This window comes from Thalassophryne amazonica, chromosome 7 (assembly GCF_902500255.1).
Source record: "Thalassophryne amazonica chromosome 7, fThaAma1.1, whole genome shotgun sequence".
Classification (NCBI taxonomy): Eukaryota; Metazoa; Chordata; class Actinopteri; order Batrachoidiformes; family Batrachoididae; genus Thalassophryne; species Thalassophryne amazonica.
Genome location: NC_047109.1, coordinates 56,024,758 through 56,076,465, shown reverse-complemented (window position 1 = coordinate 56,076,465; position 51,708 = coordinate 56,024,758). Strand labels below are relative to the sequence as shown.

Here is a 51,708-nt window from a genome sequence, read left to right as displayed (position 1 = left end):
ACTAAAGAGTTTATTGTTTTTTTTATTAATGTGGATCTTTAATGTTCTTTTGTTTTCTCACTGTCTCCTCTTGAACACCTTTTCCAAACAAGCTGCAGACCTAGAAGTTCTGTTTTGACCCAGAACTCATTTGGTGCTAATTATGTATACTTTACTTTTACATACCAAAGCTGTTCCCACAGCCAGAGCATCCAATAAACTGATCAACTGGGCCAGTTATTGACTCCATTAGCAGGATCTCATCCAATCCCAGAGCACTGATGACTTTAGAGGGCCAGTAAAGTGCTAGGTTGTGACCTTAAATGTTAACAAAATGAGAGGGGACAGTCCAGGGTCAACAACATCTCACACTCACCCTACTGCAAAATTCCTCATTAAACACTGCTCAGACTTTTGGAAACAAGGATAAAAGTAGAATAATTCAAATGAATATGAAATAGAAATCAAGTATTTTTCCTTGATGTGATCTGACCTGGTCTAAATGAACATCAAGTGAGAAAACCATATTTACCCGAGGCCATCAAATATGGCCATCAGGTATTGCGAAGGCTTATTAATACCTGCAAATGCACAGAGGGTGATCTAAAAATATTCGTTGATTTGCGCAACATGAACAAATCATGACTTAATTTGAACATGTACAAAATGTACACAAGACAATAGGATCTTAATAATTAATTAAACAACTGCAAATTATAAAGGACACAATGCTCATATGGCCGAGGGTGTTATAACATTGCATTATGCGTTTTGATATTAGGAACATTAGACAGGGTTGTATTTTGATTATGTGACATTAAAGAGGTCCCGTTATGTAAAATCAATCATGTACAAGGGCTGTCCGTAAAGTATAGGTCCTTTTTATTTTTTTCAAAAACTATATGGATTTCATTCATATGTTTTTACGTCAGACATGCTTGCACCCTCGTGCGCATGCGTGAGTTTTTCCACGCCTGTCGGTGATGTCATTCGCCTGTGAGCACTCCTTGTGGAGGAGTCGTCCAGCCCCTCGTCGGAATTCCTTTGTCTGAGACGTTGCTGCGCTTTGTTTGATCAAAATGTTTTCTAAACCTGTGAGACACATCGAAGTGGACATGGTTCGAAAAATTAAGCTGGTTTTCAGAGAAAATTTTAACAGCTGATGAGAGATTTTGAGGTGATTCTGTCGCTTTAAGGACTTTTCACGGTGCGAGACGTCGTGCAGCGCTCTCAGGCAGCATCATCAGCCTGTTTCAAGCTTAAAACCTCCACATTTCAGGCTCTATTGATCCAGGACGTCGTGAGAGAACAGAGAAGTTTCAGAAGAAGTCGGTTTCAGCATTTTATCCGGATATTCCACTGTTAAAGGAGATTTTTTTTTAATGAAAGACGTGCGGACGGGTCCGCGCGTCGGGACGCAGCCGACGCAGCGCGGCGGCACAGGAAAAACACCTCCGTGTTGATAACCATTTGTTAAAATCCAGATGGCTTTTGATGGCTTTCAGTGGAGTGAGTATATGAGAAATTGTTTATCAGCTGGAGATGTTCCAACTTGTCCTTAAGGCTTCCAACAGAGGTGTTTTTCCTGTGGCGGAGCGTCACGGCGGCTGCGAGCCGACGCTGCAATCCGCCCGCACGTCTTTCTTTAAAAAAATCTCCTTTAACAGTGGAATATCCGGATAAAATGCTGAAACCGACTTCTTCTGAAACTTCTCTGTTCTCTCACGACGTCCTGGATCAACAGAGCCTGAAATGTGGAGGTTTTAAGCTTGAAACAGGCTGATGACGCCGCCTGAGAGCGCTGCGCGACATCTCGCACCGTGAAAAGTCCTTAAAGCGACAGAATCACCTCAAAATCTCTCATCAGCTGTTACAATTTTCACTGAAGACCAGCTTAATTTTTCGAACCATGTCCACTTCGATGTGTCTCACAGGTTTAGAAAAAATTTTGATCAAACAAAGCGCCAGTCTCTCAGCAACTTCTCAGACAAAGGAATTCCGACGAGGGGCTGGACGACTCCTCCCACAAGGAGTGCTCACAGGCGAATGACGTCACCGACAGGCGTGGAAAAACTCACGCATGCGCACGAGGGTTCAAGCATGTCTGACGTAAAAACATATGAATGAAATCCATATAGTTTTTGAAAAAAATAAAAAGGACCTATACTTTACGGACAGACCTCGTATACGAGGTCTCTTAGATAATAAACCGACTCTTTTATTTTTTTTTTTAACTATATGGATTTGAATGACATGCGATTACACCAATCATGCTTGAACCCTCGTGCGCATGCGTGAGTTTTTTCACGCGTGTCGGTGACGTCATTTCCCTGTGGGCAGGCCTTGAGTGAGATGTGGTCCCGCCCTCTCGGCTGAATTCCTTTGTTTCACACGCTGCTCGAGACGGCGCGCGTTGCTTTATCAAAATTTTTTCTGGACCTGTGAGGAATATCCGAGTGGACACTATTCGAGAAATTAAGCTGTTTTTCTGTGAAAAGTTTAACGGCTGATGAGAGATTATGGGGTGTTTCTGTCGGTGTAAGGACTTCCCACGGAGCGGGACGTCCTGCAGCGCTTCCAGGCGCTGTCGTCGGCCTGTTTCGAGCTTAAAACATCCCAATTTAAGGCTTAATTCACCCAGGACATCGTGAGAGAACATAGAAGATTCAGAAGAGGCCGGCATGAGGAATTTATGCGGACATTCCACTGTTTAAGGACATTTTTTAATGAAAGACGTACGCGCAAATTCGCCGAGTCGTTTCCGTGACGACTCGGCAAATCTGTGTGCGCCGTGACAGGAAAAACACCTCCGTGTTGAAAACCATTTGTAGAATTCAGGCGGCTTTTAATGGCTTTCAAACAAGTGAGTAACTGAGAAATTGTTTAACAGCTTGGGCATGTTCCAACTTGTCCGTTAAGGTTTCCAACGGAGGTGTTTTTCCTGTCGCGACCCCCCGCGGTCGGGTCCGGCCCGACATGCGACTCTGCCCGCACGTTCTTTCATTACAAAATGACCGTTAACAATGGAATGTCCGAATAAACTCCTCATGCCGACTTCTTCTGAAAGTTCTCTGTTCTCTGACGACTTACTGCGTCAACAGAGCCTGAAATGTGGAAGTTTTCAACTTGAAACGGCGAGACGCTGCCGCCTCGAAGCGCAGATCGCCGTCAGGCGCCGTGGACCGTCCTTAAAGCGACACTACCAGACCAAAATCTCTCATCAGCCGTTAAAGTTTTTACCGAAAACCAGCTGAATTTATTGAATGGTGTCCACTCAGTTGTGCCTTACAGTTTTGAAAAAATTTTTATCAAACAAAGCAACAGTCTCTGAGCATTCCTAAACAATGAAAAAAATCGACGAGCGGGTGGACGACTCCTCACTCAAAGACTGCCCACAGGCGAATGACGTAACCGACAGGCGTGAAAAAACTCTCGCATGCCACGAGGGTTCAAGCATGTCTGATGTAATCACACGTGATTCAAATCCATATGGTTTTTGAAAAAATAATAAGGTCGGATACTTTTCTAATAGACCTCGTACATCCTGCACGCCACAGTTCCATGTGTGTGGATTCACACACGGTCCTAGATTGAAGCAAAATTTAGACCTGAAATACTTTTTAGCTTCCATGGCCTATGTAAAAGAAGGTCATATCTGAACTCCTACTTCCTCCTTGATATATGTCCACTGAGACGGTCTGTGCTTTGTGTCTCACACCCATATGTTCTGTGGGACAGGGACATAGAGGCAGGGCGTGACTGTGAGCAACATCCTTCCATTTTAAGCAAAGAAGACAGAAACAGGTTGTTTCTTTTGACACGTGATAAAGGGCTGTTTTAGGCTGTACAACCTCAATGTCCATGAGAAAGTTTTGGCTACAAACTTCAGTATCTGTTTTTCCATCATCTGGTAACGTACTATATTAGCTTGAACGCAAAACAATACTGTAAAAGAACAAAGATTTTCTTCTTGCAGTATTGGATGCATCTTCAAAATCTGATTTAAAAAAGCAGAATTCCACATATGATTGCATGTTAAAAACTAGAAAGGCACTCAAAGAGAACCTACTTCTGCAAAGATCCAACAGACTCTTTTACTTTAAGTTAAGCCTCAAACAAAATTCCAATACTTAGTCTACTCTAGCAGACAAGCCATGGCTGAAAATACCTTTTTATCTGCCTGATGTGAATCTTTATCTGGATCAGGACTACAGTACACCTGTGGACAGATGATCACTGGATTCTTATTGCTCACATTTTATGCTGAAAGTTGACTTTTAATCCTAAACACTCACCCTTGGTCCTGACCACTGATCTTGATCACTCATCTTTGATTGTGACAGTTAATTATGACCTTTCATACTGCACAAACCTGTGGTCTTGATTGCTGTTTTTTCTTGATTCAGCAGGTGTGTCCTTTGAGCTGGATCTCATACTTTTGTTTTTAATGCTGACCTTTTATGATGATCATTGATCTTTGATCCTCATCTTTTATCCTGATTGTTGAACCCTGAGCCTGACATTTGATCTTGATTTCTTTGATTCCTTGAAAAATGTTATATTTTTTGGGGTTTGGTGTCCTGATATAGGATCAATGGCTTCATTCTGATCTGTCATTCTGATCGCTGAACTAATGAGCCATCTTCCTTACAGGAAAAACAGGATCAGGATTAGCATATAAAGGCAAGATCAGGATCAAAAGAATCAGGCCAAAAGATCAAAGATCAACTTGGATAGAAAAATACACTCCTTGATGCAGATTTCCATCAAAATGTAATCCACTCTTCCATGAGCCAAGCCCTACTCCTCCACCAAATCTCCCTTTGTCTTTTTGAAACAAGCAACATACATGCTCGTGCACATACGCACCTTTTCCTGGCTGTAACCTTGAAACAAGAATATGTTTGAAACATGGATGTTTCGAAGGTTTCTAAACATTTCGAAGGAGTATTTTGAGTTTGCCATCACTAATTCGCAGTATGCAGTGCAGACAAATTGTTTTGACTCCATCCCTGTCCGAATCCTGTATTCAGTCTTTAATTCCAGTTTTACCAGTTGTACTTTTTCTATTTCATTTTATATTTCATTTCATATTTCATGTCGTATTTGCCGACACAGTGGGCAACATGTTTCTCCCCGTGTCTAGCTTGTCATCTGGTAGAAGCACAGCAGCAAACACACACTGTATCCAGTGTTCATGAGGCACACAAATTACATGAGAGTTCAACCACAGCTGTTCATAATATTCAAAAATTTATCCAGCATCCTCTTATCATCCAGCAGGTGGCAGACATATCTATGGGATATTACATTGGCAAAACAAAGGCGATCTTTCAATTCATGTGGTGCATCAAAGTTCATCGCATGCAGCAGGGTCTGTCCTAATTATATCTTTTAATTTGCAGAGTTATACAACAATAGTATTCATTGTTTTATGTTAAGAATAAGAATAAGATCAGCTTTATTTATCTTGAAGGAAATAATTTTTATTAGTACTGAAACAGTGACAGTACACAGTGGACAATTTTTTTTTAAGAAATTTGCACAAGACGTTTGACAATATTGCATATAACTCTGAGTAAGTGAATAACTCAGAATAACTCTGTTCATTATGTACGTATTCATCCTGCAGAAGGGGGGAGGAATTATACAGTGATTGCCACAATTAGGAAAGACCTCCTGTGGCATTCTGTGGTGCACCTCTTTGGACTCAGTCTGTGACTGAAGGTGCTCTGACAGGACATGCAGGGGGTGGGAGATGCTGTCCAGGATGCTGAGCAGTTTCCTCAACATCCTCCTCTCTGACACCTCCACCATGGACTCTAGCTCAACCCCCAGGAGAGACCCAGCTCTCCTGATGAGCTTACTGAGTCTGTTTGTGCAAAGTTATTGTCTATACAAGCTCACTCGTCCATTCAATTTATTTTCATTTATCCATCCATCCATCCATTTTCTTCCGCTTTATCCGGAGTCGGGTCGCGGGGGCAGCAGCTCAAGCAAACCTTCCCAGACCTCCCAATCCACACATACCTCCCCCAGCTCCTCCGGGGGAACCCCAAGGCGTTCCAAGCCAGCCAAGAGACGTAGTCCCTCCAGCGTGTCCTGGGTCTTCCCCGGGGCCTCCTCCCAATGGGACGTGCCCGGAACACCTCTCCAGCGAGGCGTCCAGGGGGCATCCGGAAAAGATGCCCGAGCCACCTCAACTGACTCCTTTCGATGTGGAGGAGCAGCGGCTCGACTCCGAGCTCCTCCCCGATGTGGACCGAGCTCCTCACCCTATCTCTAAGGGAGCGCCCCAGCCACCCTGCGAAGGAACTCATCTCGGCCGCTTGTACTCGTGATCTCATTCTTTCGGTCATGAGCCAAATCTCATGACCATAGGTGAGGATTGGAACGTAGATCGATTGGTAAATCGAGAGCTTTGCCCCCCTACTCAGCTCTCTCTTCACCACGACGGTCCGATACAGCGACCGCATCACTGCAGATGCTGCACCAATCTGTCTATTGATCTCACGCTCCATCCGTCCCTCACTCGTGAACAAGACCCTGAGATACTTAAACTCCTCCACTTGAGGCAAGGACACTCCACCGACCTGAAGAGGGCAAAGCACCTTTTTCTGGTCGAGAACCATGGCCTCATATTTGGAGGTACTGATTTTCATCCCGGACGCTTCACACTCGGCTGCAAACCGCCCCAGTGCACGCTGAAGGTCCTGATTTGACGAAGCCAACAGAACCACATCGTCCGCAAACCCGGTGACAAAGGGCAGCCCTGGCGGAGGCCAACGTGCACTGGAAACAGGTTTGACTTACTACCGGCAATGCGAACCAAGCTCCTGCTGCGGTTGTACAGGGACCGGATAGCCCTTAGCAAAGGACCCCGGTCCCCGTACTCCCGGAGCACTCCCCACAGGGTGCCCTGAGGGACACGGTCGAACGCCTTCTCCAGATCCACAAAACACATGTGGACTGGTTGGGTGAACTCCCATGAACCCTCAAGCACCCGATGGAGCATGTAGAGCTGGTCCATTGTGCCGTGACCAGGATGAAACTACACTGCTCCTCCTGAATCTGAGGTTCGACCATCGGTCGAATTCTCCTCTCTGGTACTCTGGAATAGACCTTACCGGAGAGGCTGAGGAGTGTGATCCCCCTATAGTTGGAACACACCCTCCGGTCCCCCGTCTTAAACAGAGGGACCACCACCCCAGTCTGCCAATCCAGAGGCACTGTCCCCAATCGCCACGCGATGTTGCAGAGGCGTGTCAGCCAAGACAGTCCACAACATCCAGAGACTTAAGGTACTCAGGACGGATTTCATCCACCCCAGGAGCCTTGCCACCGAGGAGCTTTCTAACCACCTCAGTGACTTCGGCCTGGGTAATGGATGAGTCCACCTCTGAGTCCCTAGTCTCTGCTTCCTCTTTGGAAGACGTGACGATGGGATTGAGGAGATCCTCGAAGTACTCCTTCCACCGCCCGACAACATCCCCACTCAGGGTCAACAGCTCCCCACCCGCCACCGTAAACAGTGCTGGTGGAGAGCTGCTTCCGCCTCCTGAGGCGTCGGACGGTTTGCCAAAATCTCTTCGAGGCCGACCGATAGTCCTCCTCCATAGCCTCCTCCCGAACTCCTCCCAGACCCAAGTTTTGCCTCTGCGACTGCACAGGCTGCGGCACGCTTGGCCTGCCGGTACCTGTCAGCTGCCTCTGAGGGCCCACCTACCAACAAAGATAAGTAGAACTTCCTTCTTCAGCTTGACGGCATCCCTTACTTCCAGTGTCCACCACCGGGTTCGGGGATTGCCGCCGCGACAGGCACCAGAGACCTTGCGACCACAGCTACGAGCGGCCGCATCGACATGGAGGTGGAGAACATGGTCCACTCGACTCCATGTCTCCAACCTCCCCGGGATCTGGAAGCTCTCCCGGAGGTGGGAGTTGAAGACCTCGCTGACAGAGGGTTCCGCCAGTGTGTTCCCAGCATACCCTCATGATACGTTTGGGCCTGCCAGGTCTGACCCGGCTTCCTCCCCTCCCAGCGGTATCCAACTCCACCAGGTGGTGATCGGTCGACAGCTCTGCCCCTCTCTCACTCGATGTCCAAGACCGTGGCCGAAGCTCAGATGATACGACTACAAAGTCGATCATCGACCTCCGGCTCAGGGTGTCCTGGTGCCACGTGCACTTATGCACACCCTTGTGCTCAAACATGGGTTCGTGATGGACAACTGTAACTAGCACAGAAGTCCAACAACTGAACAATCACTCGGGTTCAGATCGGGGGAGGCCGTGCTTCCCGATCACCCCCTCCAGGTCTCACTGTCGCCGCCCACGTGGGCGTTGAAATCCCCCAGGAGAACAATGGAGTCCCCAGTCAGAGCACTATCTAGTACCCCTCCCAGGGACTCCAGAAGGTTGGGTACTCTGCACTGCTGCTCAGCCTGTAGGCCGAGACAATGATGAGAGGCCTGTCCCGACCCGAAGGCGTAGGGACGCGACCCTCTCGTCACCGGAGTGAACTCCAACACATGGCGACTGAGCTGGGTGAGCAATAAGCAATGCGACCCCAGCTCTCCGCCTCTCCCCGTGGCAATGCCAGAAACAATGAAGCGTCCAGCCCCTCTCCAGGAGTTAGTTGGGTACCAGAGCCCAAGCTGTGCGTGGAGGTGAGCCCGACTATCTCTAGTCGGTATCTCTCAACCTCCCGCACAAGCTCAGCCTCCCGAAAGACAAATTTTTAAACAACAACAAAAACAGAAGAAATACTAAGGTGATCGTCGGCCACTAGCCCTAACCTTCACTAAAAGACCCAGAATTTAGGTAAAGTTGAGGCCCGCTCCCCATTATTATAAATGAATTAAAAGAATAAAAAGTGTAAAACAAACTGTACCAGTATGCTAGCCATATGAAGGGAAAATAAGTGCGTCTTAAGTCTGGACTTGAAAATCTCCACCAGAATCTGACTGTTTATTGCCACAGGGAGATCATTTCCACAGAACAGGGGCACGACAAGAGAAAGCTCTGTGACACGCAGACTTTTATTCCACCTTAGGGACACAAAGTAGTCCTGCACCCTGAGAACGTAAAGCCCTGGCCGGTACGTAAGGTTTAATTAGGTCAGCTAGGTAGGGAGGTGCCAGTCCATGAATAATTTTCTAGGTTAGTAGCAGAACCTTAAAATCTGATCTCACTGGGACAGGAAGCCAGTGAAGGGATGCTAAAATGGGTGTAATGTGGTTGTACTTTCTGCTTCGTGTCAAAAGTCTGGCTACAGCATTTTAAACCAATTGGAGACCCCTAATGCTAGACTGCGGTAAACCAGAAAATAGAACATTGCAGTAGTCCAATCTAGAAGAGATAAATGCATGGATCAGGGTCTCAGCATCAACCATAGACAGGATGGGATGAATCTTCGCTATATTTCGCAGGTGGAAGAAAGCAGTCCTAGTAATATTTCTAATGTGGATGCCAAAGGACAATGAAGGATCAAAAATGGACCCCAAGGTTCCTCACTTTGTCAGTGTGATGTATGAAACACGAGCCTAGGCTGATGCGTTAACTGGTCAATTGATGCCGATGTCTCACTGGTCCAAGAACCATCATTTCAGTCTTATCAGAGTTTAAAAGTAGGAAGTTTCTAGACATCCAATTTCTCACTGCTGCAAGGCAATCTTCTAAGGATTTTATGTGAACGAGATTATCAGCAGTTATCGGCATGTATCATCTGCATAGCAGTGAAAGGTAATCCCAAAACACCGCAATATGTGCCCAAGGGGTGCTATATAAAGGGAGAAAAGCAGGGGGCCTAAGACAGACCCCTGTGAAACCCCAAATTTCATGTCACTAAGGTTAGAGATAGACAGACAGATAGACAAATACTTTATTAATCCCAAGGGAAATTGTGCATGATCTGTGCTGCAAGGATAAACAGAATTAAAAGATACAATACAAAACACAGTGAGAATGACTGGTCAAGTAATAATAATAATAATACATTTTATTTGTAATGCACTTTACATTCATGGAATCTCAAAGTGCTACAGAGCAGAGACTAAAAACAAACAATGTACAGGGTCAAAAAACAATAAAATATATTCATAAAACATAACCAGACAGATAAAATCAAACATTTTAAACATTTTAACATTTTTAACATTTTAAAAGGCCCTTTTAAATAAAAATGTCTTGAGGCCTTTTTTAAATGCCCCCACACTCTGTGGGGCCCTCAGGGTCTCTGGAAGGGCATTCCAGAGCTGTGGGGTGACTACGTGGAAGGCCCTGTCTCCCATGGTGGAGAGCTTGGATCTGGGCTGGTGCAAGCGGTAGGTGGACGTGGTGGAGCGGAGGGTTCTTGGGGCGGTGTGTGGCGTGAGGAGTTCACTAAGGTAGGCAGGGGCAGTTCCATGTATGCATTGGTGTGTAAGGAGACAGAGTTTGTACTGAATTCTTTGTTGAATGGGCAGCCAATGAAGGGATCTGAGGACTGGAGTGATGTGGTCATATTTGCGCCTCCTCGTCAGGACCCGGGCAGCACAGTTCTGAATGTGCTGCAGCTTTTGTAGACTTTTGCCGGGGATCCCGACGAGGAGGGCGTTGCAGTAGTCCAATCTGGAGGAGACAAAGGCATGGACCAACTTCTCTGCGTCGGATTGGGAGAGGGAGGGGCGGAGTTTTGCGATATTTTTAAGGTGGAGGAAAGAGACCTTGCAGAGGTGACGGATGTGAGAGTCGAATGTGAGATGTGAATCAAATCTGACACCAAGGTTTGTAACGGATGAGGACAGGGAAATGTTATGGTCAAAGATCGAGATACTGTTTAGGTTTGAGAAGGACTGGGTTTGGTGAGGGGTACCAATAAGGATGGCTTCTGTTTTGCTACTGTTCAGTTGAAGAAAGTTGTCAGCCATCCATGCCCTTATCTCCTCCAGGCAACAGTGAAGTGCAGATGGCAGAACTGTGGTGGGAGTGGGGTCCATTTTTTATATGTGTGTGTCGTCTGCGTAACAATGAAAAGAAACCTTGTGTTTATTGATTATCTGACCGAGTGGGAGCATGTAGATAGTGAAAAGGGTCGGCCCGAGGACCGACCCTTGAGACACTCCGCAGCTAACTGTATGAGGTGATGATTTGGACTGTCCTAGGGTCACAAACTCTGTCCTGCCCGTGAGGTATGACATGAACCAGTTGAGTGTGGTCCCAGTAAGTCCAACTATAGACTGGAGGCGACGAAGTAGGATGGTGTGGTCCACAGTGTCAAAAGCAGATGATAAATCCAGTAGTAAGAGGAGTGATGGTGAGCTCTGGTCCGCAGTCATAGCAAGTCGTTCATGACGCGGACAGGGCTGTCTCTGTACTTTGAGCTGATCAAAAACCGGACTGACATTTTCATCCACACGTTATGGATGTGAGATGCCTGTGGAGGTTGGGCTGCTACAAACTTTTTCCAGGACTTGGAAAGAAATGGCAGGTTTGAAATGGGTTGTAGTGGGCCAGGATTTCGGGGGTCGATGTGAGGGCTCTTTCAGATGGGGGCGAATGACAGCAGTTTTGAGAGCTGAGGAACCTGACCGGCGTATAATGACTGGTTAATTATTGCTGTGATTAATAGTATGACGTCATACCAGCAAGGGCACTCCCAGTAATCCCAAAATGATTTGTCCCAGCCTATCAAGTAGAATATGATGATCCACCTGTATCAAATGCAGCACTGAGATCTAACAGTGCTGCATTGATGCAGTGTACTAATCTCCATTTTTGCTGCCCAAGGCCCTCTGCTGTTTCCAGTGCAGGGAATACGGCAGCTGCAACAGCCACATCACTACAAGAAAACCTGCAGCACATGCACCACCTTAATTGCATGATGCAGTGAGCAGTCTGTCAGTAAACATCTTCTGAGCACAAACCTCTTTGTGTTCTTTATACTTCCATTTGTTGTGGAGCTTTGCAACATGTCTGTTTTTGTGTGCGAATTAGTAGCAGGTATGTTAAAAATGAAACTGCTGCATGTGCAAGTTATATTTGAGTGTTTTGTGTTTGCAAATGTTTTCTGAATTTGCAAGATGTTTTTTGGTGCAATTACCTTTTTAGTTATCTTTATTTTAAGTGTTGTGACCTCTCTCAGCCGCAATAAAATGCTCTGTTGACAAACAAACAGTCGCTCCTTGATGGAGGCAATAATGGCACAGAGAGAGAACGAGAGATGTGAGTTTAATTGTGTATTGCAGGAAAAGTTGTGTATTGACAGACAGAAGCCTGCATTAGTGGTACATTAGTGACGTGTAGAAATTAAGAGCAGATCTGAATGAAAGACCCCAAACCGCTGCTAACAGGGAAAATGGAGGGAAGGAGGAAGAGAGGAGGAGGGAGGGAGGCTGGCCTAATCACTTTCCCCACTGACTTCACAGGAGGGAGGGAGGTAAAGATCACAGGTCCACCAGCACAGTTCTCCTCCTCTCCTCCCTCCTCTCCTCCTGCAGGCCGCTCCAGCCTTTTGAAGGCGGGCCACGGGTGCCTGCTCCTCTCCCTCTGTCCAGCTGGGCTATTGAAGGGGTGACGGATGGCTTCATAAGGAGACAAGATCTGTGTCTCATTCATGAAATCCCTCCTTCACAAACTTCAGTTTCTTTCTGTCTCCTTTCACTGTGCCTTTTTTTTTTATTCTTTACCACTGATTTTGCGCTGACTGCATGTTAAGACCAATAGCTCACTGGGCTGTGACTGTTGGAGAGCAGTTGGAGACACAAAAATCACAAAAACTTGTGAATTAGCAACAGTTTTTCAGTTGTAATCTCCCTGAGTTCTTACTTCCAACACGTGTGCGCATGTCGCCTGGATGTGGGCGGAATATCAGAGGGACTGGTGGTGGAAATATGGCCAAAAATCCTGCATAGCTTGCATACATAGTATGTGAGTGCTGCGTGAATGCTGTGTGGCACTGTCACAAATGTCCAACATCACTGGCGGAGCCTTTGTGAGCACAAGGATATCCACACAATTGCTGTGTGGCACGCTCACAGATGTTGATCACCACTTGCGTGGCTGAATGATGACACATTTGTGAACAACGTCCTCAGGATGGCTGTGGACTGCTATTATAATGCTATTATGTGAAAAGAGGCTGTGAAAATTCCCCTGACTGTAGGCACAGAAGGAAGAGCACTGTAAATAATAATAAATAAATAATTAGAACAAACAGGAAGAAAAGTGAGGACAGTGCACTCACCGATTTGCAGCATGATGTCCAGGAGCAGCATTTCATCAATATTATTGTCCTCGCTGGATGTACTGACTTCTCCTCCCAGGAATGACCAGGTATACAGTCTTCCACTGGCTGGGCTCCGGGATCCGCTCAAAGCTCTCCTTGACACGTGCATGGGCTCCAGGATGCTCTGGACATGCTCCTCAATGCACTGGAACAGCCACATCTCCGTGAACTGCAGAGAACACGATAAACCATTAAACATATTGCCACTGTGGTCCTCAAAAACAATAAATATAATAATCCGGATCACATGCCTCGTCCTCACCCTCCACACAGATTTCATCCAACCTGCTGTTCCTGTGTTCACGGAGGTCATCGCTGACTATCATTAAACTTATTTCCACTTGTGGTCCTCAAAACAAAGACACAAAGAAAAGAAATGCATAGCTCCTCCGGCACCCGGACCTGTCCAGCCGTGCGTGCACGGGCGAACTGTGGGTGCACAGCCAGGCTGATGCATAAAAACTTACTTCAATTAAATGCTACGGCTCCTCTTGAGCCAGACAGGTGTGTCCAGCCGCTGATGTGTGTGCACGGGTTGGAGCACGCTCAGCTGCAGACCTGTTGGCTGGAGGCCGTGGACTTGCTGGCCATTTCAGAAGTGCTGTTCCTGTCCGATCATATAACAGGAAAAGTGTGTCATCAACCCTTCACAAGGTGCCTCATTCTGCACACTTTCTGACTCACAGAAACTATATAGAGAAAGGTTTGAGATGCCTGCGACGACTCTGTGACTATGTGGAGATAAAAATCTGTCACTATGAAATTTTTATTTGTTCAAAATTCAACTGACACAAGAGCGACGCCCTGCACCTCATGCCAGGAGAATGCAAATCCTCTTGAACTCGCTCAAGAAATTTGACAAAGTCCCTCATGGTGCATTCGCAAGCTGTCTCAGCCCAGTGAGATACTACCATAATCAGACTAAAGTGATCCAAATCATGAAATACCATGGAAAAAAGTACATGTAGTGCATTATACTTCATTTATTTGTCTGCCTGCACTCCCGTAGCTCAGAAAAATTTGCATTAAAAAATTAAAAAACAAAACAAACAAGAGTTTATGTTTGTGTTTATGTATGGCCTGTGTTTGTTATGATTGGACCCTGGGTCTGCCAAATAAGTGATACAGAAACAAACAAACAAAACCCCTTCTTCATTAGAAATGGGAGCATTACCACAAGCAAACGAACCAACAAAAGCAAACACCGCTCACAAACTGATCAGGGGCCTGTACTACGAAGCGGGGTTAACTTACTCAGATGTAAACCCAGGGTCAACCTCTAAACTGGGGTTGACAAACCTGGTTTCCTCAAGTGGTGTTAAACGGTACTACGACGCTGAGTAAGATGTTGATTTGTTGAACCTGTGTTAACCTAATTGGAGTTTGTGCGCGTTCACATAAAAGGGGCGGGTTGCAGCACATGTCACCATTTTTCAATGATGGCGCGGTCACCTTACTTTACCAAAGAAGAATGCACGATTATTATGCGGAGCTACGAGGAATTTAAATTAATGTTAAGGGGGAAATCGAACACATCGTCTGCCAATAAAGCAAGACAGGCTTGTTGGTAACGTATTGCTGATCGGGTAAATGCGTAAGTACAATTCAATTGTTCCCCAAATCTGTTACAGATGATTAACCTGTGGAATGTCTAATATGTGTAAAAAAAAATGACCTTCTTTCATTAATTACGCCCAGATGCAACACGATTCAGAAGTGGGCATAGGCCTACTAATAAATGTTAGGTTAATTTAATGTTTCCTAAATAGGCTACCTTGACTGTATGATTGCTATTCCTAATCCTGTCAATATTTCAGATGCAATAGCAGTGCCAAACGCACCTGGCAGCAGGTGAAGATGAAATATAAAAACATCCTTCAGAACGGTAGGTTTATATTCATAGCTTGATAAGCCCCATTTCGCCTAATTAATGGACATGCATTAGACCTATTTTGATATTAGTAATTACCCGCGATTGCATAAAACCCTTCTTTGATTTGCACTGTGGATAAATGGCCAGGGAAAACGACAAATGCATCCAACAGTTTAGATAGAGCAAGTACTACCTTGCGAATCATACGACATACAGTATTCTTGCTCAGATGTTCAGCATCACCGATGAAATACATAAATTGTCCACTGGCAAAATAGGCACAAGGCACATTATCTGCTCGATCGTCGGGGCATTGTTACACTGTAAAAAATGACTTGTTTTTACAGGAAAACGCTAGCAGCTGTGGTTACCGGGGAATTCCTGTAAAATATACAGCAGCACAGTAGATAACATTACGGACATAATATGTATATGGATTTACAGTGAATGAACCACGGCTGACTCACATTAAAAGAACTGTTAAATCTACAAACAAGAGCTCTTTTTTTTTGTACATTTAACTGCTGTAATTTTTTACAGGAATTCCCTGGTAACCACAGCTGCCAGTGTTTTCCTGTAAAAACAACAGTCTTTTTTTACAGTGTACGATGGGTGATGTTACAGACTTCTGGCCCGATCAGCTGACACAGATAACGAATTCCCTCGGCTGAGAATCTATATCTTTCATAGAGAATATCGTCCGGGTATGTCAGCGGATTCTGGCGATCTTTAAAAACCCTCGCCCTGCGAAGAGAGCCCCTCACAATTTGTGCCCCAATATCAAATGGATCATCCAGGTAGGCCGGCATTGTCTTCGGAGTGATTGAAGGTGGATGGACGGTACTTATAAAGGGAGTGGTTAAGCGAAAACCTCAAGCTAACCGAGAACATAACCTACTCGGAGCAGGTTTGGCACACAGCATAAATTGCCATGGCAGCATACCTCGATCAAAACCTATCCACCTTTCGTAGTACGGGTTAACCGGGAAGTTACTCCACACATCATCAACTTACTCCCGAAGTTACCCTGATAAGCCAGTAACCCCGCTTCGTAGTACAGGCCCCAGATCTCAGATCCACTGAGGCTCAAGAGCCAAACTTCATATTAAATTTCTCAGGGAACTCAAGTTTCTGTTTGCTGCAATTAAACTTTCTGTTTTTTCCTAAAAAGACCAGAAAAGCCTGTTTTGACATTCATCCCACATTTAAGTCCCCAGCCAAGGCTCGTTAGCACACTTTTCTTGTGTTAACTTTAACACTGACCATGTTAATTTAACACTGACAACACAAGGTCTTTTAAAAGTGTTAATTTAACAACATTTCACTTCAGTTAGCTGTGTTTCAACTTATGGCCAATAATGGTGACAGTGTTTTCATTTATTTGTTTGTATTTTGGAAAGAACTTCACATCCAAATCAAGACTTATAAGAGAAGTCCAACAATCTGCTTGGGAAGTGTTTTGTGATGTGATGAGCCATGCACGTCCCCAGTTTGTCTCCTTGTTTTATTTATTTATTTCTTTATTATGTCAGTCTCTCTCACTGTTTTTCTGTCTCCCTGTCGTCCCTGCTACCTTGCAAATGAAGGAATGTTGCTGTCCGTATGTCTCATTGTGTTTGTGTCTCTAGGTCGGGGACAGATGCGGCGGCCTTGCTTTCCCAGCATTCCCTGGGGAGTGTGCCGTCAGGTCTTTGCACCCTGTTGGAGAAGACGTTTGTGGGCTGCAGAGTCGTCTGTTTGGAGTCAAGTGATGCATAAGTAATGCTTTGTTTGGACCAATCTGGGGGAAGGAATTTACTAGATTTGCCTGTAATTGGGTTATTTTTCTTTGAAGAGGATGTGGGAGGTCAGAAAGGTTGAAGCATCATGTGAACAGTAAAAAAAAATATTACCAGTGTAAACTGTCTAATATGTAGGATTTTAGAATACTGTTTTAATTTGTGCAGTACTTCATCATAAAACATTGCAGTAAGTCTGTGTATCATTCAGTCACATCAGGCTGAATTATATTTCTGCATCAAATTGTACAAGAACCTACATTTAGAGGTGTCATTGTTACATGACCAGTTGAACAGCTTCACAGTGAAGAGGAACACAGAAGAATTGTCTTAAAATGGAGCTAACTGTTTGCCAGAATGCACATGGGAGACTTGAGCCTAGATTTTTTTTTTCTTCTGTGAAAACAAGAAAAAAAAAAAAAAACACATTTGTGCATCAGTTCTGGATCATTTTCTGGATCTGCACAAAAATACACCTTCGGATAAACAGTCACGAGATCCTAAGCACTTTTAATTCCATTTGATTTTGTTCACCAATATATGATTCTTCTCCTGGTGTTTGGTTGTCCTTCACAAACTTCAGTTTCTTTCTGTCTCCTTTCACTGTGTCTTTTTTCTCCTTTTACTACTGATTTTGCGCTGACTGCATGTTAAGACCAATATCTCACTGGGCTGTGACTGTTGGAGAGCAGTTGGAGACACAAAATCACAACAAAACATGTGGATTAGCAATGCAAATCTTATTTTTCATCTTAATCTTCAATTTTGATAATTTATCTTTGATCCTGGTCACTGAACTTTGAATCTTAACACAGATATTTGATCCTGATTGTTGTATTTGGGGGCAGCATGGTGGCTTAGTGGTTACCACTGTTGCCTCACAGCGAGAAGGTCGTGGGTTCAATTCCTGTGGCCTTTCTGTGTGGAGTTTGCATGTTCTCCCCGTGTTTGTGTGGGATTCCTCTGGGTGCTCCGGTTTCCTCCCACATCCAAAGATGTGGCCCTGCGACAGACTAGTGTCCTGTCCTGGGTGTACCCCGCCTCGTGCTCTATGGCTGCTAGGATAGGCTCCAGCCCCTCGCAACCCTTAATTGGACTAAGCGGTAGAAGGTGAATGAATTAATGAATGTTGTATTTGGTAATAATCACTCAGCTTTGATACTGATCACAAATTTTTGATCCTGCTCAGCCATCCTTCATTCTGAGCTTTGATTTTAATCACTGAAGTATGATCTTGATCGCTGATGGTTGATCCTGATTAGTCATTTTTAAAATCTTGATCACTCATTTTGACCTTAGCTTAACCTTTGATCATAAGTACTAAACTTAGATACTGATTGCTGAACTTCAGCCTTGATCTTTGATCCTGAAATTTCATCCTGATTGATGTTGACAGCCTAATTTCCAGTCACTTTGATCTCATAATCCAAAAAAGATAGCTCAAATGTCAAAAGGTTGACTCTCCTCTATATGGATAAAAGCTTAATGGGTCCTTCTTTGATTCAAGGCCCTCTCCACCAGATGAGATTGAACACTGTCTTTTGGAGGCAAACAACTACAAAAACTACAACCTCCCTGATGAAGGTATATATTTGTTTGATTGTCATTACAAAACATCTAAACTTTCCAAATAAATCATATAAAACATCAAGCAGCAATATACATAAAATATATCAAAATTAAACAAGAAACAACAAAGACTTCTATCCATTTAGTTTTTTTAAGTTTACTGAATAAGCCCATTTAAGTGGACCTTCCAGAGTTGTCAATTTCAGTTTCAATTTATTTTCATTTATATAGCTCAAAATCACAACAGAGTTGCCTCAAAGCGCTTCACACAGGTAAGGTCTAACCTTACCAACCCCCAGAGCAACAGTGATAAGGAAAAACTCCCTCTGAGGAAGAAACCTCAAGCAGACCAGACTCAAAGGGGTGACCCTCTGCTTGGGCCATGCTACAAACATAAATTACAGAACAATTCACAGAACAATTCACGGATGAATATACAAGAAATGCTACTGGCGCACAGGACAGGAGGATCGCCAACACAATACAACTCCATCTTAAACAGAGAGAAAAAACAGAATCAGTCATCAGAAAGACAAGAAATAGTGTTTAATTTGCCAGCATTAAACATAAGAAAAATAGAAGAAATACTAAGGTGATCACTGGCCACTAGCCCTAAGCTTCACTAAAAGACCAAGAATTTAGGTAAAGTTGAGGCCGCAGCCCGCTCCAATTACTAATAAATGAATTAAAAGCGTGAAAAGCGTACCAGTATGCTAGCCATATGAAAGGGAAAATAAGTGCGTCTTAAGTCTGGACTTGAAAATCTCCACAGAATCTGACTGTTTTATTGAAGCAGGGAGATCATTCCACAGAACAGTCCAGAGAATCAAGTGTAGACAGTATCTGGGGAGCATACGCAGAAAGTAAAAAAATTAGTTGGTTAGTTTTTACGGTTCTCTCTTTCACTTGATGTCACCACAGCAGATCCAGTATGGACCTGCATGTTGATTTGGCACAGGTTTTACAATGGATGCCCTTCCTGAAACATTACATGGAGAAGGGGAGGTCTTGAACTGGGAGCTTTCTACTCTGGCAACATCATCAACACGGCCACTTAGTCACTGTGAGTTTTCAGTCAGCTACGCTCTTCAAAACGGGTTCAATCGCACATTCTACAGACTTTGTACTGTGGAGCTGGTAGTATAAGGTCCACTGAATATTCAGTCCAAGTAATTCAGACATCATCATTTCATGGGAGCGGCCTCCATTATAGCTTCCTGAGGTGACAGAGTTGAGCATGTCCTTCCTGCAGCACCTCCTTCTCCTTCTGTGTCCTCTTGAATCTCCTACATATCCCACCAGGTACAGAAAGTCATAATGCTTACGCCATCCTGTGGACAAATCCGTCTTGGTGCTCCCCACCTGCGACCCATGGGAGGAAAAAACTACTAGAAAAATCAAGGCTTTGAATTAGTTCAAGGAATGAGAAAGAATTCCAGAAACAACTGCTATACTATTTGGAACAAAACCAGAAACTGTTTTTTTATGTGCCAGAACAAAAATTCAAAAGGATGTTTAATTTTTACATTTTTTTTAAATTACAAATTAAAACAATTTCTGCTTGCAATAACTTGGTGTTGAATACACTTCCTCTCTTTCTCTGCTCATCATGTATGTCTTGGAATGGCAGAGAGAAATTTACCAACACCAGTTCGCTCTTCAAGTTACATTGTGAATATTAGTGTTGAACTTTCAACTTCGGGTGTGCAGTAGGGAAATAGCTCTGCATGTTGGGAATACCAAACCAAGAATATCCAGTTCAGAAATGGCAGGGTGGATTTTGGCACACTGTGGACTGTAGGGGGGAAGAACCTGCCTGGATCGATACAAAATCCAATGAGAAGTGGTCACAAGTAACAGTGTGAATGTTGCCAATTTCAAATCAAATTTGGATACTGGTGAAGCAAAGTCTGAACAGGATCTGAAGTTGTCTGCCGCTTTGTCCTCAGGCTGATGGAATACTGCGAGGACATCTCGGGGCCTCACGGTCTGCGAATCACAGGCGTGAAAATTGGTTACATTTAATCAGCCATGGTGGAGGAGTTAAAGAAAAGGCTCAAGAGAGCTTCGTCTAAATGGATTGGCTTCACTTTAAGAGTTCAGCACACTGAGTTATACCTCATTAAAGACACATCAGTTCCTGATAATATAATTCAGTCCACGTGGTTGTTCACTGTCTGTATCAAGAAATAAAAATAAGTAACTTTTAACTTGCAATATTTTTTGTTATTTACTGATATTTGTGAGGTAGCCGAATCCCAGATTGACCAAAAGATGATTCTTCTCAAGGACCCAAAAACAGTAAAAGAGCAGTAAGTGATGTTTTGTGCATTGGAAGTACATGAAGTGACTCCCACATACAGTGGGTCAATTCTTCCAGCTTGTCTGTACATTAGAATTTCAAGCTTACAGCCATGGCAATTCTTACTAGTACAGTGAGGCCATACAAGACTGAGGCGACATTCAGAAAAGGGCCAGCGCAGTCAAACAAAGCAGTAAATCAAGTTGCTTGACACATGCTCAGCAGACAGTTTGCTGTTTGTCACAGTGCCTGAATAGGACTAGAAGCAAAGTTGTGGCCGCATCAGGGTGATCGGCATTGCTCAGATACTGCACAAGAGGCCTTTTCAGACAGCTGCAACACTGATTACATTGTGTGAAGGCCAATCAAAGGGGAAAATGACGAGAGCAGTCATGCTGGACACACACAATGCACAAATGGCAGCGGTCAGATGGAGTAGGAGAGAGGTGGATTTAAAGACGCTCTTTAGGGGTATTTTTCAGGCTTATAAACAACAAAGCGCACTCTACATCATGATGCTCATACACAATATGAAAGTTTGATCATGAGAACTTTTCATAAAAATGGGACTTACTGATATCTGCCAGTTAGGGAATAACCGTGTTGTGTCTGATGATTTGCGGATGTTCATGCTGGAATTTATGGTTGCAAATTGATTTTTACCAGCGATGTGTTAGCGGATCTCAACAATTTTTAGAAGAGGAACTCAACCCTTTTATTTCCTGTTAATTATTTAATTTTTAATGTTAATTTACTGTCTTAATGTATTCATAAATTGTTTCAGTTGTTATCATAAACACACTATTATTATTATTATTATTTTATTATTACTACTATTTTGTCTTTTTTTTAAATAGAAAAAAATAGTAGTTGTGCGCACATCCATTCCTGATTAGGCCAGGTGCAGGATAATCAAGAATACCACTAACAGAATAACAGAATAGAAGCAGTACCTATGTTGGAGGCTTAAGGCTCTGATGTAACATGTTGGTGGGTGGGTGTAATGTGCCTGCAAATGTATATTTTTAAATTGTTGTTGTTGATGCAAAACTTAAATAAAAAAAAACTTAAATTAAAAAAGAATGTTAAAAAAAACACTGACAAAAAGATGGATCAAGGAGTTACTGTGATGCTTCAAAACACACCCCGATTTGCTATACCGGATGAAATGGGCAGGAACGGTGCTCTGTGGAATACGGGTATAACATTTCAGCGTTTCATTTCTTAAACAATACTCATGTAACAATAAAAACATAGTAAAAGTTGCATTATGAAAAGCCTACAGTCAGCACAGGCTTTGACTAATGGTAAGAATGTTTACATTGTTTCTACCAGATCATCAGGCAACACCATTTGTGACTGTAGCTGGGTAGGAGATTTGGGGGCAGGTGAGACTTGGAACACACAAAAATGTTATTACCAGAGACACAAAACATACATCCAAATTGACACCACATAAACAACAGTGTCAGGGGGCAAATGGCAGAAACACATGGTGCTGACCCTCAGTCTGCCTTTCTTCAATCTCTTCTTCTCCTGCCACTTTCAGACACAAAAGCCGTGACACAGCAGGATCATTTTTTACCACTAAAATACTGGGTGCTTCACAGTGCAGTTTTTTTTTTTTGAGGCTCCATTCAAACTTACACTTATTGCTTCTATAATCATTGCACTATCACTGTAACTATTGATGTCTGCTAATTAGCACCAACGGTTCTCACGTATAAATAAACCTTGCCTATCATTGCTGCGATGAATTAAACCTTCAACTTTGACTGAACTCAAAGCGAGACTACCAGAAATCTTAAGTTCAAGCTTGATGAATTTTCAGTCGGTAGACAGTCTTGCGGATAGCCTGAATTTAGTGCTAAAAACCACACTTGATAAGATTGCACCTCCTCTATTAATGCTATGCCTTCCCAAGGCACAGACACCTTGGTTTAACAGTTATTTGCGTGACCTTAGGCAGAAGGCTAGAGGGTTGGAACAGAAATGGCGTAGTTCCAAACTAGAGGTGTTCCACCTTGCGTGGCGTGAAGCTATTTTAGATTATAAGCATGCTTTATTGGCTATGAAGCAGGCCTATTACTCTGAATTGATAAACAAAAACAAGCATAACTCAAAGTTTTTGTTTGATACGGTGGCATTTCTTATTCATGGACAGCCACCTGTTGGCCGTTCTCCTTTTTCAGCACAGGACTTTCTGGACTATTTCAAAAAGAAAATAGAAGATATTAGGTTGAGCATATCTCAGCATACTTTGGTCCAGTCATTGTATCCAGCTACTGAGCTGGGGACTACTACTGAGGTGCTACCTAGAGTCACGGAATTTAACAGTATCTCACAAGGTGTGCTGATGAAACTCGTGATGTCTACTAGAAGCACAACCTGTTTATTTGATCCTATACCAACAAAATTGTTTAAGGATCTTTGGCCCATTCTTGGGCCGACTGTGCTGGAAATTGTTAACCTTTCTTTAAACTCTGGATCTGTTCCAAATCGTTTTAAATCTGCCGTGGTTAAACCACTACTCAAGAAATCTAATCTTGATCCTGGTGTATTGAAAAATTATAGGCCGATATCAAATCTATCATTCTGCTCTAAAATTCTGGAAAATGTGGTTTCATGGCAGCTTGTGGACTATCTTACTGAGAATGACCTTTTTGAGCCACTGCAGTCTGCTTTTAGAAGACATCACTCCACAGAAACAGCACTTATTAAAGTAGTTAATGATCTTCTGCGAGCAATGGACTCGAATACTACTACAGTATTGGTGTTGCTGGATCTCAGTGCTGCGTTTGACACAGTTGATCATCATATTCTACTTGATAGGCTAGAAAACTGTTTCAGGATTACTGGAACTGCTCTTGCGTGGCTGACGTCTTATTTGTCTGGTCGTTCCCACTGTGTTTTGTGCAACGACACTACCTCTGACTTTAAGGGCATGAAGTTCGGGGTTCCGCAGGGATCCGTTCTGGGTCCCCTGCTTTTTTCCCTGTATATGGCACCCCTTAGGAACATTTTGCAGCGTTTTGGGGTTGTTTTTCATTGCTATACTGATGATACTCAGTTGTATATGCCGACAGCTGCTGGAAATCCTGTCCACATAAAATCTTTACAGGACTGTCTCGCAGCAGTGAGAAGTTGGATGTCTAGCAACTTTCTACTTTTGAACTCTGATAAGACTGAAATGATGGTTCTTGGTCCAGCAAGACATCGGCATCAATTTGATCAGCTGGCGCTTAGCCTAAGTTCATGTGTTATACATCATACTGACAAAGTGAGGAACCTTGGGGTAATTTTTGATCCTACGTTGTCCTTTGACCTCCACATTAGGGACATTACGAGGACTGCTTTCTTTCATTTAAGAAATATAGCAAAGATTCGTCCCAAGCTGTCTATGGCTGATGCTGAGACTCTGATTCATGCGTTTGTCTCTTCTAGATTGGACTATTGTAATGCTTTGTTTTCTGGTTTACCACAGTCCAGCATCGGTCTTCAGCTGGTTCAAAATGCTGCTGCCAGACTTCTGACACGAAGCAGAAGGTTTGATCATATTACGCCGGTTCTGGAATCCCTTCACTCACTCCTTGAGATCGGATTTTAAGGTATTACTATTGGCCTATAAAATTGTTCACGGACTGGCGCCCCCCTATCTGGCCGGCCTGGTTGAGTCCTATGTGCTGGCAAGGGCTCTGCATTCACAGGGTGCAGGACTATTGTGTGTCCCGAGGGTGAAGAAAAGGTCAGCGGGTTACAGAGCTTTTTATCAATGCGCTCCAGCTCTGTGGAATGATCTGCCTGCACAAATACGACAGTCGGACTCTGTGGAGACTTTTAAAGCCAGGTTGAAGACACATCTCTTCTCCCTGTTTTATCATTAGTATTTTATTGTGTGTCTTTTTTTATATGTTTTATTTATTTTACTTCTTTTAATTTTTTATGGTTAAATTTTTTATTGTATTTTAATCTTATTTCATTTTATTCTGCTTTTAAATGCTTGAGGTGATTACTTGTGATTTGGCACTATATAAATTAATAAATTCTTATTTTATTATTATAAATTAAATAATACAAAAATTCACTCAGTGGAAATACGGTAGCACAGACATCTTGGATGTTTCACTCATTCAATTAAGTGGACAGCAAGCCATTTTACCTGAGATATTTGTGATAAAACTGTCAGAAGGGACAAACATGGTTGAGTCTATAGTGTCTAGCGGCCACTGTGACAGCAGGGTGCTGGACTTGACATACTAGGTTTCACTCAGTGACCATGCATGCCCCTAATTATTCACAACTTTGTGGGTTAGGGTTAGAAGAAAAGCCTAGGTTAGGGTAGAAAAGCCTAAAGTACCGCATATATATATATATATATATATATATATATATATATATATATATATATATAATGTAAATTTTGAATGTAAACAAATTTGAATGTAAACAAATCAAATTGTATTCTATTGGAGTTGGTTTGTGCTTCCTTTCCTAGCCAAACGTATGTTCCACTGTCCAATTATTTGTAGGTTAGCTGAGTCTACATGTGTTTTATGGAGTTGGAAAAAGTCTATGAACAGGTCGCCTGAGGTGTATTTTGGGGGTGCTGCAGGAGTATGGGGTATGATCCAATCTGTGATCCAGTCTCTGTATGACCAAAGTAGAAGCTGTATCCGCATTCTCAATATTTCATCTGAACCATTTAAGGTGGGTGCTGGACTCCGCCAGTGCTGCCCACTTGTCACCAGTCCTGTTTGTGATTTTCATGGACAGGATTTTAAGGCACAGTCAGGAATTGGAGGGTGTCTAGTTTGGTAACCTCAGAATTGTGTCTCTGGTTTTTCCGGATGATGTGGTTCTGATGGATTCATCAGAAAAGGAAATCAGTATCTCCATAAGGCTCCTCAGCAGATGGAAGCATGAAGTGCTCTAAAACGCCCTGCCAGATGGCTGGGATGATGTTGGATGTGATAAAACGCAGTGGACGAACACCAGCAAATGACATGGTCTCCCAAACCATCACTGACTGTGGAACATTCACAGTGAACTTCAAGCAGCTTGGATTCTGTGCCTCTCCACTCCTTCTCCAGACTCTGGGACCTTGATTTCCAAATGAAATGCTAAATTTACTTTCATCTGAATAGAGGATTTTGGATTACTGAGCAATGGTCCAGTTCTTTTTCTCCTTAGCCCAGGAAAGACATTTCTGACATTGTCTCTGGTTCAGCAGTGGCTTAGCACTAGGAAAACACATGCTACTGGATACATCTGTACGTGTTAGCTTTAGATGTGTTGGCTCTCAATGCACTGACTCTAGCTTCAATGCACTCCTTCTAAAGCTCCCCCAAGTTCTGGAATCTGCTTTGCTTCACAAGCTCCTCAAGTTTGTGGTTATCCCTGTTGCTTGTGCACCTTTTCCGACCACACTTTTCCCTTTCAGTCAACTTTCCATGACTATGCTTTGATCCAGAACTTTGAACAGCAATGACCTTCTGTGGCTTAACCTCCCTGTAGACAGTGACTCTGAGTGTCTTCTGAACAGTTGTCAAGTCAGCAGCTTTCCCCATGATTGTGGTTGTGTTTATTGAATCACATTTAACAGAATCATGCTATTCATACTGCATAGTGACTTGAAATATAATACACTCTAAAACACGCTTTTAAAACATGCCTTTAGTTATGTCCACTTGCTACCCCTCTTTAACATAAAAAGCTCTTACAAGTTTTAGATGTTGAACTCAACTTTACAACTCAACTCAACTTGTAAAGTTGAGTTCAACATTCAAAACTTGTAAGAGCTCTTTATGTTAAAGAGAGGTAGCAAGTGCACAAAACTAAACACAGCAGCATGTGTTACAGTGTATCATTATATTTTGAGATATCTGTTTTATATTTTTTTGGAGCAGAAGGTTGTAATGATCAAAATTAAAATAAAAAAAATGACTGAAACATTTTAGTTTTTATTATGTATTGAAACTAGAATATACAGTATAAAATTTCCACTCTGAAATAACTAAGAAAAAATACTGAATTTTTTCACGATATTCATACTTTTTGAGATGCACTTGTAGAGCAGAAATCAGTCAGCTGGAACAAGCAACTCACAGATTACCAGACTCACAATTCTCAGCAGTTTTTTGCGATCACGTAGATAATCATTAAGCCAAAGCGTCTAGGGTGACAGGATTTTATTAGGCGGCACAGTTGTATGTAATACTTTTTTAGTGCTGAATTTAAGCTATCAACCACTTGTTGATCATGACCGGAAAGTGCTGCTTACCACAAACAAGAAAGAGTCCGATATTTTGTTTGAAGCAGTTGAATTAAAGTGTTGCATCAGCAGACAAGTAGGCTACCATAATGCAACAATACTGTAGCTTGTAGTACTGTCCTGATCGGTCTGTGTGCTGTAATCAAACTATAATGACTGCAGTTTACATAAATACAGTAGTGTTCAGAATAATAGTAGTGCTATGTGACTAAAAAGATTAATCCAGGTTTTGAGTATATTTATTTTTGTTACATGGGAAACAAGGTACCAGTAGATTCAGTAGATTCTCACAAATCCAACAAGACCAAGCATTCATAATATGCACACTCTTAAGGCTATGAAATTGGGCTATTAGTACAAAAAGTAGAAAAGGGGGTGTTCACAATAATAGTAGCATCTGCTGTTGACGCTACAAAGTCAAAACGATTATGTTCAAACTGCTTTTTTAGCAATCCCGTGAATCACTAAACTAGTATTTAGTTGTATAACCACAGTTTTCATGATTTCTTCACATCTGCGAGGCATGGAGTCAACCAACTTGTGGCACCTTTCAGCTGTTATTCCGCTCCAAGATTCTTTAACAACATTCCACAATTCATTCACATTTCTTGGTTTTGCTTCAGAAACAGCTTTTTTGATGTCACCCCACAAGTTCGCAATTGGATTTAGGTCCAGGGATTGGGCAGGCCACTCCAAAACATTAATTTTGTTGGTTTGGAACCAAGATTTTGCTGGTTTACTAGTGTGCTTGGGATCATTGTCTTGTTGAAACACCCATTTCAAGGGCATGTCCTCTTCAGCATAAGGCAACATGACCTCTTCAAGTATTTTGACATATCCAAACTGATCCATGATACCTGGTATGCGATATATAGGCCCAACACCATAGTAGGAGAAACATGCCCATATCATGATGCTTGCACCACCATGCTTCACTGTCTTCACTGTGAACTGTGGCTTGAATTCAGAGTTTGGGGGTCGTCTCACAAACTGTCTGCGGCCCTTGGACCCAAAAAGAACAATTTTACTCTCATCAGTCCACAAAATATTCCTCCATTTCTCTTTAGGCCAGTTGATGTGTTCTTTGGCAAATTGTAACCTCTTCTGCACGTCTTTTATTTAACAGAGGGACTTTGCGGGGGATTCTTGCAAATAAATTAGCTTCACACAGGCGTCTTCTAACTGTCACAGCATTTACAGGTAACTCCAGACTGTCTTTGATCATCCTGGAGCTGATCAATGGGTGAGCTTTTGCCATTCTGGTTATTCTTCTATCCGTTTTGATGGTTGATTTCCGTTTTCTTCCACGCATCTCTGTTTTCTTTTGTCCATTTTAAAGCATTGGAGATCATTGTAGATGAACAGCCTATATTTTTTGCACCTGCGTATAGGTTTTCCCCTCTCCAATCAACTTTTTAATCAAACTACGCTGTTCTTCTGAACAATGTCTTGAACATCCCATTTTCCTCAGGCTTTCAAAGAAAAAGGCATGTTCAACAGGTGCTGGCTTCATCCTTACATAGGGGACACCTGATTCACACCTGTTTGTTCCACAAAATTGACGAACTCACTGACTGAATGCCACACTACTATTATTGTGAACACCCCCTTTTCTACTTTTTTTTTACTAATAGCCCAATTTCATAGCCTTAAGAGTGTGCATATCATGAATGCTTGGTCTTGTTGGATTTGTGAGAATCTACTGAATCTACTGGTACCTTGTTTCCCATGTAACAATAAGAAAATATACTCAAAACCTGGATTAATCTTTTTAGTCACATAGCACTGCTATTATTCTGAACACTACTGTATTTAGTAGCATGAACTTTCTGGGCTACTGGCTGTTGGGAAATTTCTCAGATGATCTTTAAAACATTTAAGATCTCTAGATACTGCTGTCTGCTAAAGAAACAAGTTTTGTTTGTATTTTTCACTTTAAATTAATATTCCACTGATAACAGTATGACTGAACATTAAATTCATTATATTCATTCATTATATTTGGCAAATGTTCATTTTCTTTTGATGTACTATAAGTTAACCCACTTATTTAACCATTTTCTCTTAAAATATCAAAATAGAAATTTTACACTTTTCTATGACCCTCCCAAATATGTGTTGGTCATTCTGAACATTTGGAATACCGTGGAAAATCTATAGCTCTTGCAGTTTAGAACATACAGCTGTATTTGAAGCAACACTCGGGTTGAAAAAGGGCGTGGTCATTTTCAGGTTGTTTGTCCCGGATGGAGATTTTGGCACATATCCCAAGTTGTTAATTGGGGTCATATTAGTCTAGAACAGTTGAGTTATCCTCTCCTAAATGATGTACATAAATGTCTCAGCTGGGTCCTCTACTATAAAAGAAAACTGACATGTACTGTAGTGACGAATAACAGTAAATTTCAAATATGAACACAACATGAGACATGACTTTTCATTTCAGTGTGATGTAGTAATTGTTTCTTTGTAGTGTCGTGTGTTTGTTTACACATCACATGCTGTAGGCGTGTAGTTCTCTTGTCATGCTTCTACAAGCAATGTCAGTATATTTATGTTGACTTAAGTCATGATGACGGAGCTATAATGCCAAAGGTTCTGCTATATAAAGTTACCTGTGCGTCATTTTAAATATGAAAATGATGGTATTGAAGTGGAGTCAGAATGATGTCATAAAGAGCTTGTGTGAAGAATCACTTCCCAATGATGACGATGATCAAGCTGCTGTTGTTCACCTTCTGCTTATTACTCTGCCAAGGCATTAACGGCTTTGTTGTGTGAGCACGAGGGGATGTTCAAAAGTCAAACGACCGCTCTCTGTTTTTCACACCACACATCTGTACAAGCTGCTCCCTATGTATCACGAATCATTTTGATCATGCGCCTCAAGGGAACCACAGTGTTTGGCGTCGAGGCATCCCAAATGGGAATTGGTGTGTGTGTGTGTGTGTGTAGCACGTATGTGTGTGTTCATGCCCATTTGTGTGTGGGAGGGCTGCTAGAACAGGAGATTTTTTGTGCTGGGGAAGAGAGAGGCTTGGGCACTTCATCTTCTCTTCTGTGCACTGCCAAAAAGGGCAGAGGTCAAAAGTCAGGGCAATTGGAGAATTCCGCGCTGCATGCCGAAAGATCGGGTTTCAGGGGTGGGGGAGGGTCAGGGATTGCCTTAGAGGGATAGGTGCCTGTGCGTGTGCATGTATACGTGTTGTGAGCGTGCACAGGCACGTGCGTGCCTGAGTGCACACACACACGTTTATGTGTGAGCTTGTTCGGGAAGGCCTTAAAAAAAAATCTCGTAATTTCAGTACGCACAGCATTTGGAACTTTCTCTTGATCTTTATGGCTTTGTGGAAGTTATTTGGAGGACACTCACCCCATCATAAGACAACACCTAAACTCCCTGACCTCTGTGACCACATCGTATGCACGTTTAAAACTTCTATTCCAAAAAATGCCTCAGATCCATTTCTTCTGTTGGGAGCTTAGAAATATGATAGAATCTGCAAAATACAAAATCAAGATATCAATTTTTGAAGGACAATTTTCTTGCAGATGTTTCTGAACATAATCTACAATATATATTATATTTTTTAAGACACAAAAGCAACTTGTCATTCTGCTTCCATAACATAGTCCAGCCCACTGATTGGGCAGATCTCAAACCAGTCAACTGTGTGTTGCTGCATCTTTATAACATGCTAAAAATTTTAACACCTCACTTTCCTCAAACTGCTGACTCAGCTGCAATCAATCCAGCGTGACACATTGTGGGTTTAAACATTTAGCAGAAGGTGCAGTGTTCACAGGTTTGCGTTACAAAGGAGTTCAGACCTCAGCGACTAGCAGTATCTGTTGTGGCCTTTGTAACTGATCATTAACAAACGTGCTCTGGGCCTCCGGTGGCTCCTGGGGAGCCTGGACTGATCACCACAGCTGTGTGTCTATTGTGCGTACTCGCAATCCGAAAAATAACACAACACCCCGGCTTTGGATATGTGCTGGAATTTATTGTGTTTACTTTCCTACATGAAGCAAAGACTGAAAGAGTCTGTATTTGACCTACAGGATGCTTTAAAGGTCACGTCACAAAACTGAAAAACAAAGTGATTTGCTGTGTTATCTTTGCAGGGAAGCACAGGTTTTTCTCCTGAAACAAGACATTTAGCTTTGTTATTGGGTCATGACTGTGTCAAAACAAACAAACAAAAAAATTTGTCATATGCATCTACATCTGAAGATCATGAGCTTCTGTATTTCTTTTTCATTTTTAGAATGTGATTTGTAAAACTTATAAGCTGGTGAATTTTAACTTATGAATAAGGTTTACAGAGAACTCAGAGAACTGTCATACAGTGTATCACACAGTACAATGCTGGTTAAGTTTAACAAAAGGGTACATTGAGACAAGTCAGGTCAGTTCTGTCAACATCCACTGGCATCATGCGTCTTGCATCCACCACGTGAAGGAACCACAATGGGTCCTGGATGGCAACCACCCAGGCAAACAACCAGTCTATCCCCACTTCGTGAAAGTACAACCCCAGTTCCAATGAAGTTGGGACGTTGTGTAATATGTAAATAAAAACAGAATACAGTGATTTGCAAATCCTCTTCAACCTATATTCAACTGAATACACCACAAAGACAAGATATTTAATGTTTAAACTGATAAACTTTATTGTTTTTGTACAAATATTTACTCATTTTGAAATGGATGCCTGCAACACATTTCACAAAAGCTGGGACAGTGGTATGTTTACCACTGTGTTACATCACCTTTCCTTCTAACAACACTCAATAAGCATTTGGGAACTGAGGACATTAATTGTTGAAGCTTTGTAGGTGGAATTCTTTCCCATTCTTGCTTGATGTACAACTTCAGTTGTTCAACAGTCCGGGGTCTCTGTTGTCGTATTTTGTGCTTCATAATGCGCCACACATTTTCAATGGGCGACAGGTCTGGACTGCAGGCACTAACACACCCCCATACCATCACAGATGCTGGCTTTTGAACTTTGCACTGGTAACAATCTAGATGGTCTTTTCCTCTTTTGTCCAGAGGACACAACGCCCATGATTTCCAAAAACAATTTGAAACATGGACTCATCAGACCACAGCACACTTTTCCACTTTGCATCTGTCCATTTCAAATGAGCTCGGGCCCAGAGAAGGCAGCGGTGTTTCTGGATGTTGTTGATGTATGGCTTTCGCTTTGCATGGAAGAGATTTAACTTGCACTTGTAGATGTAGCGACAAACTGTGTTAACTGACAATATTTTTTTTGAAGTGTTCCTGAGCCCACGCGGTAAGATCCTTTACACAATGATGTCTGTTTTTAATGCAGTGCCACCTGAGGGATCGAAGGTCACGGGCATTAAGTGTTGGTTTTTGGCCTTGCCACTTACATGTAGAAAATTCTCCAGATTCTCTGAATCTTCTGATTGTATTATGGACTATAGATGATGGAATCCCTAAATTCCTTGCAATTGAACATTGAGAAACATTGTTCTTAAACTATTTTTCATGCAGTTGTTCACAAAGTGGTGATCCTCGCCCCATGTTTGCTTGTGAACAGCTGAGCCTTTTGGGGATGCTCCTTTTATACCCAGTCATGACACTCACAATTAGTGTCCTCAGTTCCCAAATGCTTATTGAGTATTATTAGAAGGAAAGGTGATGTAACACAGTGGTAAACATACCACTGCCCCAGATTTTTAAAACGTGTTGCAGGCATCCATTTCAAAATGAGTAAATATTTGTACAAAAACAATAAAGTTTATCAGTTTGAACATTAAATATCTTGTCTTTGTGGTGTATTCAGTTGAATATAGGTTGAAGAGGATTTGCAAATCATTGTATTCTGTTTTTATTTACATTTCACACAACGTCCCAACTTCATTGGAATTGGGGTTGTAACAGCTATCTGCTGGAACCAAGTCCTCTCAAGTAACCATTCATTTGACACAAAGTCATCCCAGCTCTACCCGAGAATCCTCAGAAAAGAACCTAGTACTAGACATCCAGTTGTCACCACAGAACACTGGTTAAAGTCAAAGTCCCACAACCACACAAGAAGACAGGAAGCACCAGGACCCTAAAGACCTGGATCTTTGTTTCACTTTATAGGTACTGACCTCGCCAAACACCTCTGTTCCATAATCTCTTCCCAAAAATCTCTCAAATTCAGAAGCTAATGACCCAGTGACATGAATACCACTTCCAAGATATGTGAATCTCTCTCAAAGTTCAATAATTTCACCACAGACACATTTCTGATGACCAAGATGAGGAAGTCCAGACACTTTGACTTCTCTTTCAGCTTCTCAAGTGCTGCAATCAGGGTATCAACATAACACCCAGTGAGGTTAAATTAAACTGAGACTGAGAACCTGTGGCAACATGGTGGCGTAGTGGTTAGCACCATGTTTTTGTGCATACACAGCCTTTGCACGAGGCCCCAGGGGCTTCCTCTTTTAACACTAAATCTCGTATCTTTAAATTAAGCAAATTATTATCCATGTCACCAGTATGACAGGTTTTCTACAGGCAACATGGGAAAGCAGCATTCGAACACAGAAAGAGGTCTCTGCCTGGAGGATGTTTAATGAGAGACCTTTAAGTGCGTTCCGGTGTCGCTGACCGAATGGTCCACCCTGCCTTCACTGCGCATGCGTCATTAGCCGCGATTCACTGATTGCCTTGTTTCTGCTTCAAACTGCACTCCAGTCATCATCTGTCTCAGCGACAGATATCTGAAGCTTTTGTACAACAATCATTTCCACATAAACTCAGCAATATTTCATCATAAAAGACAGAGGAAGCGATCAAAGCGCAGCAGCAACACGAGCTGCGAACTGTTGTGTTCAATGCGCCTCAGTCATTTCAAATTGTCACAGATTATCTTGTCGTTTCTGCTTAAAACTGACATTAGAATGATTTAAGAGGTTTTACGTTGTCGTCTGATGGTTAATAAACACATTAATCCATTTGATTGATTTGGGTGAAGAGAGTCCGTCTCAGATGAGCTACTGAGCTCTGAAATGACGCACACGTAGTGGAGGCAGGGCGGACCAATTTTTAGGGGCAGACTGTTCGGTATGCGACAGCTGCGCTCTGTCCTCTTTGAGCTATAGCACATAACTGCTCTGCAAAGCTGAGTGGATTATATGGTTATTTTATTCATGATACTACTCTGAAGATAACTCTGTGTTTGCATTTTATTATTTTATTTGCGATGCACTGAACATTCTATCATTAAAAGTCCTCTGGGCAGAAACTCATTTTTGCCTTGCTTGGAGATCTTACATTGCAGTTTGGATTTTTGCAGTGTCCATGTTTTTGCTTACATTGTGGGTATTTACAACAGACACATTATCAAATTAAATTGTGTGCTGCAGCTTATATTTATTAGTGTTTCTTGTGCTTGCAAGTGTTTTATCATGTTATAAGATGTGCATTGATTAAACTATCTGTTGTAGAAGTGATGCAGGTGTGATTTGTGTTTTCTGCATTAGTTAGTGTTGTGGCCTCTCTTGGCCACAGTACAAATACCATTCCTGACGTTACCCTTCTCATTTCTCCAGATTTGGAAGTGGCACCACCTGTGCATCCCTGTGGCCACAAATCATTGATTGTCATGACTCATTCTGATTTGGCACCTGCTTGATATCTCTCAACTCAACCTTTATTTCTAAAGCACGTTTAAAATGACAGCATACAACCAAAGTGCTCTACATAATTAAAAAATGGGCACCAAGTTACTCCCAATCGTAAATAAACAAATTAAAAATAACAATAAAATTGCAACAGACAATAAAAAAGACAAAGTAAAATAAAGAGTTAAAAAGTAGTAGGAAATAATTTATTTCATTGACATAGCGCCAAATCACAACAAAGCTGCCTCAAGGTGCTTCACACAAGTAAGGTCTAACCTTACCAACCCCTAGAGCAAACACAGGCATCAGTGGTAAGGAAAAACTCCATCTGATGATATTGAGGAAGACACCTCAAGCAGATCAGACTCAAAGAGGTGACCCTCTGCTTGGGCCATGCTACAGACACACTAGCAAAATAAACAGGAAATCTCAGATGGGCACAGAGAGCGTGCAAATATTAGTGTGGATTGTTGCTGTAGAAAATATAACACTTTGTTACAGTGTAATATCAGCAGCACTGTGGCATGCTCATGCTCATACCAGCACCTGTGCACTTGTAATAGCATGAAAATATCCACTCAGACACTCCTCCATTATTTATGTTTTCAGTTGTTGGATGATTGCAATAAAAATTGCCAGCACTTGAGTCTTTTTACAGTATGATATCTTATCTTATTATGCATTTACTAATTTCATTTTTCAGAGATCAAGAGTCAAAAAAGTCAGTGATGATCAGATGGAGAAGCATAAATGTCAGGCTTGACCTCCCTGACCTTCTCTTTTTTCACTCCCTGGGCTGTTTAAACAGAGTTTTCGTATCAGGACCAGCTCGCGGGTTCTAATGGAGGCAACAGGTTTTGAATGGGCTTGTATCTTTGTTGTTGAGCTCGTTAACAATGGTTCTTTCTGTGACCGGGTAAGAACTGGCCAGCAGGGTTCCACTGAGAGGAGAAAGTGTAAATGGTGGATTAGCTGGGCTGTTGGCCCCAGCTTGTCGTTGATGTTGATTAGCGTTAATGAGGACCACCTTCATTTAGCAGGATGGATTAAAAGTTGTGTGAGCTGGTGGTCTTGGCGGTGATGTGAAAGCAAAACCTACAAATTTTCATGCACTTATTTTCACAAATCCAAGTGCTTTGGAATTCATTTCTAGTATGTTTCTGCACCTCACGTGGATGTTGACCGAAGTCATTGTGTTTCACCACAGTGACTCCTTTTCACTGATCTATGCAGCAACTTTTTCTCAACAGTCAGGACTCAGATGAGACGCTCACAGTCGATTCCTCCTGCTCAAAATTCAAGCGAGGCACACCACCGCTCAGCATTTCATCCACATGTTATGAGTGTTCGCCTTTCTCCTGGATCACTGGAAAAAACAATGGTCAGATTTGAAGTCTTTTTCATTCTCTGGTTCCTCTGCTGAGACATAATCGACCACTTTGTTGGGTCGGTTAACCCCGTATTGTACCAAAGGTCCCTGAGCTCTGATGCTATTCTCTCACTCTCGCCTGTGATGTGTAGCTTTGAGATACACACATACCCCCCCCCCCCCGCCCCCACATACACACACCCATTCAAGAAATGGGTGACATTCATGAACACACACAAACACAGGGAGATTTTGTCTTGTAGTGTTCCCAGGTCTTATTTTAAGGGCTTTCAAACTCACCTACAACCCCTGGCAAAAATTATGGAATCACCGGCCTTGGAGGATGTTCATTCAGTTGTTTAATTTTGTAGAAAAAAAGCAGATCACAGACATGACACAAAACTAAAGTAATTTCAAATGGCAACTTTCTGGCTTTAAGAAACACTATAAGAAATCAAGAAAAAAAGATTGTGGCAGTCAGTAACGGTTACTGTTTTAGACCAAGCAGAGGGAAAAAAAATATGGAATCACTCAATTCTGAGGAATAAATTATGGAATCACCCTGTAAATTTTCATCCCCAAAACTAACTGTAGCTGCTAGTTATGGCTCTTTAGAAGTTGTCAGAGACATTAACTGAGCGCCCTTAATTTAAGGTTCTTTTCGAGGAGGAGAACAACACAATTATGACCAGTAAGTAAAGTTGAAAAAAACACATTGCAGACATTTATTTAATTAATAAAGAACACATGAAAACTTTTTATCTTGCTTTCTTTTTTTCACACATATATATATATAGTGTCTTTAAATTGTCTTTTGAACCATCAAAAGAAAAAAAAAAGAAATAGAAAAAATAGGAAAAAGTTGACAGAAAACTTCAGAGCTCTGAATAAAAATAATATGAATAAACCACAAAGTCCTTCGATGTTCATCTACCCGGGTAGTATGTTTTTTTTTTCTTTTTTTAAAGTTGTGTGTCCCACGTGCGGGTGTGTGCGTTAGATCTCCTTATCTGGGGCCTTTGGATAGAGACACCGGAAGTAGGCGAGTGGCAAGATGCTCCTCTTCTCTCTACTGGCCCCACGTGCATCCAGAGAAGTTCGCTGATGAAATCAATCTCTCAGAAAAAAAAAAAACAACCTGCAATAGCAGGATAACAGTACCGTAAATAATTCTTCTTAATCACTCTCGTCAGATCTGAAACGTATTCTTCGATATCTTAACTCAAAGTGCAGCATTTCAAACGTAATAGTCCATTCAGTCCATAAACTGCACAAAATGGAATTCGGTCACTCGCTTGTTAGGTCAATAACATGTATGTGAAAACAGCATTCACGAGCATGAGCAGTTCATTAGCTCAGTTCAACTCCAATTGTTTTTTTTTTCTAGCTTACGGTCAAAATCAACTCAATCAATCAACTTTTTTTTTATATAGCGCCAAATCACAACAAACAGTTGCCCCAAGGCGCTTTATATTGTAAGGCAAGGCCATACAATAATTATGAAAAACCCCAACGGTCAAAACAACCCCCTGTGAGCAAGCACTTGGCAACAGTGGGAAGGAAAAACTCCCTCTTAACAGGAAGAAACCTCCAGCAGAACCAGGCTCAGGGAGGGGCAGTCTTCTGCTGAGACTGGTTGGGGCTGAGGGAAAGAACCAGGAAAAAGACATGCTGTGGAGGGGGGCAGAGATCGATCACTAATGATTAAATGCGGAGTGATGCATACAGAGCAAAAAGAGAAAGAAACAGTGCATCATGGGAACCCCCCCACAGTCTACGTCTAAAGCAGCATAACCAAGGGATAGTCCAGGGTCACCCGATCCAGCCCTAACTATAAGCCTTAGCGAAAAGGAAAGTTTTAAGCCTAATCTTAAAAGTAGAGAGGGTATCTGTCTCCCTGATCTGAATTGGGAGCTGGTTCCACAGGAGAGGAGCCTGAAAGCTGAAGGCTCTGCCTCCCATTCTACTCTTACAAACCCTAGGAACTACAAGTAAGCCTGCAGTCTGAGAGCGAAGCGCTCTATTAGGGTGATATGGTACTACGAGGTCCCTAAGATAAGATGGGACCTGATTATTCAAAACCTTATAAGTAAGAAGAAGAATTTTAAATTCTATTCAAGAATTAACAGGAAGCCAATGAAGAGAGGCCAACACGGGTGAGATATGCTCTCTCCTGCTAGTCCCCGTCAATACTCTAGCTGCAGCATTTTGAATTAACTGAAGGCTTTTTAGGGAACTTTTAGGACAACCTGATAATAAAGAATTACAATAGTCCAGCCTAGAGGAAATAAATGCATGAATTAGTTTTTCAGCATCACTCTGAGACAAGACCTTTCTGATTTTAGAGATATTGCGTAAATGCAAAAGGCAGTCCTACATATTTGTTTAATATGCGCTTTGAATGACATATCCTGATCAAAAATGACTCCAAGATTTCTCACAGTATTACTAGAGGTCAGGGAAATGCCATCCAGAGTAAAGATCTGGTTAGACACCATGCTTCTAAGATTTGTGGGGCCAAGTACAATAACTTCAGTTTTATCTGAGTTTAAAAGCAGGAAATTAGAGGTCATACATGTCTTTATGTCTGTAAGACAATCCTGCAGTTTAGCTAATTGGTGTGTGTCCTCTGGCTTCATGGATAGATAAAGCTGGGTATCATCTGCGTAACAATGAAATTTAAGCAATACCATCTAATAATACTGCCTAAGGGAAGCATGTATAAAGTGAATAAAATTGGTCCTAGCACAGAACCTTGTGGAACTCCATAATTAACTTTAGTCTGTGAAGAAGATTCCCCATTTACATGAACAAACTGTAATCTATTAGACAAATATGATTCAAACCACCGCAGCGCAGTGCCTTTAATACCTATGACATGCTCTAATCTCTGTAATAAAATTTTATGGTCAACAGTATCAAAAGCAGCACTGAGGTCCAACAGAACAAGCACAGAGATAAGTCCACTGTCCGAAGCCATAAGAAGATCATTTGTAACCTTCACTAATGCTGTTTCTGTACTATGATGAATTCTAAAACCTGACTGAACCTCTTCAAATAGACCATTCCTCTGCAGGTGATCAGTTAGCTGTTTTACAACTACCCTCTCAAGAATCTTTGAGAGAAAAGGAAGGTTGGAGATTGGCCTATAATTAGCTAAAAATACATCAAAGTTGCTAAAAATAAGCTTACACAATGAAACCATACATCTGCATGAACCTAATACATCTTCATAAGATAAGCCTTATGTGCTCCGTTCATGTACTTAACCAAAGACCATGAATCAAACAATGTTAGCTAACTTTGCGCTTAGCACGGGAAAAAAAAAAAACAAACTCACCGGAGTCAAGGAAAATATATATACACATTAATGCTGTCCGGGTCCTTTCTTGCACGAATCTTGGTTCTCACAGGATTAATCACTCGAAACAAAAGTAGGGTTTTTTTTTCCACCACTATTCTTCAATGCAAACGTTTCCTTCATACTTGGGATCTCGCTCTGCTCATACAGCAACAAGTGCTCTTCATCTACTAATCTCCCTTCCTAACAGTGTTACTACTGCCCCTAGTGGACGGGAATGGAAATTTCAAGTACATAGATAAACAGCACATAGGAAATATAATAGAAACTGTTGAATGAGGCTAACTGGAAAATTTGAGTGGGTTACATCCTCCCCTCCTAAATCTGCATGCATCCTTGCATGTCCTACTCTACACTGCAAGTGTACCTTACACTATATCAGTGGGTAAAGGGGTCAAGTTGTGTATGTACAAGGGGCATCGACTAGGGTCTGGGAGAAAGCTTGGTCTAAACCAGCTAAGATGGAATGCATTACAGTGAGTAGGGGGTTTCCTAGAGTGGAGTATGTAAGTCTTTGGGGGGCTGCTCGCTCTCGTGCCGATCTTCTCAGTGGTACCTCACTGTCAGGGACAACTTCAGCGTTTGCTACCTCCATTCGTTCCAGTACATCTCCACTGGGCTTCAGTGGTGATGCATCCTCTTGTTCACTTCCCGGGCTATGACGCTCACTGGGATCTGTTGCAAGAACTTCAGCTGTTACGGACTCGGATTCAGACAGTTCCTGAGACAGGCTTGCTTCAATATTCGTAGGCTCAAATGCTGGCGCTTCAGGATCAAGTCACGCTAATGTCTGGTCTCTCGGGACTCGGTTCAGCTCCCAACTGAGTGTCACATTTGGCTGACTGGCCAGTTTCAGGTTTTTCAACTTGTGGAATCTGTCTTTCCTGTTCAGCTTGAACATTTTTTGACTCCCTCAAAAGTTGATCATAGAGGGAATAATACTCCTCTTCATCATCGTCAGATTCCTCTTCTTCATCCTCAGGTTGATCAGGTTCAAGAGCAGGCAAGTTGTCAGGTTTTGTTGGGACTTACTTCTCTTAGGTTGTTCGTCGTTGACAGTGGATGGGAGGAACCCACATGGCAAAAGTAAATCTCTGTGCAAGTAAATCTCAGGTCCATTTACGTGCTCAGGGACTACGACATAGACAGGGGAGTCTTGAATTTGTTTGACGACCTTGTAAATGGTTTCACTCCACCTATTGGCAATTTTATGCTTCCCTCTGATACCAACATTGCGCACAAAGACTCTGTCTTCGGGTAACAGTGTGGACTCTCTCACTTTGCTGTCAAATCTGCGTTTGTTTTGCAAAGCAGTCTTCAGACTGTGTTCGGTTGCAAGTCTGTAGCTCTCTGTTAGACTCTCTGTCAGCTTTTTGACATACTCGGTGTGGGATATCTTACTGAGATCTTCTGGGGTAAGTCCAAATGCAAGGTCAAGTGGAAGCCTTGGTTGGTGGCCAAACATCAACTGGTAAGGAGAATAGCCTGTGGTGTCCTTTTTAGTGCAGTTATATGCATGTACCAGAGGTTGCACAAAATCCTTCCACTTCACCTTATCTCCTTCTTCCAGCGTTCTAAGCATCTCCAACAGTGTCCTGTTAAAACGCCCAATGGGATTGCCCCGGGGATGGTAAGGGGTTGTCCTCGTCTTTTTGATGCCGAGCAATGCACAGAGGTCTTTGATCAGAGCTGATTCAAAGTCACGTCCTTGGTCGCTATGCAACCGTTCAGGAAATCCGTAGTGAATGAAAAAGTTGTTCCAGAGAGCTTTTGCCACAGTCTTACCTTTTGGTCAGCTGTAGGAACTGCCACTGCGTACTTAGTGAAATGGTCTGTTATCACTAGAATGTTCTTAGTGCCCCTTCTGTCTGGCGCTAACGACAGGTAGTCCATGCAGACCAACTCTAAAGGACGACTGGTCTTAATGTTCACAAGGGGAGCACTTCTCTCAGTTTGCACTTTCGTTCGGATACATCGCTCACATGTTTGGATCTTCTCACTCACATCAACGGACATACGGGGCCAATAGAACCGGGCACGGACTAAGTCTAGTGTTCTTTCAATGCCCATGTGTCCAACAGCATCATGGAGGTTTTCCAGCGCAGTTTTTCTGTACTTGACTGGGAGGACAAGTTGATGAGAAAGTTCACCCTGGCTCACTCGTCTTCTGTACAGGATGTCACTTGAAAAGACGAACTGGTTCATTGCCCTCAGCATCAACTGGACTCCTCTGTCTTCACAACACTTTGCTCTGTAGGAGAGTCGTTTCCCCGCCTTGTGTTTAATTTCAGTTGTGTGACCAAAGTCGAGGTCATTGAGTGCAAAGACAATGGATACTGAATTGAGTTTCTTAGCAATTCTGTCCTTCCATTCTGCGGACAGAGGAGAGTCACCAAAGTCGAAGGTGAGTTTGCCACTATCAGACACATGCATGGTGTTGCAAATTGCAGAAGCTGAGCCGAGACGTGGTGGCTCACTCTGGGTGACTTTGTTGCCCGATACAGGTAAGCGTGACACAGCCGTGATGAATGAAAGCTTTGCCAGGTCATGGCCTCTGGAAAGCCTGATGTCATGTGCGGTCTCGTTCTTAACCAGGACAAGCAACTTAAAAGAGGGGACTGAGGGACTCGTCATGACATAGCTACAGAACAGAAGGCCAGCAGGTAGGCCGGACTGAGGGGGCTCAACTAAGAGGGTGGCGTTAGTTGATACAGGGACATGTCTGGCGTATCCATTCAAAGCCAACCTTTCCCCCGCAGGAATGATGACACACTTTTTGCTCTGTAACTTCACAGTCCCTACTCGCCCATTCTGCTGGTTTATCTTGAACCTGTTGTACAAACTTTTTACAAGTGGGGAACAGTTGCCACTGTCGCTTCTGTGTTTCTCATTCTGGGTGGGTGCACAGTTCTCATAAAGAGGATCCAGAGCGTTTGTGCCAATCAAGAAGGGGACATGCATGTTGGTTCTGTGGTCAGGCACTACAAGTGCAAGGGTGTGGATCTTCACAGGTTTCCCCATGACGTTCTCTGGAAAATCAATGCTAACCTGGATGTAACCAGAGTAGGGTACTTCTTGACCACCAGCCCCTTCTATGTCTAACAAATCTTGAATAGGGTAAATGGGCAGGTGTGAGAGGTGTGTCTTGTGAAAAGATTGGGAAACTGTGGTGACCTGAGAACCTGAATCTAGAAGGCTATCGCACTGAACACCCTCGATGACAACAGCAGAGGTACACTTTGGCCCTATTAAACCTATTGGAATAGCACCACCCAGTGGCTGGCTTGGGGAATGGCTTTCACATAATGCAGTTTCTCTTGTCCGGTGTTCTGGGGGATGCTTTGGTTCGTGTGGGGGTGCAGTGAGTCCCTCTACAGCAACCCTGTCCAGTTTAAATGCCCGTACTGAGTTTGCCATTGATCCTGTTTTGTCTTCAGTTCTCTGTATTTCTGGTCCACCAGTGGTTTATTGGGGGGATTTTCACACTGTCTAGCCAAGTGACCGTCATTGCCACACTTGAAGCAGAACCAAGCCTTCGGCATGGGCTTGGAGAGTGTCTGTTGGGAGTGAACTGCAGCTACAGCACTAGCTGAAGGGGTTCCAGTAACTGTAGTCTGGGGGTCTTTCTTAACATACTTTTGCTTTGTTGTTCTCTCTTACTTGTGAGCTGCATTTTTAGTTCAGCAACCTGCTTACGTAAAGCCTCAGTTTCGTTCATGTATGTCTGGAGAACATTAGAACTTGGGTCATGACAGAAAGATGCTTCTTCCACTAGCTGCACATTCATGGATCTGGTCTTTGAGCTGCCTAGATGGCGGTGCATACGATCTTGTTTGGCCGCTCTGCGGTCTTCCTCTGTTCTCACTTGAAGCAGGAATTCGGAAAAATCTGGGGGCATCTCTGTTTTCAGACTTAACTGCAAGGACAAAATGAGAGATTTGGTCCCAGCATCCATGCTGGAACTGCCGCAGCACCTGGTTGTTGGCGTCAGCTTTGGCAATACCACCTCTCTTTATGACCGTAGTGATTAACACCTGCAGTCGTTGCAGGTACTCTGAGGCTCTCTCTCCAGCGTTCTGATGTGTGCTGAGAAATTTTGCAAAAATCTCTTGCCCATCCTCCACTAGTCCATAAGCTGACTCGAGAAGCTTCACATAGTCAGAGGGGGCTGAATCTGGGCCTAGCTGTCTCACTAAATCGGAGGCTGGGGGGAGGAGGCTTTCTAGGATTTGACGTCGTTGTATGTCACGGGGGGTTTTATCCTGAATCATGAGCTCCACGTGGAGAGACCATGTCTGAAAATCTGCTTCATTAGCAGGCTTGGGGAGTTTGCCTGAAAAGGGACAAAGGCGTTTGAATCCTTGGCTTGAAGTATCAACTTTGTTGTTTTTAATGACATGCTCTACTATTATCTTCTGCACATCTGGTGGGTTGACAATGTCTTCACTGAATACTCTTTGGGGAGTTTGGAATTAATGCCCTGTGGTGTACTTGCTTTTAGGGGTGTGTTCAAGGGAATAATGTTGAGGTGGGCATGCACTGATGTGTTTTTTACAAACTAGGGGGGCGCTACTGTCATCAGAGTCAGCTTCGCTATTAGAGCTAGTGTCGCTACTTAATCCTAGGGGTTCGGCCTTGGGGGGTTTCTGAGGAGTGGGAGTCATTCTATAAGCCTTGTCTACATGCCACAATATCTCAGGATTCCTAGGACTGGAAAAGTATTCAACTGCTTCAGATAGTAGGTTAGCTGATTCCTCCGATTCAAACTCCACAAGGGCTTTAACACCATTCGCTTGCCCTGTCTGTCTAACTCGTAGCACCTTTTTCACAGTTCCATGAGTGGAACAAAATTCGGTAATCTGCTCGTCAGTGTCATGCAACGTAATACCCTCAACATACACAGCATTTCTCAAGTTAACACCATATGCATTCTCAGTATCCATGGTAACCCAAAAAGTGAAAATTCAATTCACAGTATGGACTTCAAACTATTGAAAATAGAAAAAGTAGTACAATGTATCTTATCAGTCAAACCGGCAATAAAAGTAGTCAAAAATAAACATATACTCCTCCTGGCTGCTGGCTCGCCAAATTATGTAACTGCTAGTTATGGCTCTTTAGAAGTTGTCAGAGACATTAACTGAGCGCCCTTAATTTAAGGTTCTTTTCGAGGAGGAGAACAACACAATTATGACCCGTAAGTAAAGTTGAAAAAAACACATTGCCGACATTTATTTAATTAATAAAGAACACATGAAAACTTTTTATCTTGCTTTCTTTTTTTTCACACATATATATATATAATAGTATATAATAATAGTATAGTATATATAATAGTCCATTCAGTCCATAAACTGCACAAAATGGAATTCGGTCACTCACTTGTTAGGTCAATAACATGTATGTGAAAACGGCATTCACGAGCATGAGCAGTTCATTAGCTCAGTTCAACTCCAATTGTTTTTTTTTCTAGCTTACGGTCAAAATACATCAAAGTTGCTCAAAATAAGCTTACACAACGAATCCATACATCTGCATGAACCTAATACATCTTCATAAGATAAGCCTTATGTGCTCCGTTCATGTACTTAACCAAAGACCATGAATCAAACAATGTTAGCTAACTTTGCGCTTAGCACGGGAAAAAAAAAAAAAAAAAAAACCTCACCGGAGTCAAGGAAAATATATATACACATTAATGCTGTCCGGGTCCTTTCTTGCACGAATATTGGTTCTCACAGGATTAATCACTCGAAACAAAAGTAGGGGGTTTTTTTTTTTCACCACTATTCTTTAATGCAAACGTTTCCTTCATACTTGGGATCTCGCTCTGCTCATACGAGGGCTGTCAATAAAGTTACGGTCCTTTTTATTTTTTTCAAAAACTATATGGATTTCATTCATATGTTTTTACGTCAGACATGCTTGAACCCTCGTGCGCATGCGTGAGTTTTTCCACACCTGTCGGTGACGTCATTCGCCTGTGAGCACTCCTTGTGGGAGGAGTCGTCCAGCCCCTCGTCGGAATTCCTTTGTCTGAGAAGTTGCTGAGAGACTGGCGCGTTGTTTGATCAAAATTTTTTCTAAAACCTGTGAGACACATCGAAGTGGACACGGTTCGAAAAATTAAGCTGGTTTCAGTGAAAATTTTAACGGCTGATGAGAGATTTTGAGGTGATACTGTCGCTTTAAGGACTTCCCACTGGTGCGAGACGTCGCGCAGCGCTCTCAGCCGCCGTCATCAGCCTGTTCAAGCTGAAAACCTCCACATTCAGGCTCTATTGATCCAGGACGTCGTGAGAGAACAGAGAAGTTTCAGAAGAAGTCGGTTTCAGCATTTTATCCGGATATTCCACTGTTAAAGGAGATTTTTTTAATGAAAGACGTGCGGACGGGTCCGCGCGTCGGGACGCAGCCGCCGCGACGCTCCGCCACAGGAAAAACACCTCTGTTGAAAGCCTTAAGGACAAGTTGGAACATGTCCTGCCTGTTAAACAATTTCTCATATACTCACTCCACTGAAAGCCATCAAAAGCCGCCTGGATTTTACAAATGGTTATCAACACGGAGGTGTTTTTCCTGTGCCGCCGCACCGCGTCGGCTGCGTCCCGACGCGCGGATCCGTCCACACGTCTTTCATTAAAAAAATCTCCTTTAACAGTGGAATATCCGGATAAAATGCTGAAACCGACTTCTTCTGAAACTTCTCTGTTCTCTCACGACGTCCTGGATCAATAGAGCCTGAAATGTGGAGGTTTTCAGCTTGAACAGGCTGACGACGGCGCCTGAGAGCGCTGCGCGACGTCTCGCACCGTGAAAAGTCCTTAAAGCGACAGAATCACCTCAAAATCTCTCATCAGCTGTTAAAATTTTCACTGAAAACCAGCTTAATATTTCTAACCGTGTCCACTTCGATGTGTCTCACAGGTTTAGAAAAAATTTTGATCAAACAACGCGCCAGTCTCTCAGCAACTTCTCAGACAAAGGAATTCCGACGAGGGGCTGGACGACTCCTCCCACAAGGAGTGCTCACAGGCGAATGACGTCACCGACAGGCGTGGAAAAACTCACGCATGCGCACGAGGGTTCAAGCATGTCTGACGTAAAAACATATGAATGAAATCCATATAGTTTTTGAAAAAAATAAAAAGGACCGTTACTTTATTGACAGCCCTCGTACAGCAGCAAGTGCTCTTCATCTACTAATCTCTCTTCCTAACAGTGTTACTACTGCCCCTAGTGGACGGGAATGGAAATTTCAAGTACATAGATAAACAGCACATAGGAAATATAATAGAAACTGTTGAATGAGGCTAACTGGAAAATTTGAGTGGGTTACATAACACCTGCATCATATCAGATCTGCTCGTTAGTCTGCATCTAAAAAGGAGTGATCACACCTTGGAGAGCTGTTGCACCAAGTGGACTGACATGAATCATGGCTCCAACACGAGAGATGTCAATTGAAACAAAGGAGAGGATTATCAATCTCTTAAAAGAGGGTAAATCATCACGCAATGTTGCAAAAGATGTTGGTTGTTCACAGTCAGCTGTGTCTAAACTCTGGACCAAATACAAACAACATGGGAAGGTTGTTAAAGGCAAATATACTGGTAGACCAAGGAAGACATCAAAGCATCAAGACAGAAAACTTAAAGCAATATGTCTCAAAAATTGAAAATGCACAACAAAACAAATGAGGAATGAATGGGAGGAAACTGGAGTCAATGTCTGTGTCCGAACTGTAAGAAACCGCCTAAAGGAAATGGGATTTACATACAGAAAAGCTAAACGAAAGCCATCATTAACACCTAAACAGAAAAAAAACAAGGTTACAATGGGCTAAGGAAAAGCAATCGTGGACTGTGGATGACTGGATGAAAGTCATATTCAGTGATGAATCTCGAATCTGCATTGGGAAAGGTGATGATGCTGGAACTTTTGTTTGGTGCCATTCCAGTGAGATTTATAAAGATGACTGCCTGAAGAAAACATGTAAATTTGCACAGTCATTGATGATATGGGGCTGCATGTCAGGTAAAGGCACTGGGGAGATGGCTGTCATTATATCATCAATAAATGCACAAGTTTACGTTGATATTTTGGACACTTTTCTTATCCCATCAATCAAAAGGATGTTTGGGGATGATGATATCATTTTTCAAGATGATAATGCATCTTGCCATAGAGCAAAAACTGTGAAAACATTCCTTGCAAAAAGACACATAGGGTCAATGTCATGGCCTGCAAATAGTCCGGATCTTAATCCAATTGAAAATCTTTGGTGGAAGTTGAAGAAAATGGTCCATGACAAGGCTCCAACCTGCAAAGCTGATCTGGCAACAGTAAACAGAGAAAGTTGGAGCCAGATTGATGAAGAGTACTGTTTGTCACTCATTAAGTCCATGCCTCAGAGACTGCAAGCTGTTATAAAAGCCAGAGGTGGTGCAACAAAATACTAGTGATGTGTTGGAGCGTTCTTTTGTTTTTCATGATTCCATAATTTTTTCCTCAGAATTGAGTGATTCCATATTTTTTTCCCTCTGCTTGGTCTAAAAAAGTAACCGTTACTGACTGCCACAATTTTTTTTCCTGATTTCTTATAGTGTTTCTTAAAGCCAGAAAGTTGCCATTTGAACTGACTTTAGTTTTGTGTCATGTCTGTGATCTGCTTTTTTTCTACAAAATTAAACAACTGAATGAACATCCTCCGAGGCCGGTGATTCCATAATTTTTGCCAGGGGTTGTAGATGGTTCCGACTTTAGGACAAATTAAGGGTTGTTGAGGGAGCTTATTGTCACCCATTAACCTTAAGCGACCAAGTTATTTTAGCAACTAAAATGGGTTATTTATGACCCTATTGACTTTATATTGGAAAACCTGTATTAGGGTTCTTCATATTTATTTCACTCTCTAATATATTTGTCCATCATCCTTTTCATCCTCACTGTGGGCAGCAAGAATCAGTCTCAGTGCTTGTACAGCTGTAAATATTGCTATTCTAGGTCTGCTGGCCATGCTTCCCTGCTAAACACTAAAATATAATGATTAGAGTTGGCAAATTACAATACCATCTGAGGCTATAATGTTGAAAATCTCATAGATCAAAGTTTGCATTATACTCACCTCACGGATCAGCCGCTCCTTACAAAATTCTATGAATAAATGCAGGACAGATAGATTGACAAATTCATGTTAGGAAACTTTTTTCCGATTAAAATGAGAAAAATGGTGCACAAAAATATATGCCCGGGGTCATAAATGACCCTACTCAGCAGATGGAGGGTTAAACACTAGACGAAAAAAGACATAGATAATTATTTAATGAATTTACCTGATTATAACCGGGTCACTCTCTGCACTGCTGTCCATCTTTTCTCCTCATGAAAGGAAAAACTCCCAGTTTGTCTTTGTCGCCATGGCAGGTGGTAAAAACTGGAAATTTTTAACTTTTGCTGCTGGAAAAACATCATAACTATAATCACTTCCATTTTTTTTGTGGATAATGTGGTTCTGTTGGCTTCATTAGACTGTGACATCCGGTGCACACTGGACAGGTTTGAGGCCGAGTGTGAAGCTACTGAGATGAGCATCAGTACCTTCAAATCTGAAACCGTGGTCCTCTGTTGGAAAAGAGTGGATTGTTCACGAAAAAACAAACAAACAAACAAAAAACAACAAACAAACAAAAACCCGTGAGACTGGGCTGATTGTTCCCTCTAGGTCAGGAAAGAGTTATTGCTCCAAGTGGAGAAGTTGAAGTATTTTGGGGTCTTATTAAAAAATGAGGGTAAAATGGAGCATGAGATCAATCGGTAGATTGGTGCTGCATTTGTGACCCTGTACCGGATCATCATGGCAAGCCAAGAGCTAAGCCAGAAGGCAAGACTCTCGACTTACCAGTTGATTTCCACTGCTATCCTCACCTATGGTCATGAACCTTGGGAACAAGCATGGGAAATGAGATTCCTCCATTGGGTATCTGGGCTTCCACTCGGGACAGGGTGAGAAGCTCAAATATTTGGGAAGGTCTCAGAGTAGAGCTGCTGCTTCTTTGCATCCTAAGCAGCCAGCTGAGGTGGTTCAGGCATCTGGTGAGGATGTCCCCTGGTTACATCCATGGGGGAGGTCTTTTAGGCATGTCCAATGAAGAGGTCTTAAGGAACAGCCAGGATATGGAGGGATTATATTTCCCAGATAGTTTGCCAACACCTTGGGACTCCTCTTGGAAGAGTTAGAGGACTTCGCCATGGATAGGGAAGTGAGCTGAGCTGTTTGGTCTGCTGCTTCTGCAACCTAGACCCGGATAAGAGGCATACAACGCGTGAATGAATGAATAATAGTGCAGACATAATAAAAGGAATCCCTTAGTTTATTTTGCTAAATTCAAAGTGATCTATTTTTGTGTGTCTTCAAATGGAACTATGCACCAAATTAACAACAAGCTGAGATCTCTCACACACACGCACGCACGCACGCAAGCACGCACACATGCACACACAAACACACACACACAAATCTAGAAGAAAATCAATGTGGAGTATGGCGATGTGCAGCCTCCGTAGACAATGACGTAGGATCATAAATAAATAGCAGTAAGTTCTTTAGTCTCACATTGCAATGCATAACCAAACTAACCAGACAGAACATATACAAACATGAACCTTGGTTTGAACCTTGTTCCACACTTTCAGTTGTGAAAATGCCCTTAGTTAAGGCTGTCACACCATGATGGATAAAGCACACTGATTAGTTACATTTTTAAATACTGTGTCCAGTGGCAAATCATGTAATCCATTGGTTTCCTGTGGATTTAAGGCTCTGATGGACGGATGATGTAACATTTCCCACTAACACAGAGAACTGCATTCAGCAGAACAATTTGCAAGTTTCAAAACAAATATGTATGCTGGGGGAAGCTGGATCTGAGCGGGATTCACGGAGGTCTGTACACAAATGTGGATAAGAATCACCAACTCTGCAGTTCCTTCTTAAATGGTAAATGGACTGCATTTATATAGCGCTTTTCCATCTGCATCAGACGCTCAAAGCGCTTTACAAGTAATGCCTCACATTCACCCCGATGTTAGAGTCCTGCCATACAAGGCACTCACTACACACCGGGAGCAATAGGGGATTAAAGACCTTGCCCATGGGCTCTTAGTGATTTTCCAGTCAGGCTGGGATTTGATTTGAACCTAGGATTTTCTGGTCTGAAGCTCAACGCCTTAACCATTAGATCATCACCTCCCCCTCACCTCACCTCACCTCTCTTGCCAAAAGAATCTGCCAGGAACTCTGAGGTCCAGATTAAAAAAAAAAACCCTGTCTTTTTCTTCAGCCTGGCCTGGAACAGCTGTGTTGGGTCCTTTCTCCATTCATGCACAATTCACACAGCTGTAGAATATAAATGCATGTGCATTTTAAAAGTAAATAAGTAGAGGACAAAATGGTAAACAAACATTCAGGCTGCAGGAAAGCTCTCTGCCTGATATACTCTCAAATTTTTGAGCATGCACAAAACTTATCAGCTGACAAGTACTTTTGTAAGACAAAAATTAACACAAACGGAAATCTCATATTTGTTTCAGTTTCTCATACATTTCCTTGAGCCAACATGCACAGCTAAGGTGTTCACTTGTGTCTTCGATGTGCCAGCAGCGTTCACCATGTTTAGTGGAAGGCCAACATTCTGCTGCTGGAGGGAGTTAAGAATGACTGGGGTGGGGGTGGGGGGGCATTTCTCTCTGACCAACACCTGGTATCACTTTATTAACCCTCGCCTGTCTTGACCCCTGGGAGTAAAGCCACAGCAGACCAAAAGGGAGCCACAAAAGAGCGAGGGAGTGGTGGAGGATAGGGCACAAGCAATGTATGAACGTCACTGCAACTGCCTTTGAAGAGGGAAGAGACGCCTCCCTGTTGTAGCCTCTGCGATGACTTTACCAGTACTGCGACCCCCAGTGACCCTGACACCCTCACCCACCCTACCCATAATCCCACCTCTCCTTCCATGATGCTGCCTGTTCCCAGTGGACCACCTTAGGCTTCTGAGGCACAGCTAAATAAGGTACAGTCATACAGAAGGAATGGAGAGAGAAGATAAGAGCATGGAGACTGGGAGAAGGATGGGAGGAGAGAGAACATGGCCAGGAAAGAGGTCAGCTCTTGGTCAGAGAATTTTATTGGGAGTGCAAGAGGGAGGGAGTGGGAAAATGTGTTAAAGACCACCATCTGAGATTTTAACTGCAATGAGAAGAATTTATTTTTTTTACCACACAC

At 42.6% G+C, this 51,708-nt stretch overlaps 1 long non-coding RNA gene across 1 annotated transcript; it reads right to left on the bottom strand.

The window, feature by feature from the left end:
• Positions 1–32,031: 32,031 nt before the first annotated feature.
• LOC117513295 lies at positions 32,032–50,680 on the bottom strand. The gene is made up of 3 exons (XR_004561543.1): positions 50,548–50,680; positions 42,199–42,206; positions 32,032–32,044 (listed from the first exon to the last, which is right to left on the bottom strand). It is a non-coding gene; the product is annotated as an uncharacterized LOC117513295 (long non-coding RNA).
• Positions 50,681–51,708: the final 1,028 nt, after the last annotated feature.